The 72,089-nt window shown below is 41.1% G+C and overlaps 1 protein-coding gene across 1 annotated transcript; it reads left to right on the top strand.

Moving 5' to 3' along the window:
• The first annotated feature begins 27,229 nt into the window (after positions 1-27,229).
• HAS2 (hyaluronan synthase 2) lies at positions 27,230-44,173 on the top strand. Its single transcript, XM_010228499.2, has 4 exons — positions 27,230-27,404; positions 35,251-35,877; positions 40,569-40,670; positions 42,707-44,173. The coding sequence occupies exons 2-4, from the start codon at positions 35,251-35,253 to the stop codon at positions 43,634-43,636; spliced, it is 1,659 nt and encodes a 552-aa protein (XP_010226801.1). The 5' UTR covers positions 27,230-27,404; the 3' UTR covers positions 43,637-44,173.
• Positions 44,174-72,089: the final 27,916 nt, after the last annotated feature.

Raw genomic sequence — 72,089 nt, 5'->3', positions numbered from 1 at the left:
TTAAGTTCAGGTAACACTAAGTGTCTGACCCGAATCCACAAACACAAGGGATCTTTTCAACTGAAGCTGGAAACCTCATCCCTAAGTCAATTGCCTTGGTAGTGCTGCAAATGCCCGCTGTGAGATCAACTAACAGAAAAGGCATGGATAATTGTATAAAGAAAACAAGGTTTGAATTTTGACAGAGGATGGAGTTTGAACTTTAACTCTGTTAATTCTAGCTTTTGTTGATTTAAAAGAATACTGCATCTCCTATGCTTTTTCCACTGTCCTGGAAGCATAGATAGTAATATAATCTTTTCCTAACTCAACAAACAAACTGTAATACTCAACTTTGAGAACTTAAGAATTCCCTCTACAGGTGTTAACAGTTCAAACAAAAGGTCAGGTCTTAAAAGGTGAGTATATATTGGTCTATTTACTGTAATTTGCATAGATACAATTCAAGAATTTTTCTTCATGCTGCAGGAAGCAAGGAGTTTACATCAAAGAGCATCGAAAGGTGTTCTGTAAGTTCACAGAGCAAGAAGCTCCTTTGGTCTACATATCTGGATGGAAATCTCATGAAAACAGGCTCTTCCATAACATTTCCAGTCATTTCTAATCCTAGCTGGCTCAGAAACATCAGAGTGATAACATTTCTCAAGTTATTTCAGCAGCCCTGGTTTTGGTCAAACCCAGGAAGCATGCAAACTTTACAAACAAACAGAAGTTTAAGAGACTGAGAAAGCCTCAGAAGAAAGGCTTATTTCAGATTTGGCTCATGTATGGGTAAAAATCTGAAACAATTCTGCTTTTATACTTTTAATAAAATGCTTTGTACTTTCATCCCAAAATCATGTACCCCAAGGCCTCATCCATGCTTCAATTTTTAAAATATGTAACTCTGTAAGCATAGAATTTCTCACTGCTGTGATTAAATCTACTTTTTAAACTGCTAAACCTTCACAAAGCTTTTTGAGATAAAATAGATGTTCTTGTTTCACAGAACTAAAATAAAGTAGATTTATATTTTCTTATTTTGAATGTGCTCAACTGGCTAAAGAAGGCAACTATTTCAGCACACAGAAGACTTTCTATCCAAAGGAAAACAAGGGTGTGCTCTTCTCTTACCATGCTGCTTGGACACTGATGCTTTCTCAAACACTAGTGTGTTGAAGGTGTTGCATTGTGCTCCCTTCTCTCTTCTTCACACGCATACACTAACAGTGACAGACTCAAAAGGGCCTCTTCTTCATAGCTGTGTGCTCACTAGTCTTTGATTTTGTCCTTTATTCTTTCCTGACTCTTGGAATTTTTGATAGAAATCACTATTTATGATGCCATGGATTATTTTTATTCCTCTCAGGCTTGCTTGTATCTTTGAAATCTATCCACTTCTTTCACAGTACCAGTGCATTCATTTCATGAAAAGCCCTAAAAGATTGTTATTCTATATTAATTGACTAGTTCACTCTCATTTTCTTGCATTACTGAAGTCTATATGTCAGTATGGCAGATGCAGTGATATCCAGCAGTAAACATATAAAAACATTCAGGCCATCTTTTTTTTTGTGTGTGCTTTTGTCTACTGGTTTATGATTTCATTTAGAAATAATATGACCAACAATAGAATGAGTATGCGCAACCCACATCAGTCTGCTCAAGAGCAAAGATAATTGCTCATGGCACATAATCATGACGGTTTATGCTTCATAACAGCTTTCCATGTACTTCAAAACAGAGCAAATTGCAGTGGACAGCTTAGCATTGAATTTCTCAGCAAAGTATCAGCGTAAAGAAAACAAAGATGTTTGCCATTACTCAGTAGTATTGTTTATCTAGCCCCTCGAATAGTCTACTCTTGAATCTATCTGACCTCATATTACCAGGAAGAATGTCACTGAGGGCAACAAGTCATCAATATTACAAAACTCCAAAGATTTGTTTGAAGTCCTTTCATTAACACGTAGAGATAAGGCAACTTTACAAGGAAGAAACACTGCTGGTTTGCGACCGGAGCAGAAGACTGGACATGTGGCTGTGGAATCTCTTCTCGATGTATGAGGAGTGCCTTAAATTCCTATTGGCTTCAGCAGACACTGATGGAGCTCACCTCTCAGCAAGGCACTGCCTTTAGTGGGTCACATTACTTTTTATGTTTCTTCCACCAAACCTGCAGGATGCATATCTCAAAACCAGAAGGATGTTGTGAAATAAATGTACTTGACTTTTGCAAAGTACTTTGTGATCTTTGAATGGAAAGTTTAAAACATTTTTGCTAATGAAAGGTGACAGAATTGCCCCTTTCTACAAGTCAAATTGTATTCTTTTCTCTAGAAAGCCTCACAACACTCTGCATTGATGAATTCCCAGAATAGAGACCAACACAGATTGAGTAAAACTAGCAAAATATTTTAACACAATATGTATAAAAAAGGCACTCCCCAAACAGTTTTAATTAGGATTATTCTTAATGCAATTTAGAAAAGCAGAGATGTGTCTGGATATATGCATTTTTATAGCACTCAGATCTGTTTGTAATTAATACAGCTAGTAGTTACATGGATGCTTCCTTCCTCATCAGCAGGAACGTTTTTTTAGATTTGGATTTATTCCCCATTTAAGACCTCATCTGAATCACCCAGCTCTTCCATGGTCTAGAATTCCTCAGTGTAAAGAAAGAGAAGCCAAAGTTTGGGAGTCTGTGATTATTGGCAAGCCGTGTACAAATAAGGAGATCTAAATATAATAAAGGTAAGTAAATTAAAAGCATTTTTCCTATTGTAGTTTGCTTTTAAAGTAAAAATCATGAGATTAATAAGGCTTTGTTCTTTTAAGAACTACATGAGATGTACCTGGTAACTTCTCTAAGATGTGTTTGAGCACCACCATATCTCCATTTTAAAAAACAAGAAAGAGAAACCTCATGTGAAGGAAACTCAATCCCATACCCCCTTGAGGTACCTGTTGACTCCACAGTAGACACCTCTGTATGATCCATCTTCTTCTCGTTACATCCTGCTCACAAGTTTTCACCTGCACTCAGGCAAGTCTCAGGAGTAGGAAGGTTATTCTGATGTCAGAGGGGGATAGTCATCCCTGAGCTCCACTCCTCTCTGGAAGTATCCAGCTGCCCTGTCCATCATTAGCAGAGCCCTCCAGCAGGTGCTTCTGCTCGCAGTTACCAGTCACAGCCTAGTTTGTGACCAGTCCTTCTCTTACCATCGCTGTTGACCAGTAAATTAGCCCAGAAGCATTTGATGTTGACTGCTCCTGGCTGCCCTGCTGATGGTTCTCAGTAGTCCCTTTGACTAGGTATGAGCCTAAGTAATCTTCTCCACCACCTGTTGGCCACTTTATTTGCTAATTTCCTGGCTGCTGTTCTGGTCTGTAGGAGAGGCGCTTACAGCAACCCCTGCGATGACCCAATTCTCTTATTAGGGTTTGGTGACAAGCCAAATCTACGGGCTCCTCACTCCCTCATAATAAGATATCCTTATAGCAATCATTCTCATCCTCTGAAACTTTAGAATTGCTCAAAGATTTCCCTCTTTGTCCACTATTTAAACATAGCTTGACATATACTTTCACGAACGGTTAGAAATATACTGTATTTTCTCCCCCTTTAAAAGATGGTTATTCTTAAATGGAATGTCCTTGAATACTAAAATTATGCAAATATGCAATACCTCCTATTCCATCAGCATCTTCCAAACTCCTTCCTTTAACTGCAGGTGGATACCACCCAAGTGTGCCTCCCTGTCTCAGCACTTAGTGTGCCTCCTCAGCCTGTACATCAGCAGGTCTATTCCACAAATGTCATTGTTGGCAGTTTGTGCAGATGTTGCTTTGATTGTTGTTATTACATTACTATGCTATCCTTCTAATGAATTATTATTTGATGCTGTAAGATCCTTAAATGGACAAGGTCATGTATATGCAAAATATTGCAAAAATTATCAATCTCTCATTCAGATTAGAACTCAAGAAATATACAGAAATATATATTTCTCAGAAATATATTTCTAAGAAATAATATAAATTTTGTCTGTAGAGACAAAAATAGAAATAGAGGTTTCCACTGTGTAACCAAATCATTCAAGGATTAGAGATATAAAAATATATTCCTTTCCATAGCACAACTCAGTATACAGTTGTTGCTTCAATTGTATGAGCTATAATCATTACTTGTAATCACAGTGTCTTCCTTTACATATGAGAAAAATGGGAAAGTAGATAGAATTCTGTGTGAACCACGACAATAAACACTGAAAAGTTAAATATTTTGACCAGACCAAAAGGAACGACAGAAAGAATTACAGCAAAACTTTATTTGACAAGAGCCTAACAGTTTGTAGAACACATACAGCAGTGAATGCTAACTAATCTGTCAGACATATCAAAAAAAAAAAAAAAAGAAAAATCAAAGCTTATTACAAAACATGTTCAGATAAAGAGTTAATAAAAATGTTCAATGGTGTTGGACACAGAACAGCCTGCTGGGGAATTTCCATAAGAAACACATCCCTTTGGTAACAATCCTCCACCAACAACTACTTTCTGAAATCTGCCAGCTGGCTAGATCTTAATCCATTTAACGTGTGATATATTCACATTTTAAATGTCAGGTTCTAAACTAGGTGACTTTGCAGGGGTGTAACTATGTAACTATGCTAAATCTGACCAGTTATGTTTACTAGCCAATATGCAATCTCATTTATAAAAAACAAACAAACAAACAACCCCAGAAACCTATTTCCAAACAAAACCATGTTGATTGGCATTAATTATTCCCCTCCTCTCATTCTTTATTCATTGGTCCTCTATCTGCTTCATCATTATTTAGCTTCAATTTAAAATGGAAATACCAGGAAAATGTAAAAACTCTTCTGAAAATAACTGAGCAGAAAAAAAAATGGTGCCAGAATCTTTACAGACGATGCTAAGCTACAAACTTGGCTTCTCTTTGTCAAGGATGGTTTAAAGGTAACGCATAATACTGCAACCAAAGGGCAAAGTGTTTCATAAAGGGCAGCTAGGGATCATGAGTCATCAGAGAAGTACTTTTTGCATCTTCCTTGCTTAAGGTTTCTTAGGAGATAGTTTTTATGAGTAATTTTTTCCTGTCATTATTATTTCTTCTATTTTTGGGAGAAATTATACAGACGTTGTTAATACAATTTAGATATTTTATATCTATATTTAGATTTTTATTTTAAACTGTCTCTTAAAAGACAAACTTTGTTCTATACCTTAAGAAAAAAAATAGCTTTAGTACTGATTAGGTTCTACCTACAAGTCTCTAGCTGGGAAGAAAGTAGTTTGTGATTATTTATAGATTATGTGGATTATGGATTATTGTGATTATTTATAATATTATCCCATGTTGAACTCCAGGGCATTGATGACGTTCCTCCCAAGGGGAATTTTGTAACGAGTTTAGTGCAACAGATAAATCCAGAAAGGTGAAAAAGCTGGTGTAGCCTTTTCTCTGTGCAACATTATAAAAGTATTTTGAGTATGATGGCCTTGACCATGGCAAAAGTGAATGCTAAAAATATTTCCAGCTTTTGTTAAAGATGCAGGAGAGGGAATGGTAGGGAGAATGTTAAAACTTTGATTATATGCACTCTTAAGATATGGTTTCCTTACCGATCACTTTCCTTTCTGCCATAGAAAATTAGCATGAGGACACAGTTAACCTCTCCCTCATATATTTCTTTGTATAGAGTTAAAAATATTAAACTATCCTCCTGAGGAGAAAAGGGCAAAACAGTGAAATTGTATTGAACTGTGATCATCTTGCTATGAGAACTCTGTGCTTCCTTTCGGAAAAGTGCCCCAAATAGGAGGCTGCAAGGAGCATCTCAGCTGGAACAGACAATTTTCATTTACAGTGAGGAGATTTTCACTGGTATGCTGTAGAGAGGTGCAGAACATGTATTTTTGCAGATTTTCTGAGGCCAAACAAGCTCATTGACTCTCCTAGTTGAGGAGGTTTTTTTTCTCCTGTTATCAGCAAAGGCATAAATAGTGCCAGAGTCACCTTTATTGAGAGGTATATGCCCAGGGATTGCTGCCAACATGATGAAGATGAAGCTACCATCATTTTCATCTTTCCTTGAAAGATCCCAGAGAAAGTGTGGGGAAAGAATTGTTCATTATGTTGTTATTTTGCCAAAAGACCTAATTCCTGACAAACCACTTTTGGCCCACTTAGCTCTGATTTCATCAGTTTGTTTGCAATGATCTTAACCGTTTGTTGATGATAATGGTTCCAGCAAACCTTCTTGCTTCCTCTTTTTTTTTTTTTTTTTAATCCCTTTTTTCCAGCAAAGCAATATAACTAAATAAAGCCAGAAAAACTTCCGTTCTTACAGGAGTTTTAGTACTATGTATGGGGAAATTAACTATGAGAAAATTATACCACAGATAAGCAGACTAAATAGTTGGAAATTATTATTGATGAGTGAGCACAGATGTGAGTTTATTTCCTTGTCTGAACAGCTTGCAGAGAATGAATCACATTTCTTTGACAGTTTGGTTCAAAGGAAGATATATATTGACCTGAAGAGGGGAAAAATCAACTCATCCCACATAAACACAGTGAGACTAGGAAAATTAGTTCAATTAAGATAAAATCGAAATCTGTCTATAACTCATAGATGGGCAATCCCAGTCTGCTCAGTATCTTCAATTTCATTATCTTCTGTCTTTTTCTCATTTCTTATAACGAAAATCCTTCAGAAGGGAGAGTCTGCCAGGCCTAGCAGCATGTTTGAGTGGCAAAAAAAAAAAGAAAAAATAGTGATATTAATATATTTAAAGAATCTCCAGCCCTTTCAGACAGAGAAAAGGGCTCAGAAAGGTAGAGTGTCTTTTCCAAGTACAAAACAGGATGCAGAACCTAGATCTCTTTTGCTGTATGCTAGTCATCCACTGAAGACAGTTTACCAGCCATGGAAAAAGGAGTTATTTTTCCAAGATAGACGTGGATCACTAATAAACAAGTTGTGCACATACACATTTTGGTCATGTATGCATGGCCTAACTGAAATCATATAAATGATTCATGACACATCATCCACATAAACAAGGGCTGTACTTGTTCCTTGCTTTAAAAACAACTATTTTCTCATTCCCATATATGACACTGATGCTGCTGTTATAAAATGCTAACATGGGAGACTTTAAACAACAGAGATTTTTAAAAATGAAATGGTGACTGGGGAACTGGAAAATCTTTGGAATACATGCAATTTTATGTTTGAGGAGTGGATATATATTTATGGTGCTTGAGGATATCCAGGGAAAATAGGCTGGCTTGTTAACACCTAATCAGGGGAATTCTCACTGGAATGATAAAATAAAAAGGGGGATTTTGTTAAAGTATGGGGAGCTGATGGAGTGTTTTGTTACTGATAGTCTTTCTCAGAAGGTCTAACAGTTTTATTACAATCTACTTATAGGGGAAATTGGATACATAATGTTATCATGTCTAGGAATGAAGGACACGTGATGAGAAGATTTAAGAGGCTAGGTAGGAAAATGTTGATTAGTAGCACTCACATGATCCACATAATAAGTAGCACCTACATTAAAAGATTTGAACTTTACCTTTAGGAATAGGCAGAGGTGAACACTGAAACAGCTTTTTATTGCTTATCTCTGCTTCTTCAGAGTTTGCTAGGCATTTGACATCTTTTGGAAAGGGGAGATTAAGAACTGTCCTCTTGGAAATAAAATGCATTCCGTAAAGATCACAGGTTCTACCCTCTTTGTATCTGCTTATTTTATTGCACTCAAGCTATGGTACTAATCAGAGACAGAGTTTGGCATACGAAGTCTCAGGAAGAACTTCAGCCACTGGCTGCTTTTACCTCCTATCCAGACATCAGAGAAGTCACATTGCTACTTGTCCATGGAGTCTTCCCTGTGACTAAGCAGTGATCTTTGTCATCAGAGCCAGAAATATCAACTCTGCTATGTTAAGGGTGATACTCGCAGTAAACACTCAACTAAAGCATGGCACCCACAGACACACAGGACACTGGTGCTCAATCATTTGCGTGGTTCAAGGACACACATTGTAGATGACTTGCCCAAAGAGAGAATGGGCAGCGCAGCCTCCCTGTCAGGCATTGTGGCTCTCCTCCTGCTCTGAGACCTTCTGTGTCACACAGAGCTGGCTGGCTTGATGTGGGATACACTGCGCATGAGTGCATGGTTGTGGGGTCGCAGAGCAGGGAGGAGATGCGCTGCTGCATTGCTCCCAATAAGAACCTTCCTTGGTGGTCTGCATGCTCCCCACACGCATCCTTTAAGGAAATTCTTCCCTTGTGACGAGTTATAGATGTCCCATGGCAAAGCAAAAAAGGTGTATTTATTTGGGGAGGGCAGACATTTGAGAGGTGCAAGAAAGAACTACAGATCCAGTACCGAGATTGGCAGGTAACTCTGGAGGAACTCAGCCTCCTTCAGGAAAAGGTGGTCTGTGCATCAGAGAGCAGGGCTGTCTTCCATGTCTGACACTGTCTCTCCTGGGCCACATGGTGTGGTTCATACATGCTACAGAGCTGTCACTGTCCTATGAGCATTCATGCAGGAACATGAAGCCGAAGTGAATCCATTTAATACTCAGATGCGTATAAACCATTAGATCTGGGAAGTCTGCATACCACCCAGATCAGTAAGAGTGAGATCCTGACATCTTCCACTGGGCAAATCCCCCTCAATCAGCCAGCAGCAGGGCTGATTGATAGAATTATTGCTGAGTGAGCACAGGAGTTGTGTTTGCTTTTAGTTGAGGTCAAGACAATGTGGAGATAGATTCACTAGAGATTGTGGAAGTCTTATTTCATGCTTTTACTGCTGTTGAAGCTGAAGCTTGCAGCAGTGACCAATCTCCTATGGATACAGATGTATACATATAATGACTTGAAAATCCATCTATGTCAATGGGGTGTTTCTTATCTATCACCATTATCTTCGGCTCGAACATCCTGGAACTGACATTTACAGGAGGTAGTAACTGGGCAGGGCCTCTTGAGACCCAGTTTACACAGCTGGTTCACCCACTTGCTTCCTAATGACCTAAATCACATCTTTCCATGTCTCAGTTTCCCCATCTGTGAAATGCCTAATGAGCCTGACCTCCCTTGGAGAATGATTTCATCCCGAGAATGAATATCTAATCACAGAATCACAGAATCACAGAATCACAGAATGGTTGAGGCTGGAAGGGACCTCTAGAGATCATCTAGTCCAACCCCCTGCTCCAGCAGGGACACCCAGAGCACGTGGCACAGGGTGGCATCCAGGCGGGTTTGAAGATCTCCAGAGAAGGAGACTCCACAACCTCTCTGGGCAGCCTGTTCCAGGGTTCTGTCACCCTCACAGGAAAGAAGTTCTTCCTCATACGGAGGTGGAACTTCCTGTGTTTCTACTTGTACCTGTTACCCCTCGTCCTGCCGCTGGCCACCACCAAGAAGAGTTTGGCCCCATCCTCTTTACATTCTCTCCTCAGGTGTTTACACATATTGAAGAGATCCTCTCAATCTTCTCTCCTGCGGACTAATGATAAAAGGTGACAGAAGCTGAATATTCTTATTTTGCACTTACGAATGAAGCAAGGAAGCAAAATACATGCATCGAAGGAAGACGAAACGCACAATCGGGTTGAGTACCATGGTTTTGCTACTTATGGGGCAATTGAATTTTCACAAGAACTGGTTTGTTGTTAGCAGGAAAATTTCTCATCAGCAGCTGCAGAGATTAGTAATCTGAGGCTACACCGCACTAAAATCTATAATTCTATGTATGAAGAATACGTCACTAACAAACCCATATTAATCACTGAGTTAGTGTAAAAGTGATAGTCTGCCTCAGATCCTGCCCTCACTGAATGCCCCTTCACACCCTCTCAGGAGCAACTTGAGATTGTGCACAGCTAGAAATCAAGCTGGGAGAATTTGCTCAGTGACTGTTTAATCAATGGGAATTCTCCTCACCTTTATAAAGCAAATTTATAACCCTTTATCCTCAGAGGAATACCAAAGGTTTTCCCATGCATACAGGTATATGTAACAATTGCCCTAGATCAGGTCCCTGAGAGCTGCAGCAGCCAGAAGTATTCTCATTACAGATGTTCCTAAGCATCTCCTTCATCAGAATGCAGTATGAAACATATTTACTTCATTTTGCAATTATTGTACCTGGTTTATCACATCACAGAGCTTCTGAACTCAACAGCATATTTAAGAATATATATTAGGTATTGCCAATATACACTTCTGGAGAAATTGTGTTGGAAGACAGCACAGCTGCACACTTCGAATAAGTGAATCAGGTGAACTTCACGTATTCTGTAAAGCTTTCAATAGTTTCTACAGCTCCTGGGAAGTGGCATTGAAGAACATGAAGTCCTGCCACATAACTGGAAACAAAGAGGAAGAGAACGGATTAAATAACATTGCAGTTCCCCATAGTCCAGTAACAGGAGTCCTTTGGCATACGAATCTTCCATTAACCACATTTTTGGAAGCATGGTTGTGGTCAGGGACGATTCTGTATTTATTTGATAGATTTACAGTAGGATTTCATTGGCCCTCTGCTCTGTTTGTCTGGCTGTCATTTCCATGTAAGCATTCAGAGCAATACCCTTGGGCTCTGACTGCATGAGAATCAAAACAACAGCTGAACTGAAATGGCTACAATTTGCACATCTTGGGTAGGAGGCTATGAATAAGTGAGATAAGTGAGGTTTGAGGAAATATTATTGCTGAACCATTTTGGGCACCCAAACTGGCAAAACCATCAGAATGAGTTTCTCCATGCTGCTGGAATGGGATCTGGGGTGAATTTTCCCTCAGAAAAACAGAGACATTAAATGCAGCAGTGGATATAAATCTGACAACAAACCTTTTTGCTATTAGCACCAACAAAGTCCAGGGAAGGGTATGCATCTCACTAATTTTTAACAGGCAGAAAAACGTGATTGGAAATTGAAAACACAGCAAAGTGGCCTTAGCTTTGTGGAAGCGCTAGGGGAGGAAGGTACTGAGGATGCAGGTCTCCAGAGCTGGCCTCTGGCTATAAGAGAAAAGGTCATTGTGGATGCCAGTAATAAAAGCGGATGGAGATATGGTGTAACGCTGTCTTCCCAATACCTCATTGACAAATAAACTGACCTATATCATAATGATGCTTTGCATCTCAAAAATCTGCAAGTGTCTAGAGAGGGTATATTCATTTTGCAAATGACAAATGAAGAGAAAATCAGTTGATCCCTACAACCACCCACCTCTACTGGACTTAGAGCTAGTTACTTGTCCCAACCACAGAAATAATAGTGTATAAATGTGTAACTTGCTCCTTATTGTAATCACTGGGTATTTTCTTCTCCACCTATAGTAGGGAAATAAGTTTTTTCTTATTTATTGAGGCATAAATCACTAAGGAGTAAGTAAAAAGGAGATGTTCATAAAATATATCAGAAAAAAATGTAGTAAGATTTAGCCCTTTTTAAAGTATTTATTCCTAAAACAGACAATACTGAAAAGGTTTCTTGGGTATAAGGCTTTACACTACCTTTTCTCTTAAAAATGAGAAACAATGCTAGTTAAAAATACAGAGTTGTCCCTGCCCACCTGCCTCATCAGATGTGAGCCACATAAAATATTAGAAAATTGCCTAATGTTGAGATATACTTGTGTTTGTATATATATGTGATCATATTTGTGTTGGTCAGCGTAAGGTATCAAACCCACAACTTGGATTTGGAATCATTGAATCAGCCTAATCCAAACACAAATAAGTTCAATCCTATTTCCTTCATGTTTGATGTGTGGCTCAGAAGCTGCCTCGATAACCTTGCCTATACATTCACTTGGGTTTGGTGAACAAAAAACAGAATCTGGAAAAGTCTTCATACATTTCTTTCATTCTGCACAGAACCCACTTTTGGTCAGGGCATCCTGAATTTGTCTACAAACTGACCAACAGTAAACTACACAGAGATTCAAGGCCATACTTTCATCTTTCACATGTATTTTATGCACATAAATATCAGCTAAGACAAGGACAACTAGCATCTACAGAATAACCATATCTAAGCCTTACTGGAAACAGAAACTGTGATTCCGATAACCTGCAGAAAAAATGTGAATAAGTATGTTAACATTCAGCTATTATTTCCTGGTTATTAGGCATTTTAATTTTATTGATAACATCTGCTGTTGAACACACATCTGTTTACCAAATGACAACTACTTTCATTCAAGTTGTCATGTTTACAGGAATTTCATCCTGTGAGTTGCAATGCAATTCACAAAAAAATCAAGTTCTGTATATTGACCGGAAAAAAAAAGATTTATTCTGCTCTAGTAAGGGACTTACCGAAGTAACCTAAATATCACTGCCCAAACAGGCTCTTGCAAAATGACAAGTTCTCCTTCATATCATCTCCTTGTATATTTGAATACTTTATGTATAGCCATACGGTCTTGATGAAGTGAGGCCACTTTCAGCTGAACTTCCCTTCCCTTCCTGCTGGTCTTGTTCAAGATCAGTCAGTACTTAGTCTGGCATTTAGTTCACATGGAGACAAGAAACATGTCAAGTGATGGACCATCTTTGCTTGAAGCTCTTCTTCATTAGCAGTTCAGAGGAGCTCTGTTTCTTTATAATAATTACACAGTAGTTTAGGATATTGATCACTCATAATGAAACAGATTTTGACTTTGGCGAATGCCAAGAAGATATAGGTACCTAAGGCTAGTCTTTTTCTCATTTAGCTTAGTTGTCTAAGAATTAATCATCTTTAAATGATCAGCCAAAATTCCTCATAAAACACTCATCCAGACAACCTTAGGAAGGGATGAACAGGTGTCAGCAGTGTCAACCTTAAGAAGGTATCTTTGACTTGACATCTAATATTTAGATATAAAGTTAAGAGAGAAGAACTCAAGTATGGGAAATACATTCCAAAGCTACTTAGGAGCTTTAGAAATTGCAATTATTCAAGTAGCATAATGAAATTTTCATCTGGATATAGATTAAATAGTTATCACTCTTCTTCCAACTTATATGTAAATCTTCATCTGCAAATATTAGAATTAATTAGAATTAATTAGAATTAATAATCTAAGACAAGATGTTAAAATGCATAAAACAGGATTTCAATGCATAAAGAATTTTTTAAAGTGAGTATACCCAGAAGATCTACATTGGCCAACATTGAGTTACTAGTATTTAGTATATAATGTAGTATATAATTTAGATATAATATGAAACTACCTGTGGAAAGACTTAAATTTACAGAGAAGGTTATTTTCTACCACTATTAGGATTATTATTATTAATGTCAGCCTAAGATTTTTGGATCCTCAAATATCATCACAAAACAAAATTTATTTTATGCCAGAAAGTGTGCTCTGAACAAGCCTAATAAATGCCAGCAAGAAGGGAAAGCATTTTTGGAAGGAAGTGAGTAGAAGTGGAAACCAACCATATCTCAACCAGGTTCCTGAGTTACGCTACAGATTTAACTCTAAAAGGTCAGAAATGATAATGAGAGCTTTTCTGTCTAAATCCAAGCAATGATGCAGAACAGACCTCACAGTGAAGAACTCTAAGCAGGTTAGATGTGTGAGTATGCGTCTTCTGCCTCCAAGCATATATATGTCTGTACGAATTAAAAATGATAGATCTTGAATTAAAAATGATAGATCTAGTCCATGCCCCATCCCCAAGGAAGCATCAGTTAGCTATAGCCAAACTGCCCCTCAAAGTGCAAGTCCAGAAATACATGGAAAGATGGAGATTTCTTTTCCTCCTGGAGAGCCTTTTGGTTGTCACGTATATAGAGCTATAAAGAACTGTGTATAGATAAAGAGAATAATACTTTACTGTTCTTAATATGGCCAAAGATTTGGATCTCTTAAATGATGGCCAGTGACAGGAACAGGCCAGGCTTGGACAATAAAACTCTGCCTTACAAGAAAAATGTGAAATCAACAAGTACCACATATTTAGGACCAAAAATTGAAAATAAAAAATAAAAGGATAGATGGGGAGAGGTATTTGACACCTCCTAAGAAGATTTTTAAATCAAAGGGGGACATTGTGATTAGATTAAGGCCCTAGAATGACAACAACTCAGCTTTCTCTTTGAACTGAGAGAGGCTCCCAGGATGAAGTGGTGTTCAAAGACAATTCCTTTGCATGAATAATATGGGGGAGGGTTTAATTACCACCTCCTCCTCTCATTCTTCATCCTCTCTAGCCAGAAAGCTCAGGTTTCACTGTGGCAGACAGGGGGAAGGGAGAGAGGGAAGAAAATACTAAAAGGCTGGGAAAAAAAGAGGCAGCAGCCAGTGAGCTGTAGCAAAAAGGATGGAGGGGAAAAAAAAAAAAAAAGACGACACTAACTCCTTCATATATAAGCTGGTTTGAAAAAAAAAAGAAAAAAGAAAAAAAGAGAGGAGAGGAGAGGAGAGGAGAGGAGAGGAGAGGAGAGGAGAGGAGAGGAGAGGAGAGGAGAGGAGAGGAGAGGAGAGGAGAGGAGAGGAGAGGAGAGGAGAGGAGAGGAGAGGAGAGGGGAAGAAACAAGGAGAAAAAAAAAAGTTATCCCTGCACTAAATCTGTGAAAAGACAGTGTCAAAAATATTGTTTTTGTTCAAAACAGTTTTATTGCTCAAAATTCCTCTCATTCAGAGGTATCACATCAGAATTGTATAAGCTGACCAGAGAAATCCTAATGTGCCCTGTATGAGAAAAGATAAAATTCAAATTGTCCTTATATTTATGTCATCACTTTTCCCCTGAGACAGTAACATCGAACAAAGGAAGTGTGTGCCCATTTTGCCAGATTTTAGGTCTCTTCAAATGCAGTAGGTTTTAAAAGCTGACTTGAGCTCATATAATAATCACAGCTCAGAGCATAGATGAAAATGATCTTGAGGAATATTATTAATAGTTTACGATCAGCCTTGTTATCATCCATCTTTGCAGCTGTCTCAATATCCCTGCAATAAGAGTGCCCTCTCTGGACAGAAAAGCAAGATCTCTGCAGGCATCGCAGAAACAGTGATCTAGTTATATTTCTTTGCTATGACCAGTTCAAAGCTCTCTCTGCAATACAAGGTGGCTTATTCCCTCTTGCCATTGTCTTCCTGGCTCATTTGCCGTCTGAGGATCTCGGAATTACAGTGTCCCTGACGTACTAACCAGACACACTCCCTGACGTGAACTTTCCCTTGAAAGTGTAGTGAGTCAGTTGGAACCAATTACTGTGTTGTGCAAAGCTCACATTATACAGTAGTGACTGAGAGGAAGCAGATTCCTACTGCCTTGCTCTGTTTCCAATGGTTTCTGACTAACCCCCCCAAAGGCACTATCGGGACAATATTGATGATGGTCCCACCAGGATGGCTCGGTCTGTTCACGTCTGACTGCTGTGTCTTGTGTGGGAGGTGAAGAGGAAGCCGAGTGTGGAGTCACCAAGTATTTGTCTGGGTCCACCCAAGGACATACAAGGCAAGGAGAACAGGCCCATGGGCTCCTCTACTTCTGAACTGCCTAAGAGGAGCAGTCTGGAGTCTAAGACAGTCTCAGGGGCTCAGGCTTAACTCAGGTTGCCACATCCCATCTGCTTCTGTGCTATACATGCACAAGACCTCCTCAAAACACCCTCAGACAGCCCTGCTTGATGACCACAGCCATTCAAAGACCCAGCACAGGGACAGCGAACCTTCTGGCCAGGCACAAAGTGGTGGAGTCTATCCAGCTCTAGTGAGTGTTCCCCCAGGTTACACAAACCTACTGGAGAACCACCCGAGCCCACACAGAAGGAGCTCCAAAGAGACTCATACAGGCAAGAAATGTGGACAAAAATAAAACTGAAACTTAACCCTTCCTCAGGACTACTTCTATCCTGTTGATGCAATCCACAAGTGCCTTACTGTGATTTTTCCGATAGGGCAAGCCCAAACCTGCCCACACAAGGTGCTGCTTAGGTGATTTTCTCCCTGGGAGGAGGAGGAGGAGGGAGTAGAAATTATTCAGGGGGGCTGCAGGTTTCTGTTTGAATAGTGGAAGCCAGCAAGATGGAAATATATATATATGTGTGTATGTTTTACTTAAGGATTCTTCTCAATTTTGGAGCACGGACCAGAGATTTGCCACTGTAACACATCATCACAAACTGCCTCTGTGCAGCATCACACTGTGAGCGAGATTAGGTTGTTGATTTGCATTTACCGAAATATTGCCCAACTGCCATGGAGTTTGATCAGCCACCCAGAAGATGCCGGAACAAATGACACAGGAGGAAATGGAGATTCCCAATGACATGATAAGGATCCAGGGCGCTTCATGGCCCTGCCCTCCCTGCTGCAGCTGCTTCAAGCAGCCCACACAACTCCTGAACCGCTTCAGGGAAGACGACTGACTCTGGGAAGAGAGAAGATAAAGGAGGAGACACGGACACATCATCCAAGATTAATGAGGGAAAAATGAAAGGCCTTGTAAAAAGAAATTTTCCTTGTGCCAGAAACATTATTAATCCACGGTAACTCCCTGTGACGAAGAGCTGCCAAATCCTTTCACTGGCATTTAAACTTTTACATACTCCATTGCACAAGCAATGAGTGGATGTGGTGCTGGGATATGCAATGGGCATTAGCTAGAGTGAACATTGTTCATTGATATGTTAGAGTATTTTTTTCCAAATGCTCCAGCGCCTCATATCTCTAAATTGTGGCAAATTATTTTAATCACCTTCTTTTTGTTTTCTTTTCTCTTTTTTATTCCAGCATTTTGGAACTCTCAGGTAAATTTTGATGAAATTAATCAGAGATATAGAGTCATTTCAAAAAATATTGAGCCAGTTTTATAAGAACTGGCTAAACAATTGGTCAAATAAAGACCAAAATCAGTTTTCTTTCTTAGATGAACATAGACACAATCCTTAGTAGACTTCAGAGAAGCAAAAGTCCACAGAAAATAACACTTCATGGTCACACTATGGCAAACTGAAAATTATAGATTTTTAATTTAAAACTTAAAAAAAAAATCTTTTCATGGTCCCCTTACACTAAAAGTATCTAACATAGCATCTTTGTCTTTCATTGCTCTGCACAGCATGGCATAGAATCATTATCATTCATTATGGTTGGAAAAGACATTCAAGATCATCAAGTCTAACTGTAAACCCACCATCACCATGACTAGTAAACCATCCATAAGTGCCTCATCTAAATGTTTCTTGAACACTGCTAGGGACAGCGACTCCACTTCCCTAGGCAGACTGTTCCAATGCTTCACCACTGTTTCCGTCCACAATTTTTTCCTAATATCTAACCTGAGACTCCCCCAGTCCTGTCTGACCTACCAGTAGGTCTTGTCCTATCCGTAGTTATTTTGGAGAAGAGATTGACCCCTGCCTCACTACGACCTCCTTTCAGGTAGTTGTAGAGAGTGATAAGGGCTCACCTGAGCCTCCTCCAGACTAAATAACCCCAGCTCCCTCAGCCTCTCCTCCTAAGATAGGTGTTCCAGTCCCTTCACCAACTTCATTGCCCTTGTTTGGACCTCCTCCAGCACATTATTTGAATAAAATGAGCATCTGAGTTATTTGAACCCAAGATGGCATTCAAGTTTCCGATTTGTTCGGCTGTAAATGGAGATCCGTGGGGACAGGACAAAGTTCAGATCTTTTGCCCTACAGGGATGCTATGATAGTAGGCACTACCAGGCTGCTTATTCACCATATACTCCAAATCCAGGTTTTCACTGCAGCTCTCAGCTGAAAGACTACCCTGCTTTTTAGTGCAGAGATGGTCACCATTCCCCAAGGGTGACAAGGTTCCAGGACACCAGAAGAGGGTGTTCGTTTGCAGTGTTGAGCTAGTGATGGACAAAGAGCTAAAACCCCAGCCAAGATGCACGAGTGAAAAGTTGCCCTTAGGCCTCAGATACTCACGTATGAATTATCATCCCTCCTTAGCTCTTGTCCATACTACCAAAATCCTTTTGAACATGCAGATGTGGGGGAACTGATTTCTTTGCTATCTCCTGCAGGAAACACCTGACACTGCCTCCTGAACCTTCAAATTTATATCAAATTTCCATGTTTGTCTGAAATAGAGTTATGGTATGAATCTGCCAGTTGATAAGTAAATTCTGCCTGATGAAGTTGCGGCCCTTGGGTTTCTCCATTTGCAAAAGGATCTAGAACAGGCTGAGCAAGCTGGAGGGAGGGAAACAAGAAAAAAGACAAACCCCTAGAAGAAGGTTTTGAAAAGGTTTTGCTTTTCCATTGCTAGAAATAACAATCAAACCTCCTGAAGAGGTGACGTGGCACCCTGTTGTTATGGACTGTGTCTGAGAAAAGCATCTGTTCACAGGTGCTATTAGAATATCCCTAGCGAGGAATATCCCTAGACCTGTGTTCCCTCTGGAACAGTTCTGTGCTTTCTAAGGAAGCAATAAATGTGTTATTGACCTCTGCAGCAACTGTGTGTGCCTGCTTTTACACATCACCTCTTTATGTTAAGAGCAAATTGCAACCAAAGGCTGGAGAGAAGCTCCTTACATAGCAAGTCCCAAGAGAGAGCCAGTCTCAGTACAGCAGTGAGCTGGAGGACACCAGATGGGGAATCTAGGGACAAACCAACAGCTATTTTCATGGAGCACCCACAGAAGGCAGGCTTCGTGTTCAAAGGACACGCTGCAGATGTGTCTGCAAGGAATAACATGCACAGAGAATAGAGAAAGTTTTCTTTTAAGAACAGAGAAGCTCTTCCCTAATCTAGTTCTGCTTTTCCCATGATTTCTCTGCTTTCACTCAGGATATGTCTCCTTCCAGCGAGGAGCACTTACACAGATGAAGAAAAGCCCGGATCTTCAAAGGGCTGCAACACATTGCCACAATGCTGTCATAGCACGGCTTAGCTGTGCCTATATAGGCAAGATCAAACAGCATCCTGCAGAGTCAAGATGCTATTGCATTACAACATGAGTCTTCGCTGTGACAGAATTGGCCAAAAGCCAGGAAAAATGGGTCTACTCAGAGTGAATGAACTTGGAATCATAGACAGAAGTCAGAGATTTATGCAACTGCAGTCATTTCAATCTCCATTGTACTCACATTAGAAATCAAATCAAGACGCTGTCCCCCTGGTAATTCAGACTTACCCAGCCATCTGCAAAACAGTCTGTGAACTTTGAACCTTGCATGTCATCATTACAGCTAAACATCCTGCAATTTTCTCTCAAAAATGTGGTCATCACTATTATTAACATTAATTAATATCAGTTAATTAATATTAATCTGCAGATAATTTGGTAAAATCCTTTGGGAAATTTCCTGTGCAAGCATCTAGCCTACTAAGAAATGATACTATTCCCTTATCTTCTGCTTTAACTGTCCAAACAATGCTGTTCATTTGACATAAAGACACCCAGATATCTTTGGTGGCACTTTACTTCAAAATGTTTTCAAAGACAGAGATTCAGAGTAGCAACCTCTGCCAACCAATACCACAAAATCCGGAGGTTTTGTGAAGAAATTTTATCTGTCCCCACTCTATCCTTGATTTGGGCCCTGATGTCATGAATGTATTTATCATTCCTTACTATATGCAAGATGAATCCATCAGCAATTGAAGGTAGGAGGGAAAAAGAGAGCTGCGGTGATGAGCCCGGTAAGGCCTGGCAAACCAAGCAGGACTAGTAGAGGATCTGGGGCTCTGTAAATGCAACCCCTGTCTCACTTACACTGCTTCTTGTAACATAGACAAAAACTCACAACAATTCAGAAAATTTCCATCTCATAAATATATTCTAATATAAAGCATCTGAAAAAAAAAGACCAAAGCAAAACTGTCCATCTGAGCAAGTAAAACTTCAAGACCTTATGTTTATTTTGATTTGGAATTTGCTAAATGCTGTGTGTACATAGGACTGAATAAGACTGAGATTATACTGCTTAACCAGTCACCACAACTCCAATAGCATATGCTATATAGCATATGCTTAGCTCAAAACCATTGCAAAGAAAAAAGAACACAAAGGCATTTAAGCAAATACTCAGTTAAGTGTGGCTTGGCTAAGTGTATTTAACTTAGTACAAGTCGTGGGCTGCAACTCAGGTCCCATCAGTCATCTGCCTGATAAATTACTAAATCTGTGTCTTTGTCAGTAAATAAGCCAGCCCCTGAAGGGTCTTGTTACAGCTTGTGCTCACATGACAATTTTCTTCCAGGCCAAGAGATGAGGGCTGTGCCCAGACTGTCTATTGGAGATATCTCCTGGTGATGCTTTCCCTTGGATCCATCAGTGCCTGGGAAAGGGCTGGATGACTAGGCCAAGGCTGCACCAGGAGGAGGCTGAGCATGACAAAGCACGGTCCATGGTGGGACAGCGCCTGCAGGCTGCTACTGGTTAGTCTGGTAAATTAGGCAGACTGATGAGCTATCAAACAAGCACTTTAGCCATGAAGCTCTTTTCAGAGCCAGTCCAAAGCAACCGGAAGCTGGCTTCTTCCAGATTATGGAAAAAGCAACCACTCGGGCCTACATTCAGCCTTTATGCAACCTTTCCTCATGCCTTAATGCACTTCATCTAGATTGGAGGAGCAGGAGTGCAATGAGTGCCCTAGACTGCAGTGGCGACAGCCAGGCTTTCGGGCTACCGTCTCCTGTGGCTGACGAAGGTGTAAGTTCAGGCTTCTTCTCATTGCTTTGTTTCCACACTGGCATTTGCCTTGAGGATTTCCTCTACCAATATCACTTGAGCCAGCAATGAGCACTAGCAGGAAAAAGTGACGCTGTACTAGGACGTGTATACATGGCCAAATCTCCATTGCTACCCTAGGAGATCGGATATGTCATCTAGAGCCGTGATGGTATTCAGGGAGTACAGGGCCTAGCTGTCAAGGCCTCAACCTGACAAGAGGCATAAAAGAGCAGTGTCTTTGAAATCCACCCACGCAGCTAGAACTGAAAACAGCATTTTCGGTAAAAGATTAGGAAAGCAAGCTGAATCAGAAGGCTCTGCAGTCTGTCATCACTCACTTGTTATCAGCACATACATTCAAACAGTGTACATTTGCTAAGGGTCTCTGACACAGCTGCCCCCTTCCAGTCGTGGGGGAAAGTAAGAAAATTATTTGTTCTGTGCTTTCCTATGACCAAGTTTTGCTTATTTGCATGCAAGCTGTTTGGGATCACTAATACCCTCTGTTATTTGTTATTTATAATCAGTGTCCTCTGATATTTGTTATTCATATATTTATAATCTGTCCAGGTTCATATCCTGCTCCTCACTGCAACACCACTGGATACTTTCACACACTTTAAATGTGCTTATAAAGCTGGGGAAAAGTTTTTAGCAAATAAACAGCCCAAACTGCCCAAACAGCAGCCTCACCAAAGAGCCAAGCCTTCATAGGCACTAACACAACCTCCTACCCACATTATACACCAAGAAACCCCATAACACCCAGAGAGCTCATAGAGGAGCCAGTGCTCCCCTCCACAGGCAAACAGCATATCCTAAACAAGAAAAAATAGGGACAACCCTAGACTTGGGGAGCAGCAGTGGATCTGGATGGTGTCATCATCTGAGACATCACATCGGACACAAATGAGATGGATTCCGTCTTGAGGTCTGCACTGCTGTTATTGCTCTCTGCAGCCTCAGTCACCTACTGCAGCCACAATGCTCAGCAGCTGCCTAGAAGCTGAAAGAGTGGTAGGTTTGCTCCTCATCTGCAAGTGCATTTAATGATAACCATCTTTGGAGGATGTCAAGGAAATACTGTGTGAGTGTATAGGTGAAACAGCAAGTTTGGGTGAACTAGCTGGTAAGTACTAGCAACAGACAACAGAGCTGCCTATAAGTGAGTAAAAAGGGTGTCCTGAGCCCACACTTAAATCTCATCCAGTTTAGGAAGGTCTCACTTGCTCATTTTGGTCAGTGAGGACTAAGCATCTAAATACCTTTGCGGGTCCTCATGTCTTGGTTCCCATGTAGTCGCCAAAAGGAGCAGCACTGCCCCAACTCTGCAGGGAGGTGAAGCACAGCGAGGTGTTGGGCACAAAGCTGCGAGAGGCCTGGGTAGCCTGTGACCCTCTTCACTTAGGCTCATGCTCCTCACAGGGTCCAGACCAGTCCTGCCAGGAGCTGTGCTAGCAGGTACACAGCATGGATAACCATGTACCAGTCCCTGAGCTACTTGGCTCTGTTCAGCTTAGTTAATTTATACAGACATAGCTTATATATCTCCCAATTGCATGTGCTCATTCTATTCTGTGATGTTATCTATGGCTCCTACATGGAATATACAGCTGGTATTTAAAAATAGCATCAAGTCATTCTAAATTGGGCCCTCACTACTGTCACATTAGACTATAGGCATTTGATTAAGTCATTTCTCTTAATTTAGAATCCACAAGACAAACCTCTAGCTGATCTGCTTTTACTTCTCCTCCATGCTGGTTACACAGTAAAACTCACCACTTCAAACTATCCAGAAGGTCAGTTTTGCTCACAATCACAGCCCATTCTAGCTAAGAGTTCTGGACGTATCCAAATGGCATTCCTTATTTCTGGTCTGAATCTGTCTACTTTTGATGTCTAACTCTTGGTGTCAGTTATGGCTTTCTCTGCTACATGAAAGTGAAATTGTTGGAAAGTTTCAATTTTGCAGGATTGATTTCATTTTAAAGACAAGTGGTTTTCTCCAAATCCTGTAAAGCTTCACTTAAAATAACTTTAGATTTAAATGTTCAAAATGCTGGTAGCTTCCTCAGTGATTCAGTATATAGTGAAAACAACCAGTGTTTTAGATCTGTCTGCATCCAGTCTTTATGACTCTCAAACTGCCAATGACATTTATATTAAAATCCACAAGTGGATTCTCAGCTGCCATAAAACCATAACTTAAGGCAGGATTCTGCTTTCATTTACACTCATATCAGTTTTTGCAACTCTACCCTTTATGGTAGATTCTCCTATACAGGAAAATAGATGTGGAACTTACCAGACGTCAGCTCAGTTGTTCATAGTTTTGGGGAGTTTAAGGTTGGAACAAACTGTTCGATCATTTAGTCTGTCATCTTGGTTATGGAAATTCATTCAGTTATTCTTGTATTGGGTCCAATAAATTGCATTAAACTTCCAAAAAAGCATCCAGAAGATTTCAAAACACAGGAATCCACCACTCCCCTTCATTGTTCAGACAACTGTTTAAGAAAACTTACTATTAGGTATGGTTGCCTCACTTCTCATTTGAATAGATCTGATTTCAACATCTAGCCATCATTCTTCTTTGCCTTTCCCTTTCATACGAAGCAGATGATTATTATTACATGGCTTTCTCTTGTAGGGAGGACAACGAGGCGCTGCCATCAGATTGCTTTTTGCTTTTCTTTCTGATAAGCTCTGGCACGCTCACTGATCTGCAATCAAGGGCTGTATGGAAATCCTGACCTTACAGAAGATGAGGAGTAAGATCTCTGCAGTGTGGACGGGCTAAATCACCTCAACGCCACCAAGGGAATGTCTCTCTCTGTATCTTTCTGGCAGCAGTGTCACTGAAGATGGCATTGAGGACAGTTCCTGCTCCTGCTGCCTGCTTGTTTCCACCCCCAGAAAATGCCCTCCTTCCTATTACTCTGAGCAGACAGTCTATATAACCACATAGTAAATGGGTCTCATGTTTGCAGTTATTTTTAAACCAGATCGGTTCACTGAACCCATCACTAAGTACTACAGATCGTGTGTTGGATCAAAGGAACAAGTAGATGGGAGTGTGTGCATTTAGAAGGGGATAGGGATGTTTGAAGGTGATGGAAAAGGATATGCAGGAAAAAAAACGCACAATGAACAGTTTCTTCTGGGTAAAAACAAGGGCTCGACAGTCACTAGAGAACTGCTGACATGCCTTTCTTTTGCTCTGTGGTAATTAGTTTATTTAGCCATAGTCTATGTCAAACACTCAACAAAATCTAAATGCATTTTGCCTGACCTTTGTCAGACAAACTCGTTGCCTCATCAGAGAAAGAAGTCAGGATTTTTCAAGATCTTTCTTCTGCTGGCAATGGTCATCTGCCATTAAGGACAGTGACAGCCAAGAAATCCTTCTTCCCACTGACTGTGATTATAAAATCTGATAAGAAATCAGGTTTTGTTTGATAGTGGTAACCATGTCGATGTAACATAATATATAAACATAGATGTGATATACTCTCAACTAAATATACCTACATCTGTTTTCGATAGCACTGTGTGGATTGGCATTAATCATATCCTCCTACTTTAATTCTTTCCTGGTAGGCTTCAGCGACCTACGTTATCCTGCTGTCGTAAAAGCACGATCACACAACATTAGCTATGGCTGAGAAGGAAGTAGTTGTGGACATGAGAGACTCACCACTCCCATTATGTCATTTTCTAAAACAAAGTTTCAATATGATTTAAGGGCTGCTATTACTGCCCCTGTAACTCAAGAAGGACACACAGATTTGTGCCTCACTGGACTCTGGCTCTTGATCCCTGTTCAAGCCTAAAGAAGACAGGATTAAGCCAATGAGACGCTGCGTATTTCCGGAGTAATATATAGGCGTCAGTCAAGGAGGCGCTCAGCCATCAAATTTAAAACATTAAAATGGAATACAGAACAAAGAAATAACAGTTCAAAAGAAACGTGGCTACTAACAGTCCCCTCTCCCAAAAAAACTTAATTTCAAAAATGGTCCCAGATCTTTAGGGTTCCCGTGCATGTGTTCCTGAGTCAGGGCAAGGCAAGCAGGGACCCATGGTGAAGCCAAGTTAAGCTGGTAGCACCAGCTCTCTGAAGGACAGCTTTGCAGGGTAGCTGTGTCCAATCGTGGACGTGGGCCATACATGCTAACACCTAATCCTCTCTTTACTCTGGCAGCACCAGAGAGCAAGCCTGATGCCAGGAAACCATGCTTTAACTCTTGCATAGAGTCAGAGGACTTGGTTACAACACTGTGAACATGTGTGATGTTGGCAAAGCTTGATGGTCGTTCTTCACCTGGCAAAACGGCAAATGTTATCATATTATAAGCCTGGTTTATGGAAGACTTTTCTACCCTGTGTATTTCTGGGTGGTGGCTCATGTGGGCAGGGTTTTGGATAGCTCTCCTGATACCTTCTGACTTTTGGAACACATATCACAAGTTTCCCCTTGCCACATGAGACACTTTGATCATTTGAGGGTAGATAGACCAATGGTATGATGCTGCCTAAAGCGGAAAGCCTGAAGCAGCACCCGACTTCAGCACCTTTGTGCTTGCTAAACTGTGATATACTTTGAAGGGCACTCTAAACCATCCTAAACCAAATGGTTGCTGAAAGCAGCTGTCCTACCTTCTCCCTGTCCAAGTTACTCATTCTTCATTCTTTTTTTTTTTTCTCCTCAAATAGCTATATTTAAGCTAGGTGAGGCCTCCAGACACATGCAAAAAGACTGTGCAGAGGTAGGACAGAGGCACCTGACACAGGAGGAGGGCAAGAGAGCTCCTTTTGCCAGCACCGCCTGGTTAAAATCATTGTGAAACTCTGGCCTAAACCAGAGAAAGGTTTGTGACCTGAGACAGATTTCTCGAGGAGCTCCACTTTCATGTGCCACCTAAAGCCACATGTGCAGTTCTCACCTCCCTTGCATGCCGAGAGCCGTGGCTGAGCGCATCGCAGCGGCCGGGCACACCTGAACATCTGACGCAGGGTGGGTATTTCCCCCAGCACTCCAGCACGGCCCTGTGCAGGTAGCTGCTCCCTTGGGAAGGCTGCGCGGACACGACGAGCGCACGCGGGAGATCTTCCCCCTGTGCCACAGCTCTGCGGGGGGACACGGCCGCCTTCCACAGCGGCAGCCACCCCGGCGGGCCTAGAGGAAGGAGCCGGGGACAAATACACGTCCCAGTGTCCCCAGGGCTCGCAGGAACCAACGCGCATCCACCGCCCAGCGCCGGGTCCCGGAGCGCCGCGCTGCTCCTCTCACCTCAACAGTGCCACCTAGTGCCCTTTTGCAATCATTTCCAGAAGAAACGGGCGGAAAGCGGGGAGAGACACGTTTGGGGTTATTTAAGAGTTTTTTTTAAAAGAGAAGGAGCCCATCGTGAGGTTTCAAGGTACTGGGAGCCCTCGAACGGCCGGCAGGTGCAGTGACAGCTCCTGGTGACCTGTCTGTCCCCGGATAGCTTTTAGCCACCGATAACGCCATGGAGTGAGAATTTGGCGGGGGAGAAAAAAGCGATTTTCAAGCTCTTAAAGTATTTAATGCGTTTTCAGGCTTGTTTTAACACAGCTAACATAGGTGTTAACGCCAATAGGTGCTTGCTTGAGTATTTAAGGTATTTAATGTAGAAAAATGTTGCCGAGAGTGAAAGAGTAAAGCAGAATTGGAAACGGCAAAGTTCATCCATTCATAGAGGCAATTCCCTTATTAATAAAAACCAGCAGCAGCAAAAGCTGTCCCAGCTGAATAGTGGCTGTGGGAGGGACAAGTCCCAGGGCCCAAGCCTGCAGATGCGGGAAGTGGGGAGACGGGAAAGTGGGGGCTTTCTCCTAAATGAGGGAACCCGACGAGGAAATCAGGCGGTGGCAACATGTGTGTATTGCATTTCTTTGTAAAATTTGCAGCTTAGCTAATTGAATTCATGCCGCTGAATTGGTCCTTGGCTGAGCTCATTTGGGCAGGGTCTTTTTTTTTTTTTTTTTTTTTCCTCTTTCCCTCCTTACAGGAGTTCCCTCCCTCCTCCTTCCCATCCTCCGCCTATTAAAACAACTCAAGTCTCACTTGTTAAAAGACCCCATAACGTGGAGGAGGCAGAAAAGCAGCAGCAGCAGGAAAGGAAAAGACGTCTGGAAAATATTACCCGTTTGCTGCTGCTGCTGAGAGACCTCATTGAAACAGTTCCTTGGTCAGCAAGGCATCACCAAAGAGACTTTATCTGATGCCGAACATCTCAAACTTTCAGACACTGCCTTGCAACTTCTCCAGACTCCTGGCTAGCCGGGTTTGAAATAAGATCTTCAGCTTCAACCACGAGAAATTAGCACATAATTTATTACTTCTTTTTTTTAATTATTATTATTATTTGAAAAAAGACTCTATAAATTTGAGTTAGAGAAGCAGTGAAAGAAAAAATAAGTTATATTAGGGAATACACGTGGAGAAAAATGAGTAGGACTGATTCGCCTTAAGTTTTTTATTTTAATTATTATTACTTTTTTTAAAAAAAATCTGAGTGTCTCAATAAGTCTCTGAAAAGTGCGATTTGATCTTTTACCTCAAACTTGGAAACTGTTCAGCGGGAGCAGCGGTACGTGAGACCACACAGCTGGCTGAAGCCCCTCTATGACCAAAGGACAGAAGGACAAACAAGGTGGGTGATTTACGCTTAAATTCCCGTGTCCATCCCCCCCCCAGCAAAAACTCCTCTCCCCTCATCCCACTATTCAGAGGAGGAAAACTGAAACGGACCCCCGAATAAGAGCGGGGTCCTGAGGGGAGGCTCTCCCTACCTTACACCTATTTTAGCGATAAATGGGGCACGGATGAGGTTTGCAGCTGTCCCCCCACCCCTTTCCAACGCGGCCCTCTCCTCGTGCTGCCGCTGCCTATAATTGCGAGAATAACTCAAAACCGAGCCGAAACAGGGCAGCAGGTCGCGAAGCCCTCCCCGCGGGGCGAGGTGAGCGCGGCTGCCGCCCAGGTCGCTCCTGCCTCGCCGCCCGCCCTGGCGCCGCGCTCGGGACGCGGCTCCCAGTCCCGCCTGGGCGGGAGGCTGCGCGGGGCGGGCGGGGCTCCGCGCCGGGAGGGGGCGGTGCGCGGAGGGGGGGGGGCGGGGAAGCTCGGACCCCCCTTTCCGAGCGGCCGGGGCGGGGAGGGGGCGCTGCGCGGGGGATGCCCCTGCGCGGGGCGCTGCGCGGGGCGCGCCCCCACCCACGTGGCAGCGCGGGGAACCACCCCCGGGGCCCCGCCCCCTTCCCTCTGTGACGCAGCGCCGCCCCGTCGCCCATTGGCTGCGGCCGCCGGGCCGGGGGTTCCCCCGAGGAGCGCGCGCCCGCGCAGCGCGTCCCGCGGGAGCGCGCAGGGAGCCCCGCGCCCGCGCGCGCAGCCCCGCGGCGGCACCTGCCGCCTCGCGTGACCACCGCGCGCTGGTGCGCGAAGCGGCACGGCGCTCCTCCGGCCCAGGCAAGCGAGGAACAGGCTCCTTACAGGCTAATAAGCAATGAAAACCAATAAATTGCTTGTTATTTTTATTTTCCTCCTAGATTCTTTGTTTTTAATGGCAAAAACTTGCCTGAGCTTCATAATCAGCAGCCAGAAAATATTTCTCAACCCCCCCCCCCTTTTTTTATAAACCTTAATCCAAACCTTAAACTGGTGTACAAATACGGTTTTTAAAATATATATATATATAGTTTTTCTTTTGCAGGGGGAGGAGGTTAATTTGGCAACTGATATATCACTGTCTCCATTAGACACAAATCACAGAATCACAGTTGTGGAAATCACAGAATGGTGCAGGTTGGAAGGCATCTCTAGTCCAACCCCCCTGCTAAATTCATTAGTAATCAATTTGTTAGTAGGCAATTAAGTCCCCATTGTTTACTCAAACCTACAAGGGATTTGGGAATTTGGGGGAAAATGTGCTCTGAATAGACAGGAGTTTCGTAATTTGCTGATCAAAGTCTGTAAATGCAGACACAGTTTGCTATCAGTATGAATGCTACGTTATCCACTTATTTTAAACCCAACCCCAGAGCTAATTTTAGTGTTATATGAGCCCTTCCCAGAAGATCAATGGCATGCAAAAATCTGGAAGTGATAAATAGCCAAAGCACCAGATATGGTAATTCTGCTACAGTAAAGATGTGCAGATGTAACATAACTTTTCAGTTTCCTCTCTGCAGGCTGTAAACTAGAAGAGGGAGTCTGGACAACTATTTTATTCTTGTAATGAATGTGTACCTGGAATCATTTGTACTTCAAAGATAAATGATTTATTTTGCTGCCAAAATGAGGCTAAATGTACCTAACTATTGGATGAAAACTCATTACTCTCAGACGCTGATTGTGTGTACGCGCAAAGTGCAGGTGTGTAAGGGCACATGCAGTGCTCTTCAATCTGGGCACACACACACATGCAGACTCCCACGTGCACATTCACGCATGCACTCAAACACATCCATATCATTCAAGCAACTGATCTGCTGAAGTCAATGCTGTCATTCTCAAAAGTAAGACTTTGTCTTTTGAGACTTATGAAAATTGATATTCTTCTTTGGGGTCTGCGCAAAACACTTCTCAATATCCGTATGCACATACGCCTTCATGTGGTAGCTTTTAAGTCAGGGAAAAACACATCCAGCTCCACTGATCTCAGGAATACTGCTGGGTAAGAGCTGCAAGGTTATAATACGCAATCCCCACTAGCTCTGCCTTCAGATGGATGCTCCTGTGGGCAAGGAGAAGAGGATGTGGTCTGTTTTTGTGAGAAAAACAGTTATCTGTTACAGGAGAACTGGTGGGTTCTGTATGACACTAGGAAAAAAAAATAATATTATAGATAACAGTATCCTAAGCCTTGTGCGGATTTTTGTAGACCTCCAAGAGCTTCTCAGATTATCGTGACTCCCATAGGAGCTGAGTCAGAGAGAGGTGAATTTACTTAATTAATGTCACCTAGCAAGTTAAGGGCAACACTAAGAACAAAACCCAAATTGTCTGAGTCCTGGTTCATTCTCCTCAGGTTCCTAAGTATATGAAATACAGCAGTTAAGCAATGACCCATTTGCGAACTTTTATGAGGAAGATTAATCTGTATAATAAATCTGTTAAATGAATGCATATACTTTTTTATCATGACCACTCCAGAAATAACTGCTTTGTAAAGCAAGTTTGATTTCTTATGCTTTCACCACAGAACTTCAAGATAAATGATCCCCTGATTTCCCTCTTGAACTTAAGTACACACTTATCTTTAATGACTTGCTTACATGTTTTGCTGAATTGAAGGTCTTGGTTACTAAGGTTAGGAGGACCATGACTGGTAGGCTTTTAAGATACTAGCTCCCATAGAAGCATGCAAAAACGAGTCTCTTCAAAAAGTGCTCAGCAGGTCTATTTGTAACACAGATTTTCGGACAAGGCTGATGCCCGGATCCCACTGCATTGGGGTTGGTTTACATTGTCATTTCAGCTGGAATCAGGAGTGTGCAATGAAGCAAATGCTTCAGTTGCCCCTCCTCACCATGCCGTGGTTTCTGTTGCAAAGTGGTCACTGGGCACATGAACTGAATGAAACTAAGCACAAGGTGTACTCCAGGAGCACACTTAAAGCCTTTCAGACTCTAATGGGTATGCAGTCCATGCTGTCTGACTAAGTTTAGCTCAGCGTGAAAAAGTGTTCACAGTGAAGAAGTGCTCAGATGAAGGAGACAAAATAAATAGTACCTTTGTGATTGAACTTTTGCTGTTGTTTCTTGGTCAAATATTGCCATTTGCAGTACAATGTGCTTTTAAAATATGTTTAGACCTCAGAATTAATAATCGATATTTTTTCCAAGCAACTTTCCAAATCATTACTTTTTGCGCATGAACTTCCTATTTCTCCTTCCCCTGATTTTTGATCTTGGAGAAAAGCTAGACAGCAGTACTGCATAGCAGCATGTCTGAGCATTATACACAAGGGACTTCTTAAACAGATGATGCAGTGAACTGCACACCATGTGCTGTGAGCAAACCTACCTTCAGCTTGACCTCTCGTTAGCCACCGGTTCCAAGTCCTGCACTAGCACATGCAGGAGACACCCTGATTGCTTTCCTAGTCCTCGGGCAGCTACACAACTGCTGGCACAGAATAAATGACCAGATTACAAACGACGTTGCTGTGTTCAGACACCATTCCAGATATGTTTTCTGGATATATATTTTTCTCTCTTCTGTTTATTATAACAGATCAAATCTTTGCTCTCTTTGTTGCCTAACTTTTTCAAGAACAGAGAGGCATCAAAGCTGACTAATAACCATATGGCCAGACTGTGCTATCTAATTGGGAAGGAAAGAGAAAAGAAGTACTTTGTTATGGAAGTCAGCAGAATTCTTGGCTGAGCAAAGGCCTTGCTCAATTCAGGACTTAAAAACCTGCTGAACTGCAGTGATGTATCTAGGCCTTGTGAAAGTTAGATCTAGACTAAATATTTCCCAGAGAATAGGGAGAATGAAAGCGTATTTTGGCATGCACTGATTTGTAATCTAAGGCAATGCTTAGCCTGGGAAAGGAGGAAGAGCTATGTTACCTCTGTTGTTGGAGGTAACCCCTCAGTTACCAGAGGTTCATTGCAGGTATCTGTCAGCATTTTGTTAACATAGAATTTTATATAAAAATAATGCCACAAGCTTTTAGCTTTGCCAGTTGTTAATGTAGAATATGGTCTCCTTCATCACAAGTGTAGCAGGAAAGCCCTACTTTTTGTGTAGCTTTATCAGGATGCTGAACAGGATGCAGACACTGTACAGAGCAGTCTCTACAGCCACTTATCTTGTGTGTATAAACCTTGATCCCACCTGCTGGAGTCAACACTAAAGCTCGTATTGGCTTCAGCACTGTGGTGTTAGATGAGGGTCCCCATGAAGGACTGAGGTGCTCTGACCACGCAGAAAAATTTAGCAGTCTTGTCGTAGGCTCCCAGTACCATGCATGGGGCACATGGGCACCTCCAAAAAGAATCTGACACACGTGGTGCCATGAGCAGGTCAGTATGTGATGTGCAGCTGCCTGGAGTTAATTCCAAATCACTGGAAACCTTAGTCTCATTGCCCGCTCAAAATCTGCTTCAAGGCTGGCGCAGGGCATGGACCCCCTGACTTCTTTCACCCTAAGAAAGGGGAGAACACTGCAGGTATCATCCTTGTCCTCCTGTTTTATAGAACTAGTTAAAAACCCGCCCAGAAAATGGAAAACTGAGGTCAGAGATAGTGAGGCATGTTTTAACCACTCACTGACCTTTTTGGCAGCTGAGGATCTCTGTTCCTCTCTTTCAGCATAGCAAAAGGTCCTTGTATCTAAAAAATGTGTATATAAAAATGTGCTGGACCTAGTTCTGTTGATACAGAGAAATAAGACAGGGCTGGCTGCAGGTCTGCTTTGTCCGGAGCACCTGATTTCTAGCCTATGCAGAGCTGTTCAATTTATTTATTTACTTATTTTAAGATCACGCTATGGTGTATCTACAGCACCTTCACGCCAATTAGTCAGCTGTTCAGTGGGGCTGTAGTGCTGGCACCTTTGAATATCAGCATATACTTTTTGTGAAAAGGAATTTTGCTCACACTTAAAAAGGGTAATTACCAAGGAAGTGACGGAAAAACAACCGTGGTTGCAAAAGTTAATGTGAGTGCTCGGCCTTCACCATGCATTTGCCACATGTCTTGATTCAGCCTGGCATTATAGTAGGCTTAAAGTGCTATAGCAGGGTATTGCACACTGTTTCTCTGGTAATATTTGATTCTAGGTGTAGGTAACAAGTTTAGGAACATTTTAATTGAGGGCTGACTAAGGATATTAGAAAATTTTAATTGATGACTGACTGAGGATATTGTATTGCACTTTATTAGACCAGACTAAATATTCATAGCAGCACTGTCTGGTCTTAAAATCTGCAGTGTAGCTGTTCTCTATCCTCAGGGCTATTGTTTGACTCAGCATTTCTTTTTTGGCCCTAGACTTGTACAAACGTCATTTCCCTTTATTTTTTTGGCTTTATTACTGGAGAAGGGTGGAGAGGTTTTGGCTGCTTTGTCATTGTTTGAGCACTTTCAGGCTGATAAAAATCAGTTCGACTGGGCAACTCAATAGCTCACATGCTAAAGTGGAGAATATTGAGCAACTTTTTCCAGCCTTTGCCTGAGGTTCAGTCAGTTGAAAGACTATGCATAAAACCTTCAGCTTCATATACAAAGGGGAAAATTTCTTTGATGAAAGCCAGGAATTTAGATCAAAATACAGTTTATTTTCCCAAGGTTGACAGTTAAAGGATAGAAACTAAAAAAGGAAGAAAGGGAAAAAAAAAAAAAAGCTATTTTATTAAGACCAGAAATCAATTTCTTGATCTTAGAAGACTGTATTTTGGGGAGGGCAGGAAGCTGTGCTGTAATGACAAGATCAGAGAATTCACTTCTTGTTTTTCTTTCTTTGAGGAAGCGCTTCATAGGAAGAAAAAAGCAACAAAAAGTTAATATAAGAAGAAACTTGGAGTAATATATAGTTAGTCAAATGTGCACACTCCAGATGTTAATCTAAATCCTGTGAGCTCTACCCATACAAGTAGTCCATTGATTTCAGTGGTGTAATTCTTAATGTAGGCAGACTTTGGCTCCTCCTTACTACTAGAAATTTTCTATTTCTGGCAAGAGAAGAGAAGGAGTGGATCCAAAACGAGAAAGCATAGCACAACCGCACCGCTAATGAAACATTTACCTTGATGTTTGTGACCTTTTGATTACCTGTGGGATTAATAAGCACCCAGGCTATTCGACTTCAAGGCAATCTGGAGGCAATGTGTTACTTAATCTGTTTTCTAAAGCTGGTCTATTTTGGGGACTGTATTCTAATTCACCTATAACTGTGGTTGTAAAATCTATCTTTTATTAGGCTTCTCTGTGACCCCTATTGTGAAAGGCTTTTAGACAGGACAGATCAGGGAAGACCCTTTTGCTGCTGGGTGATTACAGCACCTGTTGGAGCCCAGCCCTAAGTGTTCAAGGAAGTCCTAGAGATAGAGTCCAATTTCTTTAACAGTATCGCCAAATATGTATTTAAGAGGCTTCCTCCTGTCTTGAAATTTAAGACCCTAAATAGCTATTGGAAAAAGCATAATCTTCATAACCTCAGACTTCATAATCACCTGGTTTATTCTCATTTTGTAATTGGTTCCATGTTGAATTTTCTTTCCCAAGCCTGTAACTTTTCAGAAAGACTGTAATCTCTGAGCACTATGCTGCTGGAGCTCACTAATATTTTTTTTCCAAGTATTTCACAAGAAAGAGTTAAAGCTATATATGATGTAAGGAAGTGGTGTTCCAGCTTCAGATTTGGCCAACAGATGGTGAAACAAACGTTGTCAGTAGAAAAGCAAGATGACAGCAGCAGGGAAAATATGAATAGCAGCAAGAAAACACAAATATTACGTCCGTTACCCTGAGAGGCCTTAATTCAGCAAAATCTCAAAGCATGTGCTTCAGTTTCATTGAGATCATGTGCTTGTTGGGTTAGCCTTAAAGAGGCCTTACCCACTTTATGTTCCTAATGTCAAATACCTCCATTGACAAAAAACATTGTCATTAACTTTCTGTAGTTATGAGAAAGCTGTTGCATAAAATGGCTAATGTGACTGCCAAAAAAAAAAATCAGCTGAGTAATATATTCTGCCTGTCTGCCTCCTCTGTGTGTATCCATCATTTGTTTCATGGCCATCAGAGCAGTCTCCATCTCAGCTACGCTCTCATAAACTAGAGCTTATGTTGGAAGATTTTAAAGACAAATAATCTAAGCATGCAAAAGGTGTCAGAATCAGATGGTATTCTAATGAATTCTGGAGCCCAGGGTGAAACTTTGGCTCTGTTAAATTAATGCGCACTTTTGCCACATACTTAGTCTCAATCCAGTTTTAGCCATGTGCACACATGCTCGCACATGGATATATCTATATACACAAATGTATGAATAATGCATTTTTGCAGTGGTATTGAGAAGACCTTTTAGAGCAGATGCCTGATTATATAAATACAAATTATAAATATAGTCAGACATCTGTTTAACAAATTATAAATACATTCAGACATCTGTTTTAAGAATGTCTTTCCGATATTTTTGCAAACATAACTAAGTGACAGAAGTGATTCAGGGCTGGATGCAGTCATGACATGGATGGGGGAGGGAGAGGCTGCCCAGACACTCAGCTGTTCCTCCTGCCTGTGACCATATGAAGCGAGTGGTGGCCCAAAGGCCCCTTCTCCACTCACCCCACTGTTCTGGATAATATGACAGCATGTCTCATTCAGCAAGCCCAGACCTCCAAAATAAGATCCTGACACACACAGCATCTCCTGGGAAGACATTACAGTTAGTAGTACATACCCCTGGTACTTTAAGGTGCATTTGAGCATTACTTTACACAGAGGAAAGAGTCCTTGTGCTAATTGTGTCCCTGTTTCTGTTGCAGATGTATTGTGAGAGGTTTATTTGTATCCTGAGAATACTTGGAACCACGCTTTTTGGGGTGTCCCTCCTGCTCGGCATCACTGCTGCTTACATTGTTGGCTACCAGTTTATCCAAACGGACAATTACTATTTCTCCTTTGGACTCTATGGTGCTATCCTGGCATCACATCTCATCATCCAAAGCCTGTTTGCCTTCCTAGAGCACAGGAAAATGAAGCGGTCGCTAGAGACTCCAATCAAGCTGAACAAAACAGTTGCCCTTTGTATTGCTGCCTATCAAGAGGATCCTGACTACTTAAGAAAATGTTTACTTTCTGTGAAAAGATTGACCTACCCTGGAATTAAAGTTGTTATGGTCATTGATGGGAACTCGGAAGACGACGTTTACATGATGGACATTTTTACGGAAATCATGGGTAGGGACAAGTCTGCCACTTACGTCTGGAAGAATAACTTCCATGACAAAGGTCCAGATGAGACAGATGAGTCTCACAGAGAAAGCATGCAGCATGTATCTCAGCTGGTCCTGTCCAACAAAAGTGTTTGCATCATGCAGAAATGGGGCGGAAAAAGAGAAGTAATGTACACAGCATTCAAAGCACTGGGCAGAAGCGTGGATTATGTACAGGTACGTATTAAAGCGCCAGGTCAGTGCCAATTCAAACACACTTTGAAAGAAAGCAGCTTTTGTATATTTTATGCAGCATGTTAGAGGCCATCCTACTCCCTGATGAACACAGTGCTCCTTTCAGTCAGTTTGGAAACAGCTTGACCGTTAAAAGCGTATTTTGCTACATTTTTAAAATGGTCGATCTATCTGTGAATATGTTAAATCTGTGCACCAGCTACTGGAGAAATCTGAAATAATTCAGCACTGCTCCCTTATCAAAATGGTTTTGCTTCAAATAAGGCCAATGGTCTCCTAAAATCCCTTTCTCTAGGCATGTAAGTAAAGATATGAGGTAACTTCTTATTTTGTGTGAATGTTAGCAAAACTTGTATGCAAGCAGGCAGTAAAGTATTTTGTGGTGCTAGGGGATATCTTTAAGCAGTTGTAGAGTCTTTAAAAAGATGGTCGTATTTTAAGGTCTTCAAAGACTGTATGGACTGCTCCATGAAAGAGTCAATGTGCAGCCTTGAAAGAAAGATATCTTCAGCTAAAACCTGAAGGAGCTTTTGCTTCATCATTTACAGCTGCATTACCTCACTTACCACGACTTGGCCTTTAAAACCCTTATGACACTGCTCACTTAAAAATGAGTTAGGCTAGGTCGTCTCTCCCTGTCTCCAGAGCAGCAGAGACACATTTCTTTCCAGCTGCCTTGGATCCTATGAAAGCTTTTCTATTTTTTTGCCTTACACCTGGAAGCATTCCTTGCTCCCGAGAACAGTCCTGCTGACTTCAGAAAATAGAGGCAGACTTGTTTAGGAAGGCTTGTAGAATCAGGGCCCTTGCCTGGATCGTGAGAATCACTGCTTGACCATCAAGACCAGCAAGACTCGTTTGACTGATCCCTCGGAATATGAGGTGGTCTTAATTACTCAGACTGACCTTCCGCTGATCTTAGACCTCCTCCCTCTGCTCCACCCTTAGCACTGCCCTGATCTGGCGCGAGGTGCTCTCTGTGGGTGTCCCACCACCACCGGGACATCGTGTGGCCCCCTCCGCTGTGCAGATCTGCATGTCTACAGCATGGATGGCAGGGGGGAAAGGCTGCCAGGTCGCGGGTCTGAGAGCCGCAAGCTCTCCAAAGACAAGGGAAACAGAAACTGAATTGCTGCTGGGAAATGGTCTGTTATCAGAGTTTCTGGTGTAAGAAAAAGATTTACAACTCATCCACTTCTAAAATTCAAAGCAATTTATTCTCTGAAAACAATGGCCTTAAGTTTTCCATTGTCCTCACTTCTGTTCTGTGTTGTGAGGAACTGTGATGGGTATAAAAACGCTGCTGTTCTGCATTGGTCTGGTTTTATAGTTGCTTTGCATAGGAGTATCAAATTGCAGAGAGAGAAAGCAGAGAAACAGATTAATTGCAGTTTTCCTTCCTCAGTCCAGCTCAAGTAACCCAGAAAAAAAAGTGTTTCTATTTTAACAGGCATGTCCTAAACTGAAAAAGTAGAAGATGTTTTATAGATTTTTTTTTTCAATCAGTTAACACTCCTGACCTGACCAAAAGTCTTGATGAATGTTTCAGGAAATGTAATACTACTGCAGGGCAGCCACCTAATACTGCATTAATGATCAATGTCAAAGACACAGCTCCTGTCACATCTATACTGTAAATGCAGGAACCTGGTTGTTCTGGTTACTAAACAGTGGTGATTCAACACAGTTAAGACATCATTTTATGAATGAATGAAAGTCCAGATTTTCCAAATGATTCTTTGGGTGGACCCTGAGTAAATAATTTAAAAATGGTATGACTTTTTTAAGTCCTGAGCAATCTTCATTGGTGATCAAGCACTTAAAAAAATGATCAGTAAGCATGACTGCCAACTTCTGAAGCTGCTGACCTCACAGTTCTTAAAACTTGCCTAACGGTTGTGGAGAGAAAATCGTAAGCAGTCAGGTCAATATATATCAATGAGATGCTGATCATTAAAGGGTCTTCTCAAATACCTGAAACCACCATGAAGGCTTTACTTGTTTCGTGGAGGAGGTTAAGAGGGTGCAAGTGATCAGTTAGTGCAGCTAAACTGGCAGATCATTTTCAGGTGATTGGCACTCATTTCTCTTTGGCATTAATCTGTCCTGTACTGTCAGTAGGATCATGATTGATAGCTGAGTACAAACACCAAGCTGTTTTAGGGCATAAAGACCTTAGGGACAGTATTCATCCCACCAGACATGGTGGTCTGCATCTAAGGAAGTTGCTCTGAGCTCTTCTTGCAGTCAGCACAGGGCTAGTTGAAGCAGCCAGTAGAATTCAGGATGCTGTTCTTCCCAGCTTAACACAGAAAAGTCTGTGACCCAGGGTAGTAAAGTCTAGGTTGCTCAGACCTTATGTGAAAATATGACAAATTGTCGATGGAGTGTACTGGGCCAGCCTTTGCTGTGCAGACCTTGGTGTGTTTTATTAGGACTCCTAAGTGTTTACCTTTTTGTGGAAATGTCTTCCTCTCACCTGGAAAAACCTCCCCCAGGTGGGAAACAACAGTTTGGTCTGGTTTGCACCAGAAGCCCACACATGTCCACAGTGCTGATATGCCCGGGACACATGTTGGTAATTTGTAAATAAATCCAATGTGTTCAGAATTCCTCATGCTGTATTAGCAGTGTTGCTCACATGCAGGTTTCTCTGCTAGAGATAAACACATGCAATGTGCTGGGGGCGTCGCTTGAAGTCACAGAGGACCTCAAGGAATACTAAGCAGCTGTGGACAGGGCTGATCCCACTGGATCATCAGCCCTGATCCTGGGGATCAGCCCCTTCTCACATATGCAGAAGAAATAGTGATGTATATGACACCAGTGATGTATATGACACCGGTGTTCTCTGCCTGAGGCCAGGGTACCCAGCAAATTACAGAGGTGCCAGGCAAAGCAAACCGAGACGTGTCCATTCAGGAAGCCCCAGACAGTTAGATACACAGGGCATCCTTTCTTCTCTTCAGCAGAATTGCTTTGCTGCCTTTTTATCACTAAGTCCTATCACCGATGACAGCTTTCCACTATAGCTGGAAAGATATGTTGGCCAGGTTACAAAGGTCCTTCTTGAGCTGGAAGCTGTTAAGGAGAGGAGCTGGATACTTGAAGTTAGCAGGAGCTAGGGATGCTTGTGGCTTTTCTCCTGACGGAAATATGAGAGCTTTCATCAGCTTCCTCCTCTCACCCCCCTTTGAGTACACTTGGAAAGGAAGCATTTTGGCAGATACTCAACTACATCCCAAGCTATGCAGCCTTATTATCCCGGGTAACCTCCCTGCATGAATCTGGCCCATAACAGAGACTGCAGGCTTCTTCATGCCCCTAAAAGCTCTCCTTCTCCTTCAGAAAATTAATTCCAAATCAGGAATGAATCTCCTGGAGCAAGGGGACTTAGGCTAAATTAAAAGGTTGGCCAAAAGGAGAGTAGAATTAGGATTCCTGATCAGAAGCCGCATCCTGATCTGACTTAATAGGCAACTCATTCAGAAATACTGACTTTTGCCACTGCCATACTCATCTGAAATCACAGGAATGCAAAGTGTGGATAGAATGGAATCAGCAGGAGAATTTATGGTCAGGATCCAGCCAGTTAAAGGGGTGTTTCTGGGAGTTTCTGGGACAGCCTGCCTTGCTAGAATCTCTGGGCGCCTGAGAAATGAGTTCACAGGCAACTGGGGAGCACCACTTCCCACAGCAGCTGCAACCGGGAGGCACCCGGCCGTTTGAGCAGGCTGCAGCCCATGTCATTAGCCTCCGAGCAAATTAAAGCCATGCCAACCGCCTTGCAGACCGGCCAGCCTGTCTGAGCCCTCCTCCTACTCTCCCGGGGAAAACCAGCTCCTAATGTACACAGTATGCAGTTGACTGGGAGTGTTTGTGTGGCTGAAACGCCTTTGCGTGTGTCATCTATTTCTGCTCCAGTCTCATGGAACACTGCACTCATGGGCTTGCTGCTTCTGGCCTTGCTTTCTTATTTTGTATAAGAATGCCAGAAGAATATACCAAATAATTTCTATATATCAAATGTCAAATCCCTGCACTACTAATAACACACCATGCAACTAAAATTAAAAAAGAGTTTGTCCTGGAATCTAAAATACATATTTTACACAAATTGCTAAAGCCTTCTGTGAGTGCAAAAACTATTAGGTTTCTTTCCAGTCTCCTAACTGACTTCTTCTTTTTTTAAACAAGCGTCTGGAATTTAACTGCTTTCTCCTTCCTGAATATGGGAGTGAGAAACATTCTCCTTCCCCGTTATGGCTACAACCACGCAGCCAACAGGAGTAAACCCCATATCACAGCTCAACAGGAATCTGCAATGCACCCAAAAACACACTCTTGCTCTGCTGTGGATTCTCAGTGCACTGTCTTTGAGAGCATCTTTCTTATTCAAAGATGACAATTACATGTTCCAATAAAACAAATGCAGTTAATACAGGAAAGAAAATTATTTATGTGAACAGCCCTGACAAGATTCTCTCTCATTCAGCACCGCTCCTGTTGCCTGATACAAAGGGCCTTCACCAGAAGTGTTGATGCAAATTCCAAAGGGAGATTTAATTGCGTTTAATAGGCATATTGAATCTCTACAGTTACTCACAGGATTTTATTTTTAATTCCTACTGTCCCGCTTAACCCATTTTTCCCTTGTTCTGTCTTCCTTGTAGGTCTGTGATTCAGATACAATGCTTGATCCAGCCTCATCAGTGGAGATGGTAAAAGTTTTAGAAGAAGATCCCATGGTTGGAGGAGTTGGAGGTGATGTGCAGGTGAGTACAAGGAATTGCAGACTAACAGGGGAGTTTCAACAGTAAATGTTTATACAGGGGAGTTTCAACAGTAAATGTTTATACTGCAATTCTTGTCCCTGCAAGAAATTAATAGAGTCGAATATACTGGGATATAGAAGGATAGACAGAGGTTGTTTTGAGACCTAACCCTTTTTATCTGTTAATTAGAATCCTTTATTCTCAGATGCAAACACTGCATTGCATGAACACCCGTAGAAAGCAGACAATTCTCCCCAGTTTATGAAAAAAGTGAAGCACTGGGATTGTCAGGAATTTGTGGCATCTTTGAGACTCTAGCTATAACTATTCACCCACGGTGTAAAAAAAAAATTCGTAGGGCATCTGGAAACTGAAAATAGGTTTCCCAAAACCAAGTCCAGCACTCCAAGAACTTTAATTATGTCACTATTGGCAGCCAAGATTTTTATGAATAAAAACCTTTTTGAAAGCCAGTGCACCACACACTCTATGTATGGTTGGATTTCCTCTGCGTTTCTCGTGCGTGTCAGGCACGACAATGGAAATCCCCAAAGTCAGTCCAGATCCACTTTTGTTAGGATTTCTAGCATTCCAGAGTTTTTCTGATAGCTGCAGCAAAAGGCTGTTCATTCCTTTTGAAACATTTGTTTCTACTGCAATTTATAGTGAAATACAGAGAAATGCCTATGAACATTTCAATTGGCTTTGGGATTTGCCCCTTGTAATCATTAGGGCTTTTATGTGCGATGGAGGAGAAAAAGCCATCTATATGGGCAAGCATTTACTACTGAAGGCTCAAAATATTTCAGGCATGTGGCTCAGCTCTAGAAATTAAATTTCCCACAGAAGCCTGAATATCTTTGCAGATCTGGGCTGACTACAAACCAGGCATCACATTTACCTTACACTTGTGAGTACAAATGGAGGTTCAGCCGTTAAGGTGGATAGTTCATAAGGTCCTGCACAGAGAGATGGGAAGGACGTGTGTGCTCTGCGAGGAATGTAGGCAGCATCAAGGGTCTGTACTTCTTTCTCTTTCCCAATTCACTTGCCAGCATACGACAAATAATAAACTTGAATGGGGCCTGAGTCTCTCCATAAGTCCTGGGGCTTCTAAAACATTTTGAAATTAAAGTTGAAACAGGAGAAAATTGGTCCTAAGGCTTCCAGCGTATTGACATGATAGAAATCAGGATCTTTGGAGTGAAAGACCATATGCTTTTTCTAGTTGTAGTTTTGTTTTTAGTCCTGAAAGGCCACAGTTTTCCCTGGAAATCTCTGCACTTGGCATGTTGTGCAATGCTGGTGTAGCCACGTTCTTACATGTTTCCTTGCTGCAGCCTCCAGCACAGGTGAATGCTAAGAATGTGTCAGTAAAGACAGTGACTGGGAAATCAGCACTCTCTTACCTCCATTTAGCACTGGATCTCTCAGACTACATTTATGTAGATCTGAGGTTTTGGTAAGCTTTGGGGCCCATAGAAAAGACTGAGCCCTTTATGTAGGTGCCACAGTCTTGGCTATGGCTACTTGGCCCGCACCTTCTAACTTATAGTGAAGTATGTCTTGGGACAACATAACAGGACTGGTATTTCACAAACAAACCACACCAAGCTGTTTCTTAGAGGACCTAATATCAGTCTATGTTGAGACATCTAGGGCAAGTCTTTTGTTTACTGAAATTTTAAACTAGATATGAGGTACTCCCACCCGCTTAACTTGAGATGAAGAAAAAGGAAGAATGAGCCAGGAAAGAAGCTTTTGGTGGAGAAGAGGAAAGGTGAAGAGAAAAGATAGAACAGCATTTTGGTGGAATAGATTCTTCCAGGACTTCACCTTGCCCTTCTTATCAGTGTCCTGCACTGTATAGATAATGCCTAGATTATGCCTAGATTATGCTGAGATGTGCACCTGCGCAAGTTTTCCCCTACATTTTGGTTAATGCTACTCTAGCCTTTTCAATTTCCTTTTTGCTCTAATGTGCCTATTTTCTTTCTCAAGAGCTCATTTAAAATAAAAACCTCTTGTATTTTCAGATTTTGAACAAATATGATTCCTGGATCTCCTTTCTCAGCAGCGTGAGATACTGGATGGCATTTAACATAGAAAGAGCCTGCCAGTCCTATTTTGGCTGCGTACAGTGCATCAGCGGACCTCTGGGGATGTACAGAAACTCATTACTCCATGAATTTGTGGAAGATTGGTACAATCAAGAATTTATGGGCTCCCAGTGCAGCTTTGGAGATGACAGGCATCTAACTAACCGAGTGCTAAGCCTGGGCTATGCAACTAAGTACACAGCTAGATCCAAGTGCCTTACCGAAACACCGATAGAGTATCTCAGGTGGCTGAATCAGCAGACCCGCTGGAGTAAATCATACTTTAGAGAGTGGCTTTATAATGCGATGTGGTTCCACAAGCATCATTTGTGGATGACTTATGAAGCTGTAATCACTGGATTCTTTCCTTTCTTCCTTATTGCTACAGTCATTCAGCTCTTCTACAGGGGAAAAATCTGGAACATCCTCCTTTTCTTGTTGACAGTTCAGTTAGTGGGCCTGATAAAGTCTTCCTTTGCCAGCTTCCTTAGGGGAAACATTGTCATGGTTTTCATGTCACTCTACTCAGTGTTGTACATGTCAAGTTTACTGCCAGCAAAGATGTTTGCCATTGCCACGATAAACAAAGCAGGGTGGGGCACGTCAGGAAGAAAAACCATTGTAGTCAATTTTATAGGACTCATCCCAGTCTCCATTTGGTTTACAATCCTCCTAGGTGGAGTAATTTTCACTATCTACAAGGAATCCAAAAAGCCATTTTCTGAGTCGAAGCAGACAGTTCTCATCATTGGCACGATACTCTATGCATGTTACTGGGTTATGCTTTTGACTTTGTACTTGGTTCTTATCACCAAATGTGGCAGGCGGAAGAAAGAGCAACACTATGATATGGTGCTAGACGTATGATGTTTCCGTGGGAAGTTACCCAGAGCGTTTTCAAGCAACCCAACGACCTTATAGTATTTGAGGCATCAGATGAATGTTGCCAAGGGAAATGGATCATTGCTGCTGGGAATAGGACATTTGTATTCCTCTGGGTTCATTTTCATCCTGCCAAAGTAAGAAAACAAACAATAAAATTGATTTTTTTTTCCAAGGGGGGAAAAAAGGCAAACCACACAGATTCAACCTGTTCGCAAGAAAATGGGACGACTTCTTTGTTTATGCACTTTTTAACTGTGCATACGCCTGACAGTGTTACGTTCTATATACCTCACTGGTCATGCTTATGTGTGTGGACAGGAAGGAAAGGAGTTTGGGAATCAAGCAAAGGATCTTACAACCCCTTGCAACCTAATTTATGAACTTCTCTTTTTTTTTATAGTTGTGTTTATAGGAAGGGTCTTTTGTGTTAGGCTGCCAAATGCAATGCCAAAGGTAAATTTTAAGAAGCCATTGGCTATGCTGTATTTTTATATTATTGTATTATTTGTTGAGTGTATTTTTAAGACTTTTTTTTAAAATCACATATTTTATATTTTACTTATCTGCCAAAAAGCTGCCTCCCCAACATTTTTGTTCTTTATACTTTTAAAATAGGTTTTGAAAACAATCACATTTTTTTCCCTAAAAAATAGGCTGATTTGATATTGTTCATAATAGGAAGAATAAAATGTTTCTCTACATCTTTACAACTGATGAATGGTTATTTCTGTGAAAATGTATTTAAATGTGCGCTTTGAAGATGTTTATTAGGAAAAGCTCAACATTTCCAGTTTTTGAATATAATCATATCTGTGCATACAAAAAGGCCAAAGGGGTAGATATGTGCAATTTGGGGTTTTGTTTTGCTTGGATAACATTGTAAAAGGGAACTTCACTTCTCTGGTAAGTGCATGCCATCTCTGCCATGCACAACAGCCATGCAGTAAGCCAGGCCCTGATGCCACTGAAGTTCATAGCAAAAGTCTCATCGATTTTATGTGGGACTCAGTGAGGCAAAAGTTTCTGGTATGGAGATATATTGGTCACCCAAAACAGCTATTGACTTCCCTAATGGTTACAGTTCCTCATAATCTGTGGGTACCAAGCAGATAGATTTTTGAGTGTAAAAAATTAACATGGAAAGAAAAATGTCAAAACCTTCAACATGTGGGTGTCTTACAATAAAACTACTACACTGCCCTTCAGAGAGTTTACAGTCACAGTAATCATCAGCTTCTCTGACATCTAGAATAATGCAGACCCCTATACTGAGTTCAATGATTTGTGTTTGACTAAAGCGTATCTACCAGAAAAGAAGCCATTTCTTAATCAGAAAACTTCAAGTAACAGCAAATCCACCACTTCCTCGATGCCTAATCATAAGTCTAGGACATTTATTTTGGACTATGGTTTTGAGAAATGGTATTCAGGCCTAAATTCTTCAGTCTTTCACCAGCCAAAGGAATGTGGCACTGAGCCCTGATATACATACAAGCAAAGAGCAACAGAATGCCAGCTGCATACAGATATATGCCCTTTTTAGATTCTGGTATCAAAAGCACTGTGGTAAAGCAGAAATCAGCATATGATGCTTAAAGAACTTAGAAGCATTTTCAGCTTCTCTTTTTTTATGCAGACATGAATAGATTCTGCTGTAGAGTGAACTGGACACACACTACCTTATTTGTCTGATTATCTTGAGGTATATGGTTGCTTGAAAGTCATACTAATATTATGTTAATGATTGGAGAGTTGATTCATGTTGGTTACAAAGTAAAACAGTATTAAAAACATGCAAAAGAAACAGTAAATTTTTTTAGAAAAAAACTTGACTATGCCTTTTAACTATTTATGATGTAAGTTAAAGCTTGGGTTAACATTCAAATGTCAAATAAATCCTCTCATTCTATAAAAAGATTGAATTAATTGCCTGTATTTATTCTAGCAATTATTCAATGTACTTCCAGTATAGGTTGTATAGTATAATTGTTACTTTCATAAATAAAATATTTTTGATAAGATTATGACTAATTCATGTTGTTTCTGGTCAGCACTTCTACTCTGGAGCCATAAAAATGCACAGTTTGAAAGGTGCTGTTAGACTCTCACCTGCCAGATTCCCAAGCAGGAACTTGGCAACACGCAGCAGAGCACCTGCTCTGTGTCCTGATGGGAAGCATAGGTCGATCTGAGCTCTAGAGATGCTGCAGGAACTGAGAGCCACAAGTCTCCCCCATTGCCTTTCTTTGGTGCCTTGAAAGCACCACATGTGGGTAGCACACAATCAACACCAGCCTTTCCCAGTCGCTGCTAAATTAATTTGGTCAAATCACTTCCATCCTCTGTTCCTCAGCTTCCTGATTTACAAAACAGGAATAATGATCCGAACACCGTTTGCGAAGTTCTTGAGAGCTAATGGCTATAAACCTGGTATAAGAGCTGCTGTTTTCCAGCCTTCCTATCCACTGGTGGTTACCAAACACCATAGCAGGGGAAGCAGAGGAGACCATGTATCTGGCCTTTTAGCACTCCACATTAGCGATATTCCTCAAGATTGCTTTGCACTGGAAGAGCCGAAGGGCATTCATGTATCTCCTTCTGTTGGGTGCTATGGGGCACTAGCCAGTGGCACTGAGGCAGGGGGAGAAAGACATCTCTGACAGCTCAGACCAGCACTCGCTCATCAGCACAGGTCCATGGCTTAGCAGGCAGCTTCTCAGCAGTTGTTAAGCCACATCTGGATGCTGTGACCATGTGGGGACCTGCTAGTAGAAGAAAGGCACTGATAAACTGGAGCAGGTTCACCGGATGGCCCTGTGCTGGTCAGGACTGGAGCACTTGTCCCATGGGATCCCAGGAGGGTCTGAGTGAATTGGGCTGGTTCAGCAGAAGAAAAGGTGGCTTCAGGGTGGGAGGATCTAAAAGCAATCCCCACTAAGTACAGGTAGGTTATGAAGAAGATGGAACTAAGCTCCCTATGATGGTTCCTAGTAGGAGGACAAGAGACAACAGGCACTGAAGGAAATGAGAGGTTCAAACTGGACATAAGGATAAACTTTTTCTCCACGAGGATAGTCTCACAAGGGTTCAGGTTGCCCTGAGAGGTTGTGCAGCCAGCATCCTGGAAGGGTTATTCAAGCCTCAACTGGATGAAGCCCTGAGCAAGCTGGTCTGACCTCATGGCTGCCCCGAGGTCCCTTCCCATCCAAATTCTCCTGTGGTCCTTTCTGAAGTAGGGGTAGGCAGTCTGCTCTTAATGGCAGCTCCCACCAGCAGTGAAGTCCACTCCCTTGTCAGTTCCTCATGTGCCCTCCCTGCTCGTAGGAGGTCTAGCAGCTGGACGTTGCCTCCCTGTGCCTCTGTGTCCCCTTCTGTGACAGCAGGAAGGCTGTACGGAGTCGCTCATTTCATGTATGCTGCTGGATGAGAGAGACTTCAGCAGAAAACCAGACCACAAAAGCCTTTTCTTAGAAAAACTGAATTCTTTAAAAACATTCCCTGTGTTTGGGATTAAAAAAAAAAAAAGTTTCCATAAATCTGTTCATTATCACCTCAAAATTATTTCCTCATATTTCCAACAAATTTGAATTCTTGCAAAAAATAAAATGTGTTTTAATTAGTACCAAATATAATTCTGTGAGATATCTGTCAAAGAAAAATCTGTGCTTTATTTTGGTCAAATCACAGCTATCTTTCAGCGCTTGTGACAGACAGTTGGTGCTGGACACTATAAGAAAAGCTTATAAAAGCATAAGTCTAAAGAAAAGTTAAAAAAAGAATCTTTCCCCCCAATACCCAATAAATATTACCCATTTTCAGAATGGAGTAATTTGAATTCAAGAGCATCTGTTTTCAGAGACCAGGTGTGAAGCAAAACCTGAGGGAATCAGAAGGGCAACACGGAGGGAAGAAGCCCTCCTGTTCTGCTGCTAATAGGCTTTGGTTTGGCCAAGAATCAGGATTCTTTCAGTGGTGAAAGCATGAATATTTAGCAGACCTTTTCTATGCGGGGGAAAAAATCCTGTGAGAGACATACTGCCAAACATGTCCCAATGCACAAGCTGTTGTGAATCAGTCTGTTATAAATTCTGAATTTTAGTCTTATCTAGAGATAAGCTGGTAAAGAGGAGATAAAACGGCTAGAGCCATTGACAAGATTTGGCATTACTGAGACTGTGTTGCAAAGCCTGCTTTTCTCCAGAGTTTTCTCCACAGTTTCACCTGGTTGGAACCTGCATAGTGCTGTCATCAGTGATTCCTTTCCCTGGTTATATTTATAAGCAACTGAATGTATACTTGATCTTGTCTTCTTTAAAGTGATCACCGCGGAGACCTGTTGTCAACTTATGCTGCAGATAGGAGGAGGGGAAGCGGTTTGCTAATGCTCTGACCTGCCCTCCGGGTGTGCGGGTCTTGCAAGGAGATTCAGTGTTTGGGTGCAAAACTTGTGGTGCTCGATTCCAGTCAACGGAAGTTCAAACAAAACCACCTAAAAGGGGTAACCATGTAGCTCTTACCACGGATACGTTCCATAGTTTAATGTAAACTAGGTATGTGAATTGAGCTGAATCACTTTAAAAAAAAAAAAAAAACTAATGTCCATAGAGGACTCTTTGAACACTTTTAGCCATTAAAATCTCTCTTAAAGGTAAAAGTTAAACAGATACAAGCCAGGTTTACATTAATATAAGAGCATATGCACTGTGAAAGCTTTGGCTGCATAAGCATATCTGATATAACCAAAATCTTAGGGATTTTACTTATTGCAGTATAAATGTTATTCGGTTTGGTTTGGTTTGATTCCTATTTCTTTGGGAATTTTGCCTATAGTTAAACTTGAACTGCTGTTTATTAGCCTGAACGAAGGAGAAAGCTGCACTTAAATTGTGATAATAAATTGATTTAATCAACTGGCACAGAAACGTGACACTTTTACATCAGTCTATGCCAGATATACATTTTTAGCTCAGTCTGACATGATTTACCTTAAGATAAGCCAAAAGGGGAATTTACGGCACATTAGATAGATAGTCCACAAAGACAGCCCGTGGACACATCCTTGCTCTGCAGCAGTGTGAGGTTGCTTAGCCTTTGCTAATGGAGGCATCAGTTGCACTACATTTGACATGGGCAAGAGAGGGAACACAGACAGATAACATAGGATAAATAAGGCAGCGCAGACTCATGCCCTAGGCTATTCAAACAACTTGTATCAATACTTAAATTGATCAGGACTGCATTCTAGGTAAGTTTGTGTACACAAAGACACTCAGAGTGCTCGAGTGAATTAGAGAGATTTCGAGTAGGTTAGTTAAATGGCAGGAAGTCTCCTCTAAGAATGCAAAATAAAAGCAGATCTGTTGTGATTCAGTAACTCCTCTGTGTTTTCTACATAAGATTCACATATCAAAAGTCTGTTCAAGACCTGCTCATAAATTAAACAAGGAAAACGCACAAGCTGCTATCCCTTAGGAACTTGGTAGATGCTGAACACATACAGCCTACGGCAAACTGAAACGGGGCAGCTGCAGATGTACCCCTAGACATATCCCCTGAGCCTCACAAAGGGCTTTGCACATGTCAGAGCCAAAGTAGTTGCTGCATGTTGCCAGCTACCATGTTCTCTGGTTGCCCCCCAGGTGAAGAAGGAGCAGGCTGCTGGCTGAACAACTTCTCAGGCCCAGCAACCCCACTGCTTCACAGACACATAGGTTATTTTTTGCATACCCAAAACACATAGGCATTAAAACAGAATTGCAGCTTTGCAGCTAACCCAAATTTGACAGGAAGCACAGGATTCATGGCATGCAAGCAGGAAATGGCAAGCAGTGGAGAAAGAAGTGGAGGTTATGTTGTTAAAAGTAGCCCAAGGAAGTTTTAGATATGCTCTCCTATTGCATTTCACAGCACAAGGAGCTAGGGGAGTCTGTGTGCCAAGACAGTGCATAGCAGAGAGTAACTTCCAGCTGAGGATGATGACTTACTCAAAGGTGCTTGCAAATGCCATTGTGGTCAGGTCACCATTGGCTTGCCCAGGGGGCAGTGGCCCATCAGCCAGGTGCTCCAGCCTAAAATGAGAATGAACCAATAAGCATCATGCTGTATGCAACTGCTACAGTGAATGCTTTTCTCTTTTGGCTCCCTGGAAGCGGCTTATGGGCCTTTGGTTGATAGATCAGCTGCTTCCCGTACATTGCAGTATGGAAGCATGCTCACAGGCAGCTGCCAGATTCATTAATTACAGTTTTTTATAATAATTAGTCTCTAATTCCATTAATTAATTATTTAACTGCCATTTGGCTCAGCTCAGTTCCAGGCCGAAAAAACAACACGTCATTACTTGGATAATGTTCCTTGAAAGTGCAATTAAAATACTTCCAAGGAGAATGAATCACCCGCATGCCCCGAGGCAAACTGTGCTCACCAGGTAACACAAGGATCTTACACATGTAGACCTTTTGGCTACAGCATGTTGTCCACAGCTGCCAGATAAGTCTTTTCTTACTTTTGTAGCTGATCCGATTGTGCCTTATGTTGTTAATTACATAAAAGGAGTGCGAGGTGTTAGCCAAGTTCATCATGGCTGGGAACCAATGTTCAGATTTCTCTCGCAGCTTTGAAGTCCGTCCGATCTATCCTGTTATCACTATTATATCTGCAATGTGATGAGGGCTTTGTAAGGACGCAGATTAGACAGATTGCAAAGTTAATGGGGACATGTGGGTGTTGTTTCTCAGCCATTATTCTTTCTGTAATTGTGGTGGAAAGAATCTGTCAGCAGAAATGCACCCTTCAGTAATACATTGCTGCAGCATGTTGGTAAAATTTGGGGAAAGCGCTGGTCTGTGAAAGTGTGTTCCCTATATGCAATCAATCAGTAACTCCATATCTTTCTTTTGGCCTTTTGGAAACACCTAGCCAAAGACAGAGTAATTTGGGAATATATCCAGCATCAACTTCAACTTCCCAACCACAGCACCCATTCTTCTGATCAACTTTGTGTTGAAACAAAATAAAAAGTTTACTCTCTTTGTGATTTACTGCCTGTGAGTTTTGGATGAGACACTATGTGCTTATTAAGCAAAATGCACAAGACACCTGCATCCTTTTGTTTTCCATCTGTTTCCTCAAATCTGATTTGTTACATCTCTGCTTAAGACAACACAGCCAGGTAGATACAAAGCTGAAGTCTTAACCACTCACAGTAATGAAAGATCATGTTTCATAAGATTGGGCAGGAAGCACTCAATAAATTCCAGTAGTTAACACTTTTAATTGAATTGCCTCCAAAGTTTGAATGGAGCTGGTATTGCTCTTCTCGGAATACTTGCATTTCTCAAAACATGGCTAAGTAACAATAAACAGATGTCTTCCAAGGCATGCAAGGCCACAGTTCTAGTAATGGCAAAGTGATGCCTCTGTCTTGTAAATTTGTGAAGCACTTCTACATCTAAAGCGATGGGAAAACCCTTCCATCAGTCTTAGCTATATAAAATCTAGTGGCATATGCAGACATTTTAAAAGGTCTAGCAATTATCTGTAGTTTAATGGATACTAAACCATTTGGTCTTTGATTTGCCTTTTTGTCCTTAGGCAGCACAAGCCAACCCCTTGCCCAGCTCCACCATGGAGGCATCAACATCCTGTTGCACAGGAGCTCGCAGCCAGGAATATTTATTTCTTGAAGTGTTACAGCTGTATCTGGAAGACACTGTCTGTCTCTGCCCCAATATGCGTAGGTTGTTCCTGGTGGCATCGTCTTTGGCCACTGGCTGCCAAACCGCAGAGAGGGAGAGGTCACATAGCTCAGAGTCCTGTCTACACATCGGTTTATTTAGTATGTGCTCAGTGCTCAGTCCTTTATTTTAATCAGTCAGATCAATGAAACTCCTGGGAGTTTACTTACTCAGGAACACTGCTTTTTTTTTTTTTTTTTTCCCTGTTATTTGGAATTGGAGCAAAGAAAGCCTTCCATACACCACAATGAGTCTATCCAAGAGTACAACAGTATGCTTCTTCAATAATTATCCTATATATATGTTCATATAAATAATAATACTTAGACAAGCCACAACCCATTATAAATAGGAACATACAAACACTGAGATGCTAGAAGCAGCAGTCTGGCATTACAAAGATAGGAGCAGCATATTCTAAACAGGTATTTTCCAGCCCAAGACTCTGAGAGCCCTCAGAAACTGCTTGTCATCACAGGGAATAAGCTATAAATGAGACAAATAAGCAGAGCAGAACTAGTAGCTTCTGCTGCATTGCTTATAGCTTCTGCTCATCAGCTAACTTCAGGTTGAAGACCACTGATCTAGGAGGTCTTTTCCATTTCTAGCAGCTATGATTCTATTACTGACTTTCTTCTTAAATCCACGTGAATTATATGTGAACATTTGCCACAAAAGGCTCATGCACTGAGGCACCTCCAGTTCTGTAAACTTCATCCTCAGCTCCCTTGTCTGAGTTTTGATGGGCTCCCAAGCACTAGACAAAAGCTGTCCTTTAAACAGGCAAATAAAAACAGGCAAGCATGAGCACCTCAATCGTGCCTCAAGCACTTCAATCATGCAGAAAGAATGGAGACAGCTGATCATATTGAGATCTTTTGTCCTCACATACCACAACTGGGTCCAACCTTTTCCTCTGTCTTTACTGCGGCAATCACATCTTCCATTTCATCTTTTCCCCTTCATGAGGCTCTGTCCTATTTCATCTGTTTGAGCTCTCAGAGAAGACCTGGCATAAATTTATAATTTAAGGTCCAGCATGGTCCACGGTGGTTCAGAGGATTTTTTATCCACTGACTGTATTGTGTAGCAATCAGAATCTGCAGCTGCACTGTTATTAGCCTTGAATCAGTTTGATTATAACTATGATTCCCTTAATTTCATTTTCCAGACCAACATGGCACTCTGTGACTAAATTTTTCTAACTGAATAGTACTAAGGGTATACTACTAAGGGTTGTAGGTGTCAGGTAATTCTTAAAATCTCATTGTCACTGCTGATGCAGAATATGTGTCTTGAATTCACTAATTGACTAGTGTTACATTCAGAAGTAGCCTTTTCCCAGTAGAGATACACATAAAACAGCTAGAAGTCTCTGATTGAGTTATCCTTATGCATGGGTCTAGCTGTGTGAGGTCCTAAATCCATGCATGTATCAGCAGAAGAGGCACTGAACTCATCAACAGGCTTAAACTCAGTGTCTGACTTGAGGAAAGACTGCTGATTATTTGTTTTTCTTGTATGAATAAAAAAATGTATTTGAAGTGCTAATTATTCTACTGCTTCTTTTTTGGTTGTTGCTGTTGGTATATGCAAAGTGTATTGCTTTGTGATGTTTCTATCTTACCTATCTACTATTTTCTAGTGAATGGTTTACTATGAGTGATTCGTTCTGGCATTTGCTCTTCTACTTTCCTGTACTAAAATTTGAGCTCAGGATGGAAACTTCCACTTCTCTGCTGGAGAAGATCAGACAGCTGTCAGCATTTTTGCCAAGGTATGCAGAATTTCTACAAGAGCTTTTTCTGTAGTCATTTTTTTCCCCTACTTCATCCTCTGATATTTTCAATTCTGATGTGATTGTTACAGTCAGAAAGGGTAAGTTTTTTTTAGATTTGATATTAGGACCAGATTTCACAGATTCGATTAACTGAGCTGCACTCCAGAGTGCAACATATTTCAGCAACTGTCTTTTATGCACTTCATTACGTGTAAAAGTAACAAGCATCCCAGTGTTCTGTATAATGAAAGGATTCTTTGAGAGTTAAATACTCCTTTAGTAGTTTATAATCAAGTTTAGTGCTTGTGCATTTTGCTGGAATGACAGTCTTGTAGACCAACAACGATACAACAGGTATAGCCAGAAGTTTTGTCTTCAGAACATATCCATAAAATACCCTTGTTTTTCTATGCTTTTGACGTACCTAAAAAACTTTGCCTCTTGATTTTGCTCTCATGTCTGTTGAGTTTGTTCTGTCTGCTGCAGCTTTCAGCAAGGATCTCCAGGGCTGGCTCTTGCCAGAACAAGAGGAGAGGTTGTAACACACCAGCTTGTTTAATTATGGCATGAAATTCACTGTGATACCTTGTCTACAAATTCACAGATGGCAAAACTGCCTTGCTGCAAGACCGTTTCACAGTTGAACAGTGCCATGTCAGCCCCCTGGGATTATTCTAGGGAACTATTTTGGCCACCAGATACTCAGATTTCTGTTAAAAAAAAAAAAAACTGCTATGAAGATCTTGTGGCAAACAAAGACAGAGCAAGTAGAACAAGGTTTAGATATTTGCTACAATTTTTCTCAAAACAATAGGCTGGAGGTGTTATTTGCCCTGCTCCTTTCAAAGGGCTGTTAACTAGATGCCCTGTGTGGATAAATGTCATTGCGCTGTGTCCTATTTACAGCATGTTCCAGATCAAAACCCTGGCCTGCCCCAAATGTACCCTCCTTGTGTCACCTGCTTGCAGTGCAATTACCACCCGCTCGTGTTTTAGCCACAGCAGAGCTAGGCAAACTGACATCGAACTGCTAATCCCCAGCTTCAGCCCGAGTCAGGAGCACCCAAAGAGCATGGGAAAGGTGGGGAATGGGAAAATGGAGAGCTGTGGGAAACACCAGCACTGAGCAATGCAAGCAGGGCCAGCAGCCTTCTCCCGGGACAGAGCAGAGGCAGACACACACCTGCCAAGCACCTGCACCTCTGAGGTGTGCAGCAGCATCGCTGCCATGCAGCCAACCAAGCTACATTTACTGCTCATTCCGAATTGCAGATGCTCTGGTAAAGCTGGCTGCAGACATAATGCGTTGACAAATATATTCCATAGGCTGTAAAACATGGCTTGTAATGAATCATGATTGCCATGTAAATCAAATGCAAAATATGTTTTAATGTTCTGAACTGTATTTCCCTTAATTTTTTTTTATCCTCTCATATTTTTTGGGTTCCCCCTTACCACAGCAGTTTACCAAACACAGGGGCCATCTTCTCTTGATTACTCACTCAGTAGCAAGGAAACATTTTCAGATAGTTCCTTAGCTGGGAAGATTATGATTAGTTTAAAAATACATAAGCTTATAATATATGTGTGTGTGTGTGTATGTGTGTATATTTATCTATGTGTGTGTGTCAGTGAAAGAGGAATACAAATCCCTTTTTCAATGATATATCAACAGCATTTCTGAACAACAGATTTTAAAACTTGAAATAAACAGAAAGAAAATCTGCAAATGTCATTTTTTTTCTCTTTGTGCCCTATCTCATCCATTCCAGCTATTTACTCTCTACCTCAGTCCCTGTATTCCCTCTCCTGACAGATTTAGACCTGTCCACTCACTCTCTCCACTCACAGATGTCTTAGGAAAACTCATTTGCTTTCTCATACCTGGTAAACATTTGTTAAGGTAAAAAATGAATGAATAAAAAGCTTTGTATGTTGTTTTCACTCCTGTATTCTCTAAATACAAGCAGCGGGAAAGAAGTACGTTCTTAGCAAAACCACTGGGGACAGGATGTGTGCCTCTGGCATGCTCTCTTTTTCTCAGCACGATGGATCTGATCCTTCTTATCTACTCCCCTAGAAATGAGGAATTGAATTGCACCGTATCAGTGTAAGAACAACGTGAAATCGGAATGCTCCGCTGGATCCTTTCCCACTGACTTCCAGGCCATTTGAGCCAGATCTAACTATCAAAGTTTATTGAATCTGAGCCCTTCTCTTTTGTTTCTCAGCTCTAGCTTGAATGATCCCAGATTTTCCCCCCCAGTCTTCAAACATGTCCCCTACCACTCCCCAGCCCATATAGAAAAAGGAAAACTGGCAACTTCAAGAGCACCCACCACTCCTACCCGCTCAGAGGCCACGCACATCTCCACTTTGATGTGGCTGACCTCCTCTGAACTGCTGCTTCTCAACTCACATTTCCCCCAGAGGCACTGAATTATCCCCACAACGGACTAGTGACAACTGACACCTCCCCAAAGGGCTCTTTCCTACTGTGGGAACCAGCACTTCAATGGGACGTTTCAATGTATAGCCCAGGCTGGAAGTGGGGCACTTGGTGCTTAATGAATGTTTCTCTTTTACTGCAAGACAGCTACAGGCTGCAGGGTTTGAACGAGAATCTGAACATTTGGAAGGGTTTTGATCTGGCTCATGACAAAAGAGAAGCCAATTGTGAAATCTGGAAACAACTCAAATCTCCCTAATTTCTTGGTGGACACTGAGATCAGATTTATGCATAACTTTAAAATCAAGTCTTCTTGGAACAGTGTTTTATGCCTTTATTTTTATTATTTTTTCGTACCATCTTTCCAACATGTATCTCTGGCAGTGCCTCAAGCAATTAATAGTTTATCAAACGGTCATTTTTCTTTACCAGGCTCAGCTATGTGAAAATTTTTCAAAGATGAAACACATTGAAAACAAAGAATGGTTTTCATTATTTCTAAAGTATTTTTTTCATGTATTTTGTCCTGGAAAAAAATAAAGATTTACTTTCAAACTGCATAAGGAAAATCTGAAATGTTAAATTTTTATAAAGTTTGACACAGTAAACCACTTACATCCTGTCCTGACTGCAAACTTGTGCACTTTTAACACAGTAATACATTCAAAAGACCATTCACAACATGTGATTTAGGGCTGCTCCAAGCTGTAGACTAGGGATTTAGAGCCCTAGTGTATTTTACTAAGGAATATGCAATTGAAGAAACTCACCTGCACTATTATATTTAGCCTGTAAACATAAGCAAGTTTGTGCAATCTGGGTGGCTCTAGAGTCTAGTTAATTCACCACAGCCATAAAATCCCTTCCCTGGAAAGGAAAGGATAATTAAATGGCATCAGCATTTATTAGAGTCCTGGGTAAGCTTGACTGAAATAATCAGAAGTTCCCTACGCTTGGACCACCAATACACGAAAGCATAATACCCCCATCTGCCCTCTTGGCCTGGGATGAAGTTCCTTCTAGCCCCAGATTTACTGGTGACCTTAAGCCTTATAATGTAGGGTAGGCCAAAACACCAGACACCTGAAGGACTTTGGAGTACCATTAGGAACAATCTATCTATTATGTATACCAGGACTAATTTTTGCATAGAAGGATTAAATACAACACATCAGAAGATCCTGTTTGCATAAAACAGCCTTCACCCTGCGTCGGTACATTTATGCTGATTTATGCCAATTAAAATGATACTTTACAGATCTGCAGGTTCTTTGGCTTATCTACCTTAGCCACAAAATGTAGGTGCACAGTTCAAAACATTTTGCTGAGTTTTGGATTGCATTCTACACCACATTCACATCAACTTAAAAGACCAGTAATATTTTTAATATTTTTTTTCCAGTGCATTGACATGGGCTTGAAACCTGCTTTTTTAACTCTTCTGAAAGTCTCAATTTGGAGATTATTCCCTTCTCTTTGAGTGTCACTGATGGCAGTAAGGCATTGCAGCTGATGGTATCTGGTAGCCAGAGGATATGAATGTGCTAATCTTACCTCCATTATAAATAACAATTGGAGCAACTTTTTGCAATGTAAATGGTTCATTGGGTGCATTTTATGACAGAGCTTATGTCTACATGAGGCACATGTCATTGTTTGCTTTTCTTTAAAATTGAAGCATTTCACAGCTTTTGAGCATGGTTTAGCTGTGTGTGTGCACATACATGAGTGCCTTGAGCCTTTAAGGAAGATGCAGGTTTCAAGAACTGGGAAACAGCAAGTGCATGCCAGGACTTCTGAGGTTCCCTTAAAATGAAAGAGATTTAAGGATAAAGAATACATATGGAGAATTTATGGTTTGCTCTCCAGTTTTTGAGATGACATTATGCTCTTAGGTTTTTTTTGCGAGACATTTACCCTCCTTTCTTTCTTTTAGCTTCAGAAGTGAACTTTTTTTATTACTATTCAGGTGATTTTGAGAATGACAAGCAACACAAAACAAACCTCAAAATCTCCAGTCAGAAACCTTGGATTTCAGTCCTTTTCTCCCCCTTGTTTATCCATAGTAATTTAAAAAGACGTAAAAACCTGCCAACAGGTAACAAAAGTGAGTGTCACGCTTTGGGCCATTGAACTTATTTGCAGACGACAAGCTCCTCCGGGCTGCTACTCAGCGCTTTCCCTTCACGCAGGCCGGTCGCACCACAGAGGTTATTAACTTTTTACAAGCGTCGTTCACATGCTCCCTTTGATGGATGGTGCTCTGCTTGTATTTAGATTACAGGATTTCCCAGCAAGGCCATTTTGTTATGGTAGTGGGGAGCAAATCTTAACACAAGATGGTTTTTTTTTCCTACCAACCACTCTGTTTTCCTCATAAAACCCTGCCTGGGGAACTATCAAGGAGTTTTGCACTGTATCATCCCGAGGCCCCTTTGCTAAATCATGGGTGCATCAAATACAGGGTGCAGCTGTAGGTGCTGACCAGCTTTTCCCTCCCTTTCAAGCGTAAACACAGGCTGAAGTGGAGCTGTTCTCCTGCAGTCTCCTGCCTGGCATTTCCTATCACACCATGAGAAATCAGGACATCCCACAGGAGGACCATGGGTGAGACGAGAGCCTGGGGAGAAGCCAGATGGGAGAGAAAGTCCTGTGTTCTCTCTCGGAAACTCTCACCCTCTTTTGGACTGGATAAAAATAAATAAATAAGAAGGTGGAGAGGAGGAACTGGACAGCAAGAAATTTCCTTGCCACCTCATTACTTGCTGCCCAGAGCAGACTGCCTCTGAACACCTAAATATCCCACAACCTCCTTCCCAGCCAAAAATGTAAATCAGGAAGTTCAGTGGAAAAAAGAAAAAAAAAAGAAAAAGAAAAAAAAAAAGGAGTAATACTGTCCCATTTTCATTTATGGATTGCTTAGCAATAAAACTCGTTGGTCTTCACCGATTCTGTGATCTTTAGCTGTATGCTCATGACTCATGAACCAACTTATTTGGCAAGAGAGCTTACTAGCTTAATTTTCTTTCAGTGGAAAAAAGCTGACACCAGATATTTCTTTAGACCCTTCCCTGTCCTGAGTGAGTAAACACAAGACACAAACAGGCAATTCTGTCGTCTTTCTGCACTTCAGAATGCCAAGAGTTTTATCACTTAGTTAAGAAAAAAAAATGAGTTAAAAGTGTTGAAAATCATATTTCCAGTTAAAAATACGTAAGTTCTCGCCCTTAAAATTCAGTAAGAGTGAGCACACAAGAATAACATGAATATTTTTGAGTTCTGTGGTGTGATGCACTGATACAATAAAGCTCTTGTGCTGCTGGCCCTTGGTTTCTAAAGAGTGCGTCTCCTGGCCCACGAAGGTTACAGCCCTTTCTAACAGCCGTCTGTCAGTATTTATAAACCTCCTCTCCTAAAATAACATGTAGATGTTTGCCTATCTGAACTTACAGCAAGGCTGATTGAAAAATTGTGGGCACACCACTGTAAACGGATTTTGTCATGGATTTTATGATGTCATGAAGGACATGAGAATATTTATCATTCCTTGCTGGGAAAGCAAGTGAAAATTGCCCTTCTCCTTATAGTCTCCTCTCCTTTAAAATGATTTTTGAAGTCTGAAAAGTCTCCCACACCTCTGAAAGTTGAAGACTGAAACTGTGGAGAGTATAATCCTCCTCCTGAAATGAAGGTGAATTTGTTCTGCCACAGGCGGCATTCAAGCTTGCAAATGTTTCTCACAAATATATCCTGAAGTGAACCCTAAAAATATACTACAGGCATTTTTAATTCCATCTCTGTCAGTAATGCTGTGAAGCTAGCTGACACTTTCCCTTGTACTGATAGAAAAAAGTAAAAAAAAATCTCAGTTCCCAGGACATTTTTGAACTGACACCACTACATCTGCAAGTTACAGGTCTTTCAAGCCTCTTTCAGTTATGAACACACAAAATATTAGCTCACTGCATAAAGGCTTAGTTAATAATATTACAAAATGACCTTTCATGCAGAAAAAATGCTGGTTCCTTCCCTCTTGGTCTTTTGCTTAAAAAGTAATTCAGTGAATAAATATTGGGGGTAGGAATTTTCTCATCTTACCTTCACTGTTTAAAATTAGATCTCCTTCCAGCCTCTTTTTAAGTGAGAGGATACAATTTCAACCAAAATTACATTTTGAGAGCTACTCATCCCATCCGAAAATAAGCGCCTACTTTTAAACAGACACTGAAAAGCAGGTTCATTCTATTCGAGAGGGACCCTGGAGTGTCCCAGAGCAAGAAATAATCATGTAGGTCAGTGTTCTCATTGCATGATCCCAAGGGTTAGGGTTGTTAGCCCAGGTGCAAAGTGTTTTGTTGTTGTTGTTTTGTTTTTGTTTTTGTTTTGGATGGGGGGGCGGTATTTAAAGGTTCAAACCTTGCTGATTATATACATCTACCGGACATATGGGGAGGACAGGTGGTGCTATGGTATTTACATTTTTGTTAGGAAACAGAATGAAGTTTCTGCACAGCTGTAGCTGGGTTATGTCTCACAGAAAATCAGTCAGCCCATTTTGAAAAAGATACGTGCTCCAGACAGTGGGGAGACCAGGACCCATGAGGGAGAAAGACATGCAAATAATCAGGAAGTCCTTCCAGAACTGGAGGTTCTTCTGGTCAGGTGGTGCCTTGATCATTAACTTCATCTTAATTCTGATTTTTTCCTTTGTTTCTGGTAGCCTGTGCTTTGCATTCCATCTCATGGAAACCATGTACCCTAGACACCATATGTTTAAATCACTTCCAGACCTAAGGAGTAGGTATGGGGAGGAAGAGTTGCTAAAACAAAGAGATAATTGCAAAACACTGAGATGGAACATGATAGTCTTCAGGGCTCCAGCAGGGTTGAGTCTTCATGGTGCAGTGTCAAAACCTGTTCCTGGTATTGTTTTGGCTTCCTTCTGTGTGTACAGAGTTGTTCCACTTCCTTCAGTCCTGTAAGCTATCCAGATGGATCTCTGTGATAAGTGAGAAATTACTTTGTAATTTAGCCACATGTGGAAAATATGCTTTGAAAATGTGTACATCTCTTTTCTTAAAGATGCATGCAGAGATTTTCTGGTCTGAAGAATATTTGTAAGACTTGAGTTCAATTGCCCTGTATGTATCTATGGCTTGATGCCTTTAAAGCTAAATTTAAGGATATTTTTGGATGTTTTTATTTAACAGTTAGGAAAAAAAAAGATGTCTAATCCTCACCTGTTTCACATTTCTGCACTATCAATTCCCAGCAAGCATGGTAAGAACTATAATTCTTCCTTTGTCCTTTGGGAAAATGCTGGTTCTTACAAAGTGGGGAAAGGGAGTCTTCTTGTTGAAAGCTGAACAGGCTTCTTGAGCAGAGCTGGATGGCCAGCTACACATAGCATAATGCAGCACAAAAATAGCACACACACAGTTTGTCCATAGCCCTTGCAAAATGAAGAGATGGGTCTATCTGACCATGAGCTGTAGGATCCTTATACACTGTCTTCTATAGGTATGAACTTTCCAGTATGAGGATAGTCTTAGTGATTTTGTGGCTTCTTCCAGTGTAAAATAAAGGCTAGTTGGCGTGTCTTCCTCCAGGAAATGAACATATTGAAGAGCAAAATTACTAGTCTCCAGCATTATCTGTCTTAATGTTAGTAGTTTCTAGAACTGTTTTAGTTCAAATATGCACACTGAGAGACTATAAGTTGACTTTATGACAATTATATATTTTTCCTGTGAAGTTGATAAAGTCTGTATGTTTCTTTTGTCATCTCTTCCTCTCTTTGCTATCCTTAATTTTGCAGATGCAGCCTAAACCCTTGTTAGTGGGAGTACTTTAGATTCCCACCAGGAAGACACACAATTTGTAACTGCAACATCGACCATATTTATCCAATTGCAAGCTTAGGATCTGGTGAGTTATTAGAATTGCAGTCCACACAGGCAACATATTCCCTCAAGGTGTCTTGGGTTACAGTAATTTATTAAGTATCCAGGAGATGATGCATTAGTCACTTGTCTCTGTATATCATCAGCATTATTCCAAAACCTCCTTCATTTATTCTCTGAGTATAAATGATTTATTCCATGAGTATAAATGCGATAAAGAGAGAAAAGGAAATTTTAACATATGGTCAGAAATGGAGAATGTGTCATTCTCTTCAGCTGCATACATTCTTCAGAGAATTGTAGAGATAGGACTGCTTAATCAGAAATGCTCTTAGGCCTGTACAAAGTCAAAGATGTGCATCAGTCATAAGCAAGGTGACTTTGAACCTCTGTAAAAAAAATCTAAAGATTGTACAATAAATTTATACTTTATCTGCTCTGTTCCCCATCCTATCTTCTGCTATTATATGTTCCCTTTGTAGAAATTTCTTGTGCCTTAATCTCTAAGAAATGAGAAATATCTGTAGACACAAAAATCTCAAAAGCTCCATTCTTGAGATTTGTCTCCCCATGACAAAACCCCCAAAGTTATATCAGGATCTAGGTTGCAATGGTTGTCAAGTCAGTTTCCTGAGGCCTCATATTAGTGGTGTTGGTGGTGTAATGGAACAGGTAACATAACCACGTCCTTGGGGTACATTGTCTATTCAGGTCAGAAACAGATGAAATTTTCCAGACAAAATACAGTAAACTAAAGATGAGACTGGCAATTCCTAGTAAGCTCATACTGAATGCCATCTCTATGGAACATTTTTCGTCTAAAACAATCAAATTCACCTTGTACTCCCAAATAGGTCAGAGAAGCCCCATGTTAGCACACCTAAATCAGTAGAATTTCTCCAATGTTAGTGGTGTAAATGTTCTTGATTTCTAGAAAAGTGGTAATTAGTTTACTCTTTCAGAGCATAAGCACTAATTTCTGCTTAGTCTAAGGTTTTCTGCGATTTGGAAAGTTAACAATGCTATCAGATCGTTTGTCTTTCTAACCTGAATGCCACCATCAGCACCAGTTCACTTGGTATTATACTGTTTCAGAAACTATCCGGAATTATCATATAATTTAGATATTATCTGGAAATTATCTTGGTCTCTAGGCCAAAAGTCAAAGTTAGTCATGGGCCAGAAAGATCTGACACTATAAGGCCCTGGTGAAGATCTGCAATGTGCGTAAGCTGGGATAAGTCAGCTCCATAGCTTTCTTCTAGTAAGCAGTATCCATATGGAGTTTTACTCTCAGGAATGTGGAAGGGAGAATAACAGAGAGGAGATGGGGACAAAAGGTCCTCTCAGATTTTCTGTGGGACTACAACGAATTAGAAGACTAAATATCTGATAATTAAAATGAGCAACTGACTTTGAAAGAACAGAGAGTCCTGTGATCAAAAGGCTGCGTCATACCCAAAGCTGAAGAGTTCTTTTGTTTATATTCTTTTTAAGTTAAGCCACTTGGATTTGCTTTTGTAAATGATGTCCTACGGCCCTGGAGTAGTAAACCATATGGGCAAAAACTAACTATGCAAGATTTTTGCCCTCCCATAGAATAGTTGCTCTCATTCTATCAGCTTTTTGCAGGAAAGTCAACCGCTGTTCATGTCTGTAAAATCTCATTGTGTCACTGTCCTGCTTTCAGCTGTCTGAGATGTATAGCTCAGCCATTTTACTTTCTAGGTGGAAAAGTGGGTGCTTCTGTTAGTCAAGACCCAAAATCTGCACTGAAGTCATGACAAGTCAAACCTTACACAGATGTTAATGAAAGTATACATACTTTCAGTATTGCTTCAGAAAAATATCGTGTAGCTCATTACCTATCCTTCCCCAGGGAGAAATTAGGTTGAAAAACAGAAAGCAAACACATTGTTTTAAATTTTAAATGTACTAATTTTTATGTTATTTGTAAGTAAAAAAACCCAGCCCTACTATGGTAGTAAGATGCACTTTCCTCCAGTTGGTTCACAGATCTATATGAAAAGCGAAGATTTTATCACCTCCAATGAAAAATATTGAATGTTCAGCATAAAACAAATCTCTCCCAAGTCTTTTGTGCCTAGAGAATTCTTTTCCATGTGACATACAGATAAAGAATCAATTCTAGTTAAGATTGCTTTGGAGTAAAAAACAACAAAAAGAAAAGCACTTAATTTTTAGTAAGTCATTTTGGAAACAACCCCAGCTTTTTAAAAATCGCTGTCCTGCCTCATCTGGTTTTACAGAGTTTCCTTTTTTGCAGATTCTGGAAGATTTCAGCTGGTCAATTCCCAGTGACGAGAATTAGCCAGATAATGTGTTTTATGGAAATGCTAAAGCATCTGATTCCATTGTTGTCCAAGAACGTATTTACATTTAATCAAAAAGTCTGCTTAGAAAATTCCTCGGGTATAACCTACGCATTCCAGCAGTCCTTGCACGAGATCAGCCCATTTTGTCTTACTTTCAGGAAGCTTCATGTAAAGGCAGTAGCTAGATGCCTATATATATGCCAAAGTCTAGTAAACCATGTCAACAGACAGAGATTCTTTAAAGTGGAAAAACGAACTGAGACACCTAAGTCTACAGGCACAATCCACAAAACCTTCAACTAGCCTTGTGAGGGATATAAGAGGCCACAGGTACTGACTCTTTGCAGTGTTTCCGGTGTAGCGAGCCTGGACTACTGTCACATCTCCTGTATTGAGTATTTTGGTGCCTCTCTCCATTCAGAAACATCCACTGAAATTGCATGTCTCTGCACTCAGTTTAATAAGTGTGCTTTGAAAAAGCTAAATGTGTGCTGGAAACACTGATTTCTGCATGAAGTAGGCCCTCAAATAACACACTGTGACTTGAGGGGAAGCAGTAATGTCACATTTATATGATAGCTTTAGAGGTTTAAAACATTTACGCAGAAAGGTGAGTTGCAGTTTTCTTTCCCTTCACCATGAGACCGTTTCAGCTCAGATCTGCTGCCTCCCACAACAGCTCCAACAAGACAAGCCTGGTGAATGGATACCCTTCTCTGGTTGTATGAAAGGTAGCAAAGAAAGCCAATTTAAGAGGACTCAAGCAGAGTAAACTAGAAGCACTGTGTTGTTGTTGTGCCTGGGTAACATGGATTTCAGTATCCATCTCTGTACTTGCACACTAAAGATCTGAAAGAATGTTAGTATTTCCAAATTAAACCTTAGAACCCCAGTGAGGCAGAATTATGTAACAAACAATGAGACTTGAGCTCACCTGTTTGAAGTAGCCAGAATTTTAATCAACCTATCTCAGTTTGAAAGCTAATTGCATCCTGATCCCCTTGCAATTTTGGAAAGTTTTTTCAAGCTTCCCCACCTCCCGTTTCAGTTCAATAGTTCACTTGACTAGAAGAAGTGACAGGAAAAGTAGCTCTTTCTATTAAATCTCATTCTGTAGCCAGAAACTGTATGGATTAGTTGTTTTCTCACACAAAGATATTTTTACTTCACAAGGAAAAGAGTTTGTGCTGACGACCTATATGAAGAAAAGGACTGACTCCAAAATCCCAAAGAACTTTCAGGAATTTCTTTTTTCAAAGAAGGAAGATCATAAATCATTCTTCCATATTATATAAATACAGCTATATGGGTGGATTTATTATTCTACCTTTTAAAAATTATTCTGAAAAATGAATACTTAGCAAATGGATAATCTGAATTTTTATCTTTGAAGTATTATTTATAAATAGAAATTACAGTCGATCTGTGGGGAAAAATGCAATATTCAGAAACTTAGTAATATTATAGCAGATACAACTTTAAATAAACTCTTCAAAACTGGAAAATCTTAAGTAAATATTTGATAAAAAACTTAAATTACATTCTCCAAAGAAGAAAACAGGGGGAAATAAGCATACGGATGTCAGTCTGGTTGTGATATCCATTACCACATTGATGTAAGCCCCATTAGTCATTTTGATAGACATATGTTTTCTACTTATAGCATATTGCTACTCCAGGAGAAAGGACAGGAAAGGAGAAGGAGAAGGAGAAGGAGAAGGAGGCAAAGGTTAAAGACAAAGAAGGACAAAAGTATATCCAAGACCTAAATAGCACTCTTATGTTTGTGTAAGAACAGTGATGTGGCACTGGGGTGCTGTCACTGGAATGGGGGATGTTTTGAAGAAAAGAGGACTCATTATAATCATCAAAATTGGTATGCAAGCTGGAGTGAAAAGAAGATCGGAAGAGGAGCTGGGGAAGATCAAGAAAACAAGTCCTATGGTTTCTACTGCTGAGATCCCCTTCCCTAGCAGAAGGGCAGTGGGCCTGCTGAACTGGTAGAAGCCTCCCAGGGCACTACTGGGGCCTCCTTGTGCTCCCTGCTGCAGTTCTAATGGGCTGAGCGCATTCAGCAAACGGACATTGATCACAGCAGTGATCTGAAACAGCACTTTCGACTTGGGCCTCTACTCTCCATTTGCTTCACTCAAACCAGTTTTTCATTCTAATCAGCAAAAAAGAACTCTTTGAAGTGGAATGTCTTTTTTGGTCCTACATGTTTGTGCAATGTTCAGCAGTTTTGATATTAATTATATCAGTGTGGCAAAGCTGGACCAAAGCTGGAGCAAAACTGGGCTTCTCCTCAGGCAAACAGCAAGGGTGTGGGGATGTATGGGTTTGCAGGGATGTGCATCACAGAACTATGAGAAGCAGTTGGAGGGCTACCCTGGCAAATCAGATAGGCAAAACATATTGACACTTGCTGGGGCTGTCATGGAAAAGAGGGTCCTGTGCCCAGGAAGTGAATAAAATGACTGTGAAGGTAGCATCTAGCTCATGGAACCGATGCTTCCTCATAATGACAAAAAGGTTTTGGAAGGGTCTGAGTATGAGCTAGCTCTTCATGACATGAGAGAAGAAGGAGAAAACATTGTGAGGGTGGCTGTAAGAGTTAAAGAAGCATTTGTAAATGCTTTGAGATCCTGCTGTAATGCTCTGGGGGAACTGCAGAACGCTTGCTCTGTGTGTATTTGCAACTCCCTAAATAAGGAGTGCTGTGCCAGGGCTTGGATTTCACACATAAATCCACAGGGACTGTCAAGCCAGCCACATGGCTGAGAGGCAGCAGGGAAAATAGTTCATTTCTGTTTTTCAAATCTATCTGATTAACTGGATTTCTACCATATGAGCAACCTTACAATGCAGGAACAGTTACTTCTTTAGAAAGCAGCAACAAACACGTCTTGGAGAAACTCTTTCACAAACGCAAAAAAAGACTCTATCTTTCTACTAACACTGAGTGGAGTAAATCTGTGCTGATTTTGATTGTCTTTCCCACAGTGGAAGAGTGGGAAAGTTATCTTCCCTTGCTCTTGGGACAGAAGTGATATCGCATGAATCAGCCTCTTATAAGAGCTTTTTGGAAGGAATGCAGGAAAATCTTCATATGATTTAATTTTTTTTCAAATCACAAGTGTTATTATTTTACGCTGTTGGCAAACTTAGCATCATTAATAACAGAATCTGCCAAATGCTGCTACTTTATGAGACTTAAGACAGTTGAATCTATGCATCAATAGCTTGCAGCCTCACACCTGTTAGCTGGACTAATTCGGCCAGGCTGCAAGGACCTTGTGCAGGATGCAAAATTCATCAGCTTCCACTCAAATCAAGCCAGACCTAGAGAGCTCAGCACTTTTCAGGATTGGCTCTCATATTTCCTTCCCTTCCAGCAGAATCCTGAGGTAGTGGAAAGAGCCAATAAACAAAACAAAACAAAACAAAAGAAAGCCAACGAGACAGAGAGCCCAGCACTTGCTGAAAATGCTGAGCAACGTCTGCACTGATTCTGCTGAGCTGCCCTGACATTTCCCACTTGTCCTGTCATGCTAATGCCAGAAAACTAGGGCCTTAAATCCCAAAATTCTGGGAAATCTTCTTTTTTGCTTTTGCCCCATTTGCATCTGCATTCCTCACTCCCTACATTTCAGAACAAGGTTTGAAGACGACATGCCTGGAGAGCTTTTTACTGCCTTACCATGAGGCAGTGGCTTCAATTTCAACTTATGAACTGAAATCACAACATCTTTTCAGGCAGAATGGAGAGCTGCTGGATTCAGTAAACTGAGTTGTAGAGAGTACTTCCCAGCTGCAGGCCGTCTCCACACCAGTGTCTTTGGATTAGACATGTGGACCCTATTCGTAGAACATAACACATGTAAAAACCTTCCTACTAAGTCTTATCATGTATTGCCAGCAACTGAAGCCAACTTTGATATTTGGACTCCAGGTGGATTTTAATTTCCTCAGCTGCAGCTGAAATTCTGAGTTTAGCACTAGAAACCCCAGCATCCAAAATCTTTTGTCTTGCTTGCTGCAAGTTTTTTGAAGCATGGACTGCTTTTTCATTTCACATCTAAACAGCTTTTGGCACTCAGAGGACCTGCTCCCTCTATAATGCTCTGAGATGTTCTGGTAATTAAAGAAATCAATTAAAGAGTAAGTGGGAAAAATTAACTCATTATTATTATTATTCCACTACGTCTTAAAACACACCAGTATTAAAATTTAGAGTCTTGATCAGGAAACAGAAGGTTGTTGCAGCAGTTAAGTGGCCAAATCAACATTTTGTCTTGCTTTTTATGCTATGCAGGATGATGCAGTCATGCATCTTATCTTAAATGTGTCCTTCTCATTTATTATCGTAACAGAGGTGACTGCAACACATAGAGCAGAGGAAACTCCGTGACTGCAAGTTCTGAGGAAAGCCGCTCCAACATTCATTAAAAAACATAGGATGGGCCATATCCAGTCAAATCAAAGGCCTGTCTAGCCAAGCATCCTGTCTCTGACAGTGATTATTAACAGATACTGAAACAAAAGAATGAAAAATAGGGCATATAGAAAGTCCTTTTTCTCCCTTCCAGCCTCCAAAAATCAACAGCTAAAAGACTTTCTGAGATGGAAATTACATCCAGAACATAGTATTAAAAAGTCACAATGTACCCATCCTCCATAAATGTGTCAGTTCCTTTTGGAAATTATTTATTTAATTAATTTATTTGGCCACTGTGTAACTGTAGGCTACATGAAACAGTTTTCCTTTTTGTCTACCTGAAACTGTGATTCCTGAATTTTTTTCGCCCCTACTATTGTATGTTCTGAAAGATTCTAAATGATCATTTCATTTTAACTTGCCCTGTACCATCCTGATTTTATAGAATTACGTCATGTTCTGTTTCTGCTATCTTCTTTTTTCTTTTTGCTGAAGAAATCCTGTATGCATTTGGCTGATTAAATGGTAGGACTATTGAGAAGTATTACCATTTAATCAGCCAAATGCATAGAGAGATGCTACAGAGAAAAGAGTTTTGCAGTCAGACAAGTAATGGAAAAGGCAGGATTCAGGCCTTCCTCCTGACAACTTCCTGTCCCTCTTTTCACCAGCTGAATACAATAACAAAAGCTGCATCCTGACAGCAAGTGGGCATCAAGCTCTGGTGCCAGAGGGAAAAAAAAAAAAAAAAAGCTGTGTACCACCCCACTATTCTGGAATTCTGGCATTCCTCACCAAGGCAAACAAAATTTAGAGGTGGTTGACCACTGTCTCCAGGAAAACTGTCAGCCACTTGACTTTGAAAAGCAGACAAAAGAAAAAGGAAGAAGGCACTGTCTTCTCTTACGCAAACATTCGCCCAGAAATAAGAGTCTGAAGGAAGTCAGGCCAGCTGGGTAGCTGAGAACAGGGGAAAAGAATGTGGGTAATTTCATGGTGGAAGTCTTAAAAACCACCAGAAAAGGAAGATACATTTTATGATCAAAATGGAGAATCATCCATTTGATCAATTTAATTTTTTGAGCTGAGGCAGAAATAGTTTACTAGTCTAGTTTGGTAAGGCCTGTTTCCAAAGCTATTTCAGGTTCTCCTGACATGAAGAATCTACTAGGAAGAATTAAGATCTGTAAAGAGATGCTAAAAGTCTGAGGACATGCTTTGTAAATAAGTAAGGATGGTAAAAATACCTCTTCTCCTGATAAATTTAACTTGTGATCCTTCTTTTTGGTTTTCTGGAATAGGTTTTTCAGCATGTACTTTCCTTTAAGGCCAATGTGTCTGAGACCACTGGAGACTGTGAAACTGTTAGGCATTACATATGCACAGATTATGGGCCTGTTCCTGTAGACGTTTAGTGGGCTAAGGTATCAATACTGCCTTTCTTACAACATCTAAATCGAAGTGTTTGACTTCACCTTGTTGTAGCAAGGAGAAAACAGGAGGTCTTGTCTCTTTCCTTGCTCTCATTCACTCTTACGTACAACTGCTCAGCAAAGCCCTCCTCTTGGCAGAGAAGGCTTGTTCTGCAGTGCTCTGTGGCTGTGATGGATAAGCCCTAGGGAGAAGGAAGCACGAATTTGACAGGATCTGCCTGAGACAATGTAGACACTCTGCTAGACTGTGGTCCCTGCCTTTATTAGGATAACACGTCTAGCCAAGATCCAGAAATTTTAAAATATTATCGTTGATGGAAGGACACAATGGAAACACGAATGCTTATTTGATTTTAAAAATATTTTAAAATTATTTTCATTCTACATTAGAAAGAAATTGAGACCTGGAAAACACATGAGCTAAAACAGATTCCCCCACATAGCTGACAATGCTGTTGGAAGAGCATTAATCTGTGTCTCCTCAGCCTAGTGGGGTTATCTAACTCCTTCTTAAGGCAAAAGTCTCCTCACCTAGTACAAACATTTACAAAAACGTGCAGCAAATTCTCCTGCAGGAAGGATGGATGCTGAGACTCTCCATCTGCAGCCCATCTAGACAGACAGAAGCCAAAATTGAGGTCTCCTTGTGTCCCCTGGGCTCCTTATAAAGTGGCTGCTTGTTCTCTTATTCAGTTTTGCTCATTTTCTCACTCACCCACAAACACGAGAACTTCCTGTAGTTTCCACAAACTCTTTATTTCTCTGTAAAGAAATATTCCACCAATGAATTCTGACCAGACCTACACAGGTTTATGTTTTCATTTATATGAACTTCTTCGGCGCTGTATGAGGGAACACTATGCAGGTCCTTAATTTATTGCAGAAATACACAAACCTGCTCAGATAAAACAAGACTCACTCAGTGAGGTCTGGGCTATTTTAAGGTCAAGGCCTAAACTTGCTGCCAGCCTAATACCACTGGAATTGACCGAATTGTCTCTTATGAATAAGACCTAAACAGCCCAATCTTGTGCCTGCCTGGGAGCAGTAATCCCACCAAGTCCCATCCCTTTAATCACCAGTGATTTGCTACACAGCATCATCATCTCTCCAAGCTGTCCATAAGTTCTCAGTAGATCTTCAAAATCAAAGACCATCTTAGCCAGTTGTCTAACCTAAATTTCACTACTTTTCTCTCCTAAAACGTAGGAGAGAAGTACTTAGTGGGGAGAGAGGCAGAAGATTTGGGGCAACATATGACATATCTTTCCAGAGCAGGACAGACAGGTCGGTTCTGTAGGTATCACATTCTGGCCTGGGGCAAGGCACAGTGATCCATAAGCTGCATGGCTCTGGCATCATGGGGCCAGGAAGACAGGAGAGGGCCAAAAGGCCACTGACAACCCTCAGAGCCAGGGACATCAGCACCCACCAGTCGTACCATGCTGCTGAGTTGACCTGGTGTCCCCAGAGCAGAGCAACCAGCACTAAGTCCCGCCTGTGCAACCCTCATTAGCATCCAAAGGCTTTGTTGGCTCCCAGGCTTGGAAACGAGCTGAAAATGTTTAGACAGATTCCTGATTTAAACTGTTGAGAATTAAATAATGACGGAGTAGTTTCCTGGACTAACCATATTTTATTGCCTGCTTTCTTTTTTTTTTCCCTCATTGAAGCACAAAAAAAAAGAAAGCCCAGTAAGCACATTTAATTTGACACGTGTCCCATCCATCTTTTCAGTTCATGAGCTGCTAATAACTATAGGGCAGCTGTAAAATAAGAAACGGACTGAGTGGAAGACTTTACTTTGTAGTCAGTTTGGACAAGCCAGTGCAGTATCCAGCAAAGCACTTGAACATTTTTCCTCTGTCTGATTTCTTGTGCCCACTTGTTCACGGAGATGTTGATTCCTGACCGTAGGCGACGTCTCTCATGAAAGGCAAAATCAAACAAGAAAAACAAACACAATCTCAAGCTGTTACCAGAACAATTTACAATTTACTCATGTTCCTTTATCAAATAGTCTCCTTGTTTATTACAGAACTGTCTGGAGGGAAAAAAAAAAAAAAAGAGAGAGAGAGAGAGCGAGAAGAAGATCAAGAGAGAAACTTTTTCAAAGGTTAAATTGAATTAATGAGGAAAATATACTGGGGCCTGATTGTGCTCTCATTAAGTATAAGCCTATACTAAAGCATTTAATTAACTGTTAAAAATGCATTTAGCAAGTTTCAGTCTCTGTCATTGCTCATACTTTTCAGCTTTTAAATCTTGAGTCAACACTACAAAAATCCCACTGCAAAAGAGTCAAGACCCTTCATCTCACTCAGTCAATGGAATCTTTGCTTTAATATTTGTTTTTAGAG

The sequence above is a fragment of the Tinamus guttatus genome, unplaced genomic scaffold (assembly GCF_059628265.1).
Source record: "Tinamus guttatus ecotype Peru unplaced genomic scaffold, ASM5962826v1 Tinamus_guttatus_pri_ptg000492l, whole genome shotgun sequence".
Lineage (NCBI taxonomy): Eukaryota > Metazoa > Chordata > Aves > Tinamiformes > Tinamidae > Tinamus > Tinamus guttatus.
The sequence above is the reverse complement of the archived record's forward strand: the minus strand, read 5'-3'. Positions and strand labels throughout refer to the sequence as shown.

Coding starts and splice junctions, on each gene's coding strand:
- HAS2 (XM_010228499.2), top strand. CDS start 35,251: ATGTATTGTGAGAGGTTTATTTGTATCCTGAGAATACTTGGAACCACG. Junction 35,878..40,568: donor GAAGCGTGGATTATGTACAG/GTACGTATTAAA, acceptor TCTTCCTTGTAG/GTCTGTGATTCAGATACAAT. Junction 40,671..42,706: donor GAGTTGGAGGTGATGTGCAG/GTGAGTACAAGG, acceptor TTGTATTTTCAG/ATTTTGAACAAATATGATTC.